General features: G+C 42.9%; 5 protein-coding genes across 5 annotated transcripts in view; 2 read left to right on the top strand and 3 right to left on the bottom strand.

Moving 5' to 3' along the window:
• The window catches only part of cep72 (centrosomal protein 72), a gene marked incomplete at both ends in the record, with an annotated part of 25505 nt that extends 20225 nt beyond the window's left edge, over positions 1-5280 (top strand). Inside the window, one exon of the mRNA XM_080541234.1 lies at positions 5181-5280. Within this exon, the coding sequence (XP_080397360.1) occupies positions 5181-5280 (100 nt within the window). The remainder of the gene's footprint in view (positions 1-5180) is intronic.
• Positions 5281-8372: 3092 nt separating this feature from the next.
• Positions 8373-18256, bottom strand: tppp (tubulin polymerization promoting protein; the record flags this gene model as incomplete). Its single annotated transcript, XM_080541233.1, has 4 exons — positions 8373-8582; positions 9249-9402; positions 16317-16667; positions 18243-18256. 4 exons carry the CDS (start codon positions 18254-18256, stop codon positions 8373-8375), a joined length of 729 nt encoding a protein of 242 aa, XP_080397359.1.
• Positions 18257-27772: 9516 nt separating this feature from the next.
• Positions 27773-32312, bottom strand: zdhhc11 (zDHHC palmitoyltransferase 11; the record flags this gene model as incomplete). The annotated part of the gene is given in 9 exon segments (XM_080541232.1): positions 27773-27954; positions 28784-28862; positions 28956-29019; positions 29628-29998; positions 30000-30034; positions 30246-30370; positions 30529-30630; positions 31404-31582; positions 32091-32312. Coding segments are annotated over 9 exon segments (1359 nt in total).
• Positions 32313-36173: 3861 nt separating this feature from the next.
• brd9 (bromodomain containing 9) lies at positions 36174-50401 on the bottom strand. Its single transcript, XM_080540908.1, has 17 exons — positions 50266-50401; positions 49257-49477; positions 49034-49168; positions 48352-48484; positions 47386-47443; positions 46533-46677; positions 46223-46333; positions 45515-45642; positions 45133-45265; positions 44372-44447; positions 43980-44075; positions 39394-39526; positions 38645-38756; positions 38381-38437; positions 38115-38220; positions 37407-37577; positions 36174-36434 (listed from the first exon to the last, which is right to left on the bottom strand). The coding sequence occupies exons 1-17, from the start codon at positions 50312-50314 to the stop codon at positions 36334-36336; spliced, it is 1965 nt and encodes a 654-aa protein (XP_080397034.1). The 5' UTR covers positions 50315-50401; the 3' UTR covers positions 36174-36333.
• A 485-nt stretch (positions 50402-50886) lies between these two features.
• trip13 (thyroid hormone receptor interactor 13) lies at positions 50887-62403 on the top strand (the record flags this gene model as incomplete). Its single annotated transcript, XM_080540645.1, has 13 exons — positions 50887-50972; positions 51362-51512; positions 51742-51868; positions 56718-56773; positions 56985-57075; positions 57245-57317; positions 57432-57495; positions 57614-57700; positions 60637-60743; positions 60908-61061; positions 61911-62023; positions 62144-62213; positions 62308-62403. 13 exons carry the CDS (start codon positions 50887-50889, stop codon positions 62401-62403), a joined length of 1275 nt encoding a protein of 424 aa, XP_080396771.1.
• Between the last annotated feature and the right edge of the window lie 9686 nt (positions 62404-72089).

Below are 72089 nucleotides of genomic sequence, written 5' to 3'. Positions count from 1 at the left end.
TGTAAGACAGAGCTAGTTGTGTAAGACAGAGCTAGTTGTGTAAGACAGAGCTAGTTGTGTAAGACAGGGCTAGTTGTCTAAGACAGGGCTAGTTGTCTAAGACAGAGCTAGTTGTGTAAGACAGATCTAGTTGTCTAAGACAGAGCTAGTTGTCTAAGACAGAGCTAGTTGTCTAAGACAGAGCTAGTTGTGTAAGACAGAGCTAGTTGTGTAAGACAGAGCTAGTTGTCTAAGACAGAACTAGTTGTGTAAGACAGAGCTAGTTGTCTAAGACAGAGCTAGTTGTGTAAGACAGAGCTAGTTGTGTAAGACAGAGCTAGTTGTCTAAGACAGAGCTAGTTGTGTAAGACAGAGCTAGTTGTCTAAGACAGAGTTAGTTGTCTAAGACAGAGCTAGTTGTGTAAGACAGAGCTAGTTGTCTAAGACAGAGCTAGTTGTGTAAGACAGGGCTAGTTGTCTAAGACAGAGCTAGTTGTCTAAGACAGAGCTAGTTGTGTAAGACAGGGCTAGTTGTGTAAGACAGAGCTAGTTGTGTAAGACAGAGCTAGTTGTGTAAGACAGAGCTAGTTGTGTAAGACAGGGCTAGTTGTCTAAGACAGGGCTAGTTGTCTAAGACAGAGCTAGTTGTGTAAGACAGATCTAGTTGTCTAAGACAGAGCTAGTTGTCTAAGACAGAGCTAGTTGTCTAAGACAGAGCTAGTTGTGTAAGACAGAGCTAGTTGTGTAAGACAGAGCTAGTTGTCTAAGACAGAACTAGTTGTGTAAGACAGAGCTAGTTGTCTAAGACAGAGCTAGTTGTGTAAGACAGAGCTAGTTGTGTAAGACAGAGCTAGTTGTCTAAGACAGAGCTAGTTGTGTAAGACAGAGCTAGTTGTCTAAGACAGAGTTAGTTGTCTAAGACAGAGCTAGTTGTGTAAGACAGAGCTAGTTGTCTAAGACAGAGCTAGTTGTGTAAGACAGGGCTAGTTGTCTAAGACAGAGCTAGTTGTCTAAGACAGAGCTAGTTGTGTAAGACAGAGCTAGTTGTGTAAGACAGAGCTAGTTGTCTAAGACTGTTATGATGTGTTTTCAAGTGTGCATAGATAAATTGTAGACATTAAGCATGAACTCACTAGTCAGCTACATGTTGTGAAACTGCTGGCTAGGCTGTCCCATATCTGGGTCAGGAGAACGGTTGCTCAGTGAGGAAAAGTGGGTCAAGTAGCCAGCAAGGGAGAGTGGGTCAAGAGGTCAATATATTTAGGGAAAGGCAGGAATCATATGACTGAGGTTGCCAGGGAGAACAGCCCGTTAAGGGGTAAAGAAGGAGAAAAGGGGATCTCATGTTAGTGAGTTGACAGCAGAATCATGATTGACAACTAAACAGCTGATGGCTAACTCAGCAGTAATTTGGGCCATAAGACTGTGCGCATGGGAGAGAAGGCTCATTCACGTTGTGATGCATGGACGATGTGAATCTCTGATCAGATGAATAAATATCTTCAAACTGTCCAACCTGAGCTGACCTTGGTGATTTCGATTGATTCATTCATTGGGGACAAAGCATCATCATATCAAAGACAGAGCTAGTTGTGTAAGACAGAGCTAGTTGTGTAAGACAGGGCTAGTTGTCTAAGACAGAGCTAGTTGTGTAAGACAGAGCTAGTTGTGTAAGACAGGGCTAGTTGTCTAAGACAGAGCTAGTTGTGTAAGACAGAGCTAGTTGTCTAAGACAGAGCTAGTTGTCTAAGACAGAGCTAGTTGTGTAAGACAGAGCTAGTTGTGTAAGACAGAGCTAGTTGTGTAAGACAGAGCTAGTTGTGTAAGACAGGGCTAGTTGTCTAAGACAGAGCTAGTTGTGTAAGACAGAGCTAGTTGTGTAAGACAGGGCTAGTTGTCTAAGACAGAGCTAGTTGTGTAAGACAGAGCTAGTTGTCTAAGACAGAGCTAGTTGTCTAAGACAGAGCTAGTTGTGTAAGACAGAGCTAGTTGTGTAAGACAGAGCTAGTTGTGTAAGACAGAGCTAGTTGTCTAAGACAGAGCTAGTTGTCTAAGACAGAGCTAGTTGTGTAAGACAGAGCTAGTTGTGTAAGACAGAGCTAGTTGTCTAAGACAGAGCTAGTTGTGTAAGACAGAGCTAGTTGTCTAAGACAGAGCTAGTTGTGTAAGACAGAGCTAGTTGTGTAAGACAGAGCTAGTTGTCTAAGACAGAGCTAGTTGTGTAAGACAGAGCTAGTTGTCTAAGACAGAGCTAGTTGTCTAAGACAGAGCTAGTTGTGTAAGACAGAGCTAGTTGTGTAAGACAGAGCTAGTTGTCTAAGACAGAGCTAGTTGTGTAAGACAGAGCTAGTTGTGTAAGACAGGGCTAGTTGTCTAAGACAGAGCTAGTTGTGTAAGACAGAGCTAGTTGTGTAAGACAGGGCTAGTTGTCTAAGACAGAGCTAGTTGTGTAAGACAGGGCTAGTTGTCTAAGACAGAGCTAGTTGTGTAAGACAGAGCTAGTTGTGTAAGACAGAGCTAGTTGTCTAAGACTGTTATGATGTGTTTTCAAGTGTGCATAGATAAATTGTAGACATTAAGCATGAACTCACTAGTCAGCTACATGTTGTGAAACTGCTGGCTAGGCTGTCCCATATCTGGGTCAGGAGAACGGTTGCTCAGTGAGGAAAAGTGGGTCAAGTAGCCAGCAAGGGAGAGTGGGTCAAGAGGTCAATATATTTAGGGAAAGGCAGGAATCATATGACTGAGGTTGCCAGGGAGAACAGCCCGTTAAGGGGTAAAGAAGGAGAAAAGGGGATCTCATGTTAGTGAGTTGACAGCAGAATCATGATTGACAACTAAACAGCTGATGGCTAACTCAGCAGTAATTTGGGCCATAAGACTGTGCGCATGGGAGAGAAGGCTCATTCACGTTGTGATGCATGGACGATGTGAATCTCTGATCAGATGAATAAATATCTTCAAACTGTCCAACCTGAGCTGACCTTGGTGATTTCGATTGATTCATTCATTGGGGACAAAGCATCATCATATCAAAGACAGAGCTAGTTGTGTAAGACAGAGCTAGTTGTGTAAGACAGGGCTAGTTGTCTAAGACAGAGCTAGTTGTGTAAGACAGAGCTAGTTGTGTAAGACAGGGCTAGTTGTCTAAGACAGAGCTAGTTGTGTAAGACAGAGCTAGTTGTCTAAGACAGAGCTAGTTGTCTAAGACAGAGCTAGTTGTGTAAGACAGAGCTAGTTGTGTAAGACAGAGCTAGTTGTGTAAGACAGAGCTAGTTGTGTAAGACAGGGCTAGTTGTCTAAGACAGAGCTAGTTGTGTAAGACAGAGCTAGTTGTGTAAGACAGGGCTAGTTGTCTAAGACAGAGCTAGTTGTGTAAGACAGAGCTAGTTGTCTAAGACAGAGCTAGTTGTCTAAGACAGAGCTAGTTGTGTAAGACAGAGCTAGTTGTGTAAGACAGAGCTAGTTGTGTAAGACAGAGCTAGTTGTCTAAGACAGAGCTAGTTGTCTAAGACAGAGCTAGTTGTGTAAGACAGAGCTAGTTGTGTAAGACAGAGCTAGTTGTCTAAGACAGAGCTAGTTGTGTAAGACAGAGCTAGTTGTCTAAGACAGAGCTAGTTGTGTAAGACAGAGCTAGTTGTGTAAGACAGAGCTAGTTGTCTAAGACAGAGCTAGTTGTGTAAGACAGAGCTAGTTGTCTAAGACAGAGCTAGTTGTCTAAGACAGAGCTAGTTGTGTAAGACAGAGCTAGTTGTCTAAGACAGAGCTAGTTGTGTAAGACAGGGCTAGTTGTCTAAGACAGAGCTAGTTGTCTAAGACAGAGCTAGTTGTGTAAGACAGAGCTAGTTGTGTAAGACAGAGCTAGTTGTCTAAGACAGAGCTAGTTGTGTAAGACAGAGCTAGTTGTGTAAGACAGGGCTAGTTGTCTAAGACAGAGCTAGTTGTGTAAGACAGAGCTAGTTGTGTAAGACAGGGCTAGTTGTCTAAGACAGAGCTAGTTGTGTAAGACAGGGCTAGTTGTCTAAGACAGAGCTAGTTGTGTAAGACAGAGCTAGTTGTGTAAGACAGAGCTAGTTGTCTAAGACAGAGCTAGTTGTCTAAGACAGAGCTAGTTGTGTAAGACAGAGCTAGTTGTGTAAGACAGAGCTAGTTGTGTAAGACAGAGCTAGTTGTCTAAGACAGAGCTAGTTGTCTAAGACAGAGCTAGTTGTGTAAGACAGAGCTAGTTGTGTAAGACAGAGCTAGTTGTCTAAGACAGGGCTAGTTGTGTAAGACAGAGCTAGTTGTCTAAGACAGAGCTAGTTGTGTAAGACAGAGCTAGTTGTGTAATACAGAGCTAGTTGTGTAAGACAGGGATAGTTGTGTAAGACAGAGCTAGTTGTCTAAGACAGAGCTAGTTGTCTAAGACAGAGCTAGTTGTCTTTCAGCCTGTTGAAATGGTTAGTCTACACATCTCTCAGTAGCCTGCAAGGTTGTTGTATTGATTGGGTATTATGTGTACCACCATGTACAAAAGAGGAGATTTGGTGAGGCTGCATTGTCATTTTATGTACCCAAATTGTGGAATGCACTGCCAGTTTACATTAGGGATGCAACCTCAGCAAGTCAAGACTAAAACCCCATCTTTTTAATATTGCCTTTAAATTACTAAATAATTTAATTAGGATTATATGATGATTAAAGCACTTTGAGCTGCAACGTTTGCAGGAAAAAGTGCTATACAAATAAAAGTTGTTATTATTATTATTACTTATTATTACTGTTGGTCTTGTCATGCACAAGAGTGTTGTATTGTTTCCGTTCCCACCACCCCATGGTTCAGTTCTCCTCAGTCTGTATCAGGGGGTTTGGAGATGTATATGAGCTCCCTACCATGACATACTGTGTGTATGTGCTGTGGTAGTTTATACCTCCCGGGCAGGGAACTCCCGAAAGGAGGGTGCCATCGAAATAGGCCAAGACTAACCTCTCTACCGTTTAATATTCAATAAAGGGTTAAATTAGGATATGAGTGTTCCTGGCTCAAACGGCCTCTTCTGACGCATCTAAGTCGTAGTTCAGCATCAGCGCTCAGATGAAACGTGGATAATAATCCTACTTCAGTACCTCAGTCGACAGGCTCTTGGCTCTGGTATTACTGTGGATGAATAATAATAGTATGCTTGAGCTTTTTACATTCCTGCTTTATTATGTTGCTGCAGGTCACTGGTGGCCACTAACGGACGTCTGCTGGGTGAACTGGAGGGGACCTGGGGACGTCACCGAGAAGGAACCAGGACAGGAGCGGCGTCTCTACACTAGAACCACACGCTGGCCAAGATCAGCTAGGTCAGAGTCAGACCCAGAGAGCTGGTTTCAGGCGCTGGTGATCACCATTCCAAAATGTTTCTTTTGATTCATTGGGTGCGATGTTGAGGATGGTCAACTAGGAACAAACTTTTTTAGGACGTTTCTCTTTTTACCACAGCTGTTAAACCACTGTCATCATTGTCTCACTCTATCCACAGGTTCATTGTTCATTGAAGTTTTATATTTATTCAGGTCAAAGGCACGTGAAGTTAGGTATTTATTGTATTAAAGCTGTTTCCGCTCTGGGAGTCTTCATTATTAAAGTGTAAGTCATAAGTAAGGTCAGGGCTTCTGAGTAAAACAATGCTCTTTGTAGATAAGCCAAGCTTGCTATGAAACTGGATGGTCAATGACATGTTAATGACATGTTAATGAGGAGAGGGCCTGTCTTCCTGGGTCAGTCTCCCCACCCCCAGCTCTCTAGCCTCCATGGAGGTCATGTCTTTATCTAATGGATGTGTCTCCATCCCAGCTGCACCCTGGCCTTATTACTACACGTCTGCCTCAGGGGTAAAGAGATACACACACACACACACACACACACACACACACACACTCCTTTAGACATAAGCTCAGTGAGTAGTTATATACTGTACTGGCACAGGGATCTTGAGCTATGATCATTCTACCCTTTGTTTCCATAGTAATAGAAAACATCTCGCTAAATGAGATGTAATAATACAACTGGACCCCTGAATAAGAGATCAGATCAGGACAGGAAATTGGAAACAGATCTGTGGTTCTCCAGGAGAAATTTTATTTTCAATAATGCTACAAATCATCACACATTAAAAGGTCTGAAGAACAGGAACATAAACACATAGCATGCACCAGGGCACAATAGTATGTTAAAACAATAGTACGTTAAAACGGTTACTTTTAAAAATAAGACAATATTGTTCCTCCACACAAGGTGCACAGTATTTGGCATAAAGCACACAAGACAATTCATACTGGAGATACTAAAGCAACTAGCAACTAGTGGACTATTGATCTCAATGCATGAGTCTTCTTTAGCAGAAGCTACAGCTACAGGAGAGATGAGTATGAAAGGAACAGCCTGTCACTATGCTTGAAAAATATATGTCCTACAAAAGTATACTTCTTTAGCCATTCCCTTCCCCCTCATACAGTATAGGTACTTCAGTAATATTTAACCCTGCTTTTGTATTCAGTTGAATTTGTGGCATAGAACGTTTCATTATAACAGTGTTACAACTAAAAGGTATACTAGAACTTCTTCAGAGACATACACAATAGAGTCCAAGGGCAACAAGCACTACTGATGTAGTCACTAGTCATCCTGTTTACCCCATAGTGTAGTAGTGCATATCTGTATTCTCATCATTTGTAATGTAAACAACGTAATAGTTTGATATGCAGTGATTTCACACAATTCTAATTTCTGGAGTTAATTTTGTTTGTTGATAAATAGTATTGAAAGGTTAGTAATGTTATCCAACTCTTTGGCCACTGATGTTCCTTTAAAAGCCTTGCCACATTAGGAAACAACTCTATACACATGCATTGGCTTTTCTGAAATCATAGATGTCTGTTTGAAAGGTTTCTTCTGTCTAGTCTACTTAAGAAGTAGAGCAAGCCATTGGAATGGTTCCTATTGTAATTTGATACTGCATAATCAAATCTAGCTACTTCATGCACAGGATACAGTATACAGGATACAGAAAAACATAAATGCAGCCAGTGTTTTAAATCAAGCCATGCGGCCCTAGATGTAGAAATATACACAATCTTACCACCAATATATTAGAACTATATAAATCTGATGACAGCAATATCAGTAAAATATTAAAAATACAATCTTGGAACAACCCAGCATATCTCTTTATATTGCAGTAAGAGGTCTGGCTAATATGACCAACGGAGTGTTCTTTAACAGTTATCACAATGGTGTGTTAGAACTATTAGAGGTCATTTCAGGGTCATGGACCGAATTTTGTATTTAATACAGTAAGTATTTTGAATGTAAAAAGGCTGTCAGAACAAATGTGGCCTAATGATATACACATCTGAACAGTATCCTTGTTACAGTATGTTGCAAAAATACATAAGGTACAGTACCAATATAACTTGACATAACAGTTATAAAAGTTATAAATGCACAAGAAAGGGGAGTTAAGACACATAGGAAACAAATTCAACATCTGACAGTAGAACTAAAACAATTGTATCATTCATATTATCTAAGACAGGAAGAGAAAAATAATTTCAAGATTATCCTAATGCATGGTTTCGATTTTAAGAACAGTTGAAGGCAAACTATGTATTATGTGTAAACTATTATGAAATAAAGACCATCAACAGCACATTAGAACTATACAGCAGACTTCATCGACCTAAGGGAAAGCAGAAAGTTGATATTTAAGATGGAATTATCAGTCTTGGTCTAAAGAAACCTACCAGTACATCTACTTCACCCGCAGACGCTAATAAACATTAAACCTAGAAAAGAGTGTTAAATCAAGAGAAGAGTGTTAGAAAAGAGTGTTAAATCAAGAGAAGAGTGTTAGAAAAGAGTGTTAAATCAAGAACGCATTTCTAACTAAATATGGGAAAAGAAAGACTATATACAAAGCAAAGTGCAATGTTAACAATTTCAAAAAGTCAACGTTTTTTTTCCCTCTTTTTTTGTTTGTATTGGCATCATGTTGTTCATAGTGCTTATATAAGGCCCTACCATAACAATAATGAGGTGTCATAATTAATAACATAGACATGTGTCTTGTTGGTTCATTTTAATGTTTGGCAGTAGCTCGCTATCTGTTAGGAATGTACCAGCTGGTGATGTCTTTGTAAAAAATAGATGTAAACAGTTTTCCAGTTCTCACATGTCACAGAAAGAGAGGAACTCAAAACATCTCACACACACACACACACACACAAATAAAACCCATTAGATGAGTGGGAAAAATATGAAATCCTATCTGTTTGTGCTTTCATGGAGTTTTTTTTTTCTTCTTTTTTTGAAAATTATTATCCTAGTAGTTGGTTGAATGTTTTAGTTGTTCTGGTTCTCGTCCGCCTCACACGGGTTTGGGTTGAGGGGGTTTGGTGACTTTCTTCTCATAGGATCCGGCGTGTTTGTATCCCGAGACGTATCCGGATGTGTCCACCATCTCCACGCGCCCCGCTTTCCCCTTCCCACGGCCACTCTGGTCGAAGCGCTGCTTATGTGACCCTGTGAACTTGGTGGTGTCTGTGAGACGCGACACGGTGGGAGAAGCCACTGCTCTCTATGGGGAAGAAAACACCAACACATTAATGACAGCGGCTGGTGAAAGGGGGGAACAAGTCGGCAACCGATCAAAAACGGAAATTCTTTGTTCAACATTGTTGAAAATCACAACACACACTCGCTAGTCAAGCCAAAATACTGCAATGCAATGGATTGGGTGAGAAATCCCCACTGCTACCTAGTTAACTACAACACTACTTTTCATTGTTAGCAGGCTCACAGTACAAGCTGTGTTAGTTGACTAGCGAGTGTGTCATTGAAATGTGTTTACATTTTTCAAAATAAAAGTCTGAACATTAAATCGGCTGCCGGCTTGTTACCCCTTTCACCAGCGACTGTCACATTTGAGGTTCATCTACCACCAATTACTTGTTTTAGGAAGGACGAAAGGACATATACATAGAATTGGTTTCTATAATTTCCGATACATTTTCAGGCAAAGGAGAGGTGTATTAATTCTCACTCAAATCATGGTCTGTTCTCGGACTGACTCCATTCAGACTGAACGTGAAAATAATGAAACACCAACGTTATTGTTTGTACACTTGTTAGTCCATTTTGGGGCTAGAATGTGTACAGATTCTACAAAGACAGAAATTAGTTTTTTGATTTTTTCCCGCTATAGTCTCTTTAATAGGTCTTGTGATTGTGCTGCTGGACGTACCGTGACTCCTTTAATGATAGGTGACTTCCCCTCGATCATCTTGAAGACCTCCACCTCTGCCTCCTCTTCGGTTTTCTCTTTGAATCTCTTCCTGGCCAGCTCTCCGAGCGCTGCCTTGAACTCGTCAAACGTGATGGTACGAACGGTTTTCTTCCTGAAGTAACCAGATTCAGATTCAGATTCAATTGAATTGTCATTGACAGATTACAAAGACAACGAAATGCAGTTTGGCATCTGACCAGATGTAAAAACCATAAAAGTATGGACACATATGTACGGTGTGATATATACAGACAAGGGCGAAGACATGTACAGTTAAGATATGTGCAGTAAGATGTACAGAACTAAAACCTCTTAGCATGTAAAAACAGATGTCATCGTAGAGTGTGTGAAACTCTGACAGAGAATGTCTCTGTTAGCATTGACCTGTGTCTCCATGTAACATAATAAACATGGTTTGGCATCCACTTGTAGTTTGTTAATGAGTCTCATTTGTTGACCCCATCATAGTTTGAGGGTTTGAAAGGAGAACTGACCACATAGTATACAAAGCAACGTGTGACACTATTAACATGTCATATCTGAGGTGAAATGGTATACAGTATGACTCACTCTCACTGTCTTGAGTCACTGCACTAGTTTAGAGGACACTTAAGATGAGATTTAAAGCCTTGCCTATTCTCTAGTGGCACAAGCTATAACCTCTAGGTAACTTTGTAAACTATTTTTACAGAACAACATTGAGAGTCCTTCAATCTAATCACAATTTCCCACACTACATCTTCCAGTTCCTAAACTGCACAGAATGCCCGATGATGTGTTTGTGTGTATGAGGCACTTCCTGACTATAGTTCACAATTTTCTTCTGGTTCATATTCAGCTCTCTACTGACAATCCTAACAGTCTAACAGCTATTTCACACCTCAAAAGACACGCGGTTGTTTAATCCGACTGTGAACCATTTCAACATCCACATTCGAAAGTGCATAGTAACACAAACACAAACAACCATTGCTGTGGTGACAGATCACCTAAACAACCGTCTATAAAGGCTACAGTCTCCCATGGTAACCCTGCTGTCATAGCAACAAAGCTACAGTAAACAGGGCTGTTTGGGTTTATTATTAATTTGACTCCCTTCGGTGACCGGTTTTGTTTGGGCGATCCTTCAGTGTTGAACACTTGAGAGCTCCATTCCTCTGCGCCTGGTTCCATGCTGTCTAATGTCAGATGGGAAATTGGGACTTCCAGCTGGCTCATTCTGTCTGCATATCTGAAGAGGAACGGCTCTTCTGTCTCTTCTGGAAATCCACCCCCTCTAAATCACACTTTCAGGAGCGTGCGAAGGGATCAGCGACATAAAATAAACACATCAGTGTGCGGGGAGTGGTCGTGACAAATCAGGGGGAAAAAAGACTAGGGGTTGTTAGCTTAGCTGGGTAAAGCTTTAGATTTCAAACATTTGAGGTGGATCCCCTTACTGTCCAGCCACTGCCACTAAATGTGTTAAACTAGAGCTTAGAGAGATGCTGTTCAGTGAGGGAGGAGGAGAGTCACTGGCACGGAATGCCATCAGGATAGAGGTTGCCAGTAATTAATTAGTCTATGGCTGAGTTGAACCTAATCCGTGCTTTATGCTATGGTATGTTTTTGGCTCCTAGCGATACAGCTAACACAAGAGACTCGGCTGTACAGTAGACATTTCCACCCTGAATAAATTAGGATTTATTGAGCCGCATATTGCCATCAGACAGTGCTCATAAAGCTGTTTAATTCTTTATGTTCTAAGCGAGTAGGAGTGCCGGCGAGGATTAGAAGAAAGGCTAGATCTCTGCATCTCTGGCACGGCAGGCAGCCCTCCCCAGCTCACGCCTGGAGTCACAAACAGCTTGGAACACTTCCCCCCCTCCCCCACCGCCACCGCCGAGCCTTCGCCTCCTTATCCTTCGCCTGGCTCTAACATATACACACACCGCACACTTTGTTAGGATTTTCTACCGTAGCGCTCTGCTGAACACAACACTCTGGACTCACACACATCCCAAATAGGAGACGAGATGGCTTACACGGTGACTGACGCTGTGCGAACAGCAGCACAGAGCAGAGCAACAGGGAACCGTTGGAAGAGATGGAAAATTCATCAAAGTGAAGGCCTGAATCAGACCCATTTCTCCCTTCCTCTCCCCTGTAGCAGAGTGCAGTGAACGGTGCTGCTCTGATGCTGTCTAGGAGAAATGTGGATTCTCAGGGCTCAGGCAGCATGAAACCAAATCACTTCAGAGGGTCCTTCCTGCATGAGCAAAGAGCCCCCAAAATGACCATGTGCAAAGAAATACACAAAAACAAAAATCACAAATGCCCTTGCCCTGTCATTGACATTTGAACCATTCAGCTTTTATCCAAAGCAACTTACAATTCCAGATTCCAGGGACAGTCTCCCTGGATTCATTTATGGCTAAGTGCTTTACACAAGGGCGTACTAGTGGTGGTGTTCCCAGATGGGATTTGAACTCACTATCCACTAGGCCAGGCGAGGGGAACACCACCACCCTTCTGTGACAGCGTCATTTAGATTCATGTTTTAAGGAAAAAAAGGGTCCGTCACCTGCACACAGTCACCTGTACACAGTCACCTGCACACAGTCACCTGCACACAGTGGAGGATATTAATAAGGAGAGACACATTGTCCTTGCCTTTCACGTATGAGCGTATATACAGTAGCTTACCATAACCGTGACGCCCAGCACAGAAACATCCTGTACGACAGCACAGTGGGAGCCTGCTCCCTCCAAAGAGGTTGTTCACTGTGCTGGATTCTTATTGAGGTCAGTGCGTATTATTAAAAGGCCCCTACCCCCCTGCAGTAGGCGGTGACTACACCAGGCCTCAGGAGACTTAGGATGAGCCATCGTGACCCCTTTCACTCCGTCTGTGTTGTGTTACTGCGAGACAACAACCCCCACAGGAGGGTCTTACGGCACTGGCAACGTGGAATAGCTTTTCCTTCTGGTATATTTACATCCAGACATAGTATCCATGGTCTCATGAGACAGAGTGTAGTATATTGTGCGTACAACAACAGAGACACTTCTGTAGCCCCTTATTATTTTGCGGTACTGTTCATTTACGTTTACATTTTTGGGCATTTAGCAGACGCCTTTTATCCAAAGCGACTTACAACAAATACATTTGACTAAGTAAAGACTGGTACACACATAAGGATTTTCTAAATCTTAACAGATGTTTTATCTGAGAGAGACCCCACACATGAAGATAGAAAATCATGGATTGAACCGTTTTGATCGTATTGTGTGTGGTGTGATCTGATATTCCCATTTCAGCACCCCACATACATAAAGATCTGTCCTACGACAGTCTAGACTCTCTAGAGTCTCGTTCCCCAAGCCAGAAATCTTGCGTGATCAAACGTGATCTAACGTAGTATCCTGACTGACCTGTACGAGGCAGCCATGTGCGACAGGGCATATAAAGTGCAGAAGAACGAAAAGAAGATTGTCGGCCCGACCATTTTCCGAGCAGATTGTCGGGAGAAATTGACTCTTAACACACCTCACACCACAAGATAATCTTGTAGGATAATCTTTAGAGCCATCCGATAATCGGGCATTTGCTGTCCTTGGTTGGAAGGGGAAAATCGGCCAGATTATCTTTATGTGTGTACCATATTATCTTTATGTGTGTACCAGATTATCTTTATGTGTGTACCATATTATCTTTATGTGTGTACCAGATTATCTTTGTGTGTGTACCAGATTATCTTTATGTGTGTACCAGATTATCTTTGTGTGTGTACCAGATTATCTTTGTGTGTGTACCAGATTATCTTTATGTGTGTACCAGATTATCTTTATGTGTGTACCAGATTATCTTTATGTGTGTACCAGGCTTTATGTGTGTACCAGATTATCTTTATGTGTGTACCAGATTATCTTTATGTGTGTACCAGATTATCTTTATGTGTGTACCAGATTATCTTTATGTGTGTACCAGATTATCTTTATGTGTGTACCAGGCTTTATGTGTGGGGGCAACTCCCGACTCCCGACAACAACCGAGCAGGGATGCCAGATAGGCTCGGTTTTTTTGGTGGAATTAGCGGTTGTAGACCGTGGCTAGGCTGGAAATGTCAATCCCATCTGGCAACTCTGCTCCCGAGTCCGATTGTGACGTGGATGGAATGTAAGCCAATCAAGAAGCGAGCTGACTTCTTCTTTTCGTTCTTCTGCACTTTATATGCCCTGTCACACATGGCTGCCTCGTATAGGTCAGTCAGGGTACTACGTTAGATCACGTTTGATCACGCGAGATTTCTGGCTTGGGGAACGAGACTCTAGACTGTCGTAACGACAGATCTTTATGTATGTGGTGTGCTGAATTGGGAATACGCACACGACACACAATACGATCAAAACTGTTCAATCAATGATTTTTTTATCTTCATGTGTGGGGTCTCTCTCAGATTCAAAGATCAGTTTTCTATTTTGAAAATCCTTATATGTGTACCAGGCTTTAGTGAATCATCTATCCACCAGTCATAGCAGGAAAAAGTTATCTATGCTCAGGCCTGGGGCCATTGGCAGTCGTCGTAGAAAAAGAAATAATTATTATGACTTTTTATTGTATTTATTATTATTATTATTATTTTATTATGAGACTGGGGAAACAGTACAGGGGGGTAGTAGATGTCTCAAGAGGGATAGTTAAAATGTAGCCTTGTTCCAATGTACCTAGCTGTCCCAAGCTGAGCAAGCTGAGCAAGCTGTGCAAGGTTAACAACCTGCTGCTGAACAAGTCAAAGACCCAGGAAATCATCGTGGACTTCAGGAGGAAAAAATCTGAGATCCAGCCCCTGCTCATCGACGGAGAGAGCGTGGAGAGAGTCTCAACCCTCCGATTCCTGGGGGTGCACATACAGGATGACCTGTCCTGGAAGAACAACACAGCAGCCACCATCAAGAAGGCACAACAGCGGCTCTACTTCCTGAGAGTCCTCAGGAAGGAACACAACAAGCAGGAGATACTGGTGGCCTTCTACCGCGGCGCAGTGGAGAGCATCCTCACCTACGGCATCTGCAACTGGTTCTCCAGCTGCACAACCGCGGAGAGAAATGCGATACAGAGAGTCGTGAGAACAGCCCAGAAGATCACCGGCGCCCCCCTCCCCTCTCTGGAAGAGCTGTACAACACACGCTGTCTCAGGAAGGCCTCCAAGATCTCCAGAGACCCATCCCACCCTGGGTACAAACACTTTGCCCGGCTGCCCTCGAAAAGGCGGTACAGGACCATGGCCGCAAGGACAAACAGACTGAAGCACAGCTTCTACCCCAGGGCCATCCAGGCCCTGAACACAGCAAAGACCTAGGTTCTGGGCCCTGGACAGTCTGGACGGATTGATGGCAGCTGCTGGATTGAAAAAATCAGGTGTAGTGCTGAGGCACAAATGTGTACATTTCAAGCCTGCAAACTGCGACACTTTAAATGAATGTGCAATAACACTATGTGCAATATGACAACCCTAGTCGTCTTATCTGTACAGTATAGTATAGTGGATAGTGTACATAGCCTTTATTTATGTAAACCAGCTCCTTTCCCTTCTTGTTTTTTTTGTTTTTTTTTCTTCTCTTTCCTAGCACCAGGGGAGCCACCCCTCCCAAATTTCGTTGTTTGGTACCTGTACTATAGCAATGACAATAAAGACCATTCATTCATTCATTCATTCATTCATTCATTCATTCATTCATTCAATGTACCTACTGTACCTAGTAGTTACTAGGACATGTGACAACAATGGGTACTGTCTAGTTCCTACTTCAAATAATGTAACACAATTGGTACCAAATGGTACGCAGGGGTGCTTGTTATAACAGGGTTCCCACACCTTCTGAAACATAAAATTCAAGCACCTTTCAAGGACTTTCAAGACTCAATTCCCTAAAATTCAAGGACCCAACACGGCATAGTTTGAGACAGACCTAGATGAGAATTGATATAATAGGAACTATCCACTTACAGACAGCAATTAAAAAGAGAGGATTGAATGTGTGAACACTAGATGGTCTCTTGCCTTCTCTACCACAGCACAGCAAAACAATATATGTGTAAAGTTCAGCAATACCGCGACATTATTTACTAGTTGACGAGCTAAGTAAAAGAAAAAATTAAATATATATATATATTTTAAAATGTAGAGAGAGAGAGAGAGAGAGGGAAATTCAAGCACTTTCAATGACCCATGTCTATTTTCAAAAACTTTTAAGACCTTGATTATTTTTTTTTAATTCACAAACTTTCAAGGATTTCAAGGACCTGTGGGAACCCTGTTATAATGAATCTGAAAGAAACATGAGTCATTTATTGGTTACTACCGGTACTGTGTAATAATTTCTATCAAACACAGATTGCTTTCTGTACCATAAAGTAAAGTGCAACTGAAGATTCATATTAGCTATAAACAGCGATAACAAAAATGATTAACGGTTATTCAATGAACATGTCAGCATGTCATAACAGAATCAAAGTAAACCCAGCATGCAACTAGCTACGATCTGGATCTGCTCTATAACAGGATCCTCCTCTATCAGCACCCTTAGTAGAGAGTGGGAACTAGTGATTCAGTGGAATGCAGTTCATCTTTAATAAAGTAAGTAGCCCTGAGAACCGATGGTTCAGCCCATAGGGGGCAGGAGCCTATCTCCTGTTTCCATAGCGTGAGGCGGCTTGATATACAAGTACACCCCCTGGACATGACACTGGTATGTCACAGGGTCTTACCTGTCCTGGTCTCCCAATCCAGCCCTTAATGCTGAGTGCCAAGCAGGGAGGCATCGGGTACAATTTGTATAGTCTTTGGTACGACTCGGCCGGGGATCGAACTCATGACCTCCCAATCTCAGAGCTGAGGACACTCTAACCACAAGGCCACTGAGCTGGTTTTTAATAAGTGACATGGACATGAATAGACAGAAATATGCTCTCCCCACATTAGCGACATGGTTAACAGCTCTCCCCACATTAGCGACATGGTTAACAGCTCTCCCCAGACTCACTTGACTTTGGTGAAGACGATGTCCACGTCCGTGAGGGTGACGGTCTTGCCGTCGATGACGCTGCAGTCCTTGCACAGCTTGGACCAGTTCTTCCCGTGCAGCTCCTTCCCCGTGGCCCGTGTGTCGCCGTGGATGGCGAAGCGGCGGAACGCCTCCTCCAGGGCCGTCACCTCCACGGGCGTGGCCGCCCCCCCCACCCCCCCTCCCTCGCTCCCGGTCCCGTTGGACTCGGAGGACGGCCTCTTGGGCGTCCTGTCTTTGGACTGTTCCCCGGGAGGCTGCGGGGGACAGGAGGAGGAGGCCGGGACAGGGTGCTTGGCCGTCTGGACTTTAAACTCTGCCGCGTTTTCTCTGAGAGGGGGGAGGGGGGACAGCATTAGGACACTCAGGGGGTCTCCTGGTTAGGCACAGTACAGTATGCCAAACACCATATTGACATAAGAGTTAGGTACGTCCGTTTTCAATAGCACTGATGACACATATCTAACATATTGTTTGTGCAATGACTATTTTGCCAGTTAGAAGCAATGATTTGATGAGGCTGCATTCTCATTTTATGCACCCAGATTGTGGAATGCACTGCCAGTTTACATTAGGTATGCAACCTCAGCAAATATGTACAAGTCAAGACTAAAAACCCATCTTTTTAATATTGCCTTTAAATGACTAAATAATTAAATTACGATTATATAATGATTGGAGCACTTTGAGCTGCAACATTTGCAGGAAAGTACTATAGGCTACAAATAAAAAGTTATTATTATTATTATTATTATTATTATTATTATTATTAATACCTTCTATACTGTGTCACAATGCTACTACCTTCTACACTGTGTCATGATGCTACTACCTTCTACACTGTGTCATGATGCTACTACCTTCTACACTGTGTCATGATGCTACTACCTTCTACACTGTGCCAGTAAGAAGACCCATTCAAAGTCAGCTGCACAGTTTGGTCGAGGGTAGAGAAACAGTTCTGAAAATATGCAGCAATCATCCAGACTGATCACAGGGTGGATCAAAAACAACAGCAGTGAGAGTGACACAGCGCCCACTGTTCTCAGAGCAGGACGGCCAGCCTAGGTGGAGCGGAGTAGCACATAATAAGAGCTTTGGAACACAAGAGGGGAATTTCCATCTGCACTTCTCCACAGCGCCGTGATCCTGCTACAACAACAGCAGCTGGAGGGAATACATTGGGTCCTCTTATTATCCTGTGAGAAAAGCACCGTCTCTGGCCCCCAGGGTCTGGACACAGCTTGTTGTTACTTTAGCTGTGGATTAGCTCTCTCTCTCTCTCCGTAAGTTAAGTCTGCGCTAGAGGCAGGCTTCGCTAGGTTTTCCATGGTGTTGTTTTGCTGTGCAGAGGCTGACTGTGAATGGGCAGATGTCGTAAGTGTTCTGGCACCGAGGTGGGCGTTATTAATAGATCGCAGAGGAATTTGAGATCGGAGCACAGAGGTGCCGGGAAAGAAGACGGACTGTCAGGCTGACACACACACACACACACGCACGGACGCACAGACGCACTCACACACGCACGCTCACGCTCACGCTCACGCTCACGCTCACGCTCACACTCACACTCACACTCACACTCACACTCACACTCACACTCACACTCACACTCACACACACACACACACACACACACACACTCTCACACACACACACACACACACACACACACACCTAATGTGTATTTCTTTGAGCGCCTCACCAATGTGTTTGACTTGCTTGAGGTTGAGGTAACAGTAATGCGTTTTGTTTATAGAAAAACGATGCACGTTGTTTATAGAACAAACAGCCTATCACTACAACAGCCCATCACCACATGGACAAGCATCCGACATCACTACAAGGACAAGCATCCGACATCACTACAAGGACAAGCATCTGACAAGATACATGACGACTTACTTGGGGTCCGCCATGCTCGAGCAGGAGCTTGTTTCCCCCTCTGCGCTGTTTGGAGTTGCTGTTTTTTTCCGTCTCTTCTTGCTGTGGAAATTATGAAATGAACATTGTCAGTGTGATGTTCAGTCTGTCATTATCTCTCTCTTCCTTTCTCCCTCTCTCTCTCTCTCTCTCTCTCTCTCTCTCTCTCTCTCTCTCTCTCTCTCTCTCTCTCTCTCTCTCTCTCTCTCTCTCTCTCTCTCTCTGTCTGTGTGTTAGAGAGAAAATGAAAGTGGAAAAAGTGACAGCCCATTGTTCTTCAAAGTAAGCAAAGTGCAAAGTACCGATGCCCTCATGCTCCTTATAATGTCTGGATATTAATTACTCTCACGGAGAGATAACAACAACTGTTGCGTTATCTGTTTGGCTCAAAACACTGAACTCGTATTGGCATGGCAATACAAACAATATCTGATACTAAAGTGAAACACACTTCAGATTAAAACATTGATACTTACATAGTGTATTCTTTAGTGCCAACAATATTTATATCTCAAGAACAGAACAGAAGTACTTCAGCATGCTGAGAAAGGAATATCAACAGACTTCAGCTTCCTTTCTTAAATTCAAACTGATAAAACCTGACTGCCTTTTTAAGTCTGGTTAGGTAAGGTCCTTCTCCTGTTAAGGGTTTGTTTTCCAACAATGATTCCCTCTCTCCCTCTCCAGATGCGTTCAGTCAGTCTGATGACCAGGATTCCTCTTTAAACACATCATCATCATCGTCGTCATGTATATCTGCACACACAGCAAGACCAGCCGCTGTTCACTTCTTAGCAACTGGCTTATGGCACGTCTGCACGTCGCTTCTACCGAATGAGAGACAATGCAAACATTTGACCAAAAGCACATATGCAAAAATGTCCCGAGGCTCTTTGATGTATCTACGGCAGAATTAGAGAAGATTTCTTTTAAAGTGAGTTTTGCTTGGGTCACAAGTCCTAAGGACGTATACGTTATTCAACAAAGCTTTGTCAAAGATACTTCCACTGACTTCCCACGGTACCACAGCAAAAAAAAGAACAACCACTCATAAGCTCTCACCTTCCTGCCGTTCCCATGGTGAACCACACCACTCAGCGGCAGCCTCAAAGGAGCTGTGTTGCCATGGTAAAGAACACCTCAACACAAGCTTGTGGGTTTACTCCCCAGAGCCCCTCTGCTAGCTAATGTACAGGTCCACAATAACATTCAGACAGGTTTGATTCCATGAGATCAAATCAACTCTCTCTCTCTAACTGGCAACATTTCAACTGTCTCATTTTGACATGCTGTAGTCAACAGTTGTTGCTTAGATTCACTGCACCCCCCCGCCCCCACCCCCCCTCAGTCAGTACTGCATTGATGGCACCAGGCACCCTAGTCACAGTTACAACCAACCAAAAAACTTCAAATCTATAAATAGCGTTGATATTTAAAAGGATCCCGAAAAATCGATAGACTGACCCTGACTAAAGGGTATTATAGTACTAACGCCTGTCAATTCGTACAAATAAAACAAGCGATGCTGAATACTCTATCAATCATGGCATTCAACGCTGCGGACACTGGGAGCCCATTGTGCAGTGTGTCCGTGTGTCAGCCCTGTGTGCTCCTGACCCAGACCCGTCTCTTCACACACACACACACACACACACACACACACAGCGACATCGCTGAGTGCCACTACTGCAGCTGAAGGGCTGGGGTGAGGGGTCAACACCATCGATCATCTAAGAGTCAGCCAACATGGAGGAGATGTTCAGGGTTGTTCAGTTCAGTGTTTCTTGGCTCCCTCTATTGTGTTGTGTTTCCCTGTTCTAACCCACCTGATCGGACGTATCAAGGGCTCGATCGGTTGGTTGATTGGCTGAATCAAGTAGGTTGGAGGGGGGGGGTCAACATCAAGGCGCAGCGTTTTGGGTCCCGCCCCAGGACTGAGATACACTGGTTTAAGTGACCTCAAACTAGCTCATCTACTTGATAAACTTGATGTAGTCAAACTACTGTAGTCAAATTCCTGCTATGCCTAAAAACACTTGAATTCAATCTGGACCCTCAAATCATGGGATAACACCTACTCGTTGTGTTAGCGTGAGCCACCGTGACCTGAGTTTGGCAGCGTCTCTGTACCACATAGAATCATCTCTATGATCAGTGTAACAACGCTGACAGTAGTTAATTACTGTACAACAGCTCACCGACCTTAAGGAGATCAATGTGAAAGGTTAACACAACTTGCTTCAGCTTGTATCCACCAGCCCCACCAGTTTTGTCATTTTCTGAAACGGTTTGCATGTACAGACAACCGTAGCTTCCCTCAGTATGCACATGTTGGGTTTGGCAAATGTTGTCTTTATTTACTGTGACACCCTGCTATAGAGAGCTTTGTGCCCTCCTTTGTATTGTAATGAGAGCTAGTGAAATCGATGCGGAACAAAGGAATCTTTTCACGCTCTCATTTTCTAGTCAGAAGTCTCAAGTGGTCCCGGTTCTCTCTATACAGACTCAAGATGGGTCATCAAAGAAGCAAGTGAGAAAGTGTTAATTCTAAGACTAGATGGTTAATTCTAAGACTAGATGGTGTACAGAACCTATGCAGAGAAAGTATTTTGGTACCGAGTGGGCTGGTTTCCTTGCATTGTGTCCACGGCTCTGTATACAGAACAATTTAATAATGATTCTTTCTTTCCATAAAGTAGGCTATATTTTCTTAGATCAAGTGTAATTGGATTAAATAGAAATACATTTGTATTTATCCTTTATTTGACAGGGCTATATACGTAATATAATGTATCACACCCTGTCATAAATTAGTTGGCGTGGTCAGGATTTTGGCAGATTAATTTCTATTACAGCTAGGCTAACAGTTTTGTCTGTTACATCTAAAAGGTATTAGCCAGACCGAGGTATTTGCCAGACACAGTCACTGGAGCTCTCTATATGGCCTGTTTGTGGCTCTATATTTGTCAACTACAAAGAGAGAGCCATTTGGCTGAGTCCAGATCTCATGAGACAAATCTCTGACTGGATGACAACATGCTTACATATACTCGCCTTCTGGCCCTGCGTTGCACAGATGAGTGCCTTAACTCTGAACTGGCCCATTTTGAACTCTCATCTATTTAAAGCAACAAAACACGCCAAAGCCTGCCTAGAACATTCTATCCATTCTCAAGTGAAGAGAGTGGTCAACGGTAGACAAAAAACAGACAACAGAAATCCTGGCCGAGGTCAGTGACTGGGCCTGCCGGGCTCCCATCTGCTCTCTAGCTAGATCAGTGTCCCAGCCAAGCAGCTGCTCTGGAATGGAACCACTATACCACCATGACCCGCCCAGTCTGCCCAATGAAGCTAGTCTGCCAGCTAACCACAATGCCAGGTCTACCTGGAATACACCACTAACATACTAGTGAATACACCACTAACATACTAGTGAATATACCACTAACATACTAGTGAATACACCACTAACATACTAGTGAATACACCACTAACATACTAGTGAATACCACTAACATACTAGTGAATACCACTAACATACTAGTGAATATACCACTAACATACTAGTGAATATACCACTAACATACTAGTGAATATACCACTAACATACTAGTGAACATACCACTAACATACTAGTGAACATACCACTAACATACTAGTGAACATACCACTAACATACTAGTGAACATACCACTAACATACTAGTGAATATACCACTAACATACTAGTGAACATACCACTAACATACTAGTGAATACACCACTAACATACTAGTGAATACCACTAACATACTAGTGAACATACTACTAACATACTAGTGAATATACCACTAACATACTAGTGAATATACCACTAACATACTAGTGAATACACCACTAACATACTAGTGAATACACCACTAACATACTAGTGAATATACCACTAACATACTAGTGAACATACTGAGTGTGACAGACAACAACTAACCACTGACCTGAGTGTGACAGACAACAGCTATTCCCTGTCTGCCCACGCCCTGACCCCTCAGACCACATTCAGCCTGCCATTGTGCCAGTCTGCCAGCTTTGAGAGGCCCCGGACCACCCTCCCCCCACCGCCACCCCACCCCACCCTCCCTCCCAGTCAGTCACCCACAATGGATTACATCACCACCAGGGATGAAGTCACTGCTGTCTATCTCTCTGTGGCTGGAGAGTTTAAGCACTCCTCTCCACCCCCCCGAGACACTAGACACTGATGCTTTATCAGAGATCATTGTGCTACAGGGACAATATTCTATGCTAGATTTGCTCATGCTTATTGTTGATGGTAACATTATACCATATAAAGGTATACGGCAGTGTCATGTAAAGGAGAGGGTCCTGATGCAACCCCATTCTTCCTCCCAACGGAGAAATGACCCCGATGACAGCACGGCCCCTGTCTAAAGCCTCTCACATGGAGAAAGGTCTGTTCATCCAGCAGCACTGACTAGAGTGTTGTGACAGAATCCTGTCTGAACTCAAGCCCACATTGTTCCTGTTGTATAATCACATGATCTCTATGAGTAATGTAGAATAAAGTGGAATACCTTTGACTTGCTCAAAATGAAATTATGTCAACTGCCACTACATTTTTCCATTTCAATTGAGCTGTGATTGAGTTTACATTTCAAGACATGCAATGTTAATAATGGAAATGTGGCTAAAGAGCTACAGTGTAACATTAACTAACTAATTACAAACCCTGACCTGAATATTTAACTCATGACACACACCATAACCTCAATGTGTAAATTAGTCTAAGTGTTTATGACAGGAGCCAGTGGCTCTCGGACCACTGCACTACAACCTCGAGCGAGGAAATCTGGGGCGAACTCCTGAACTCCTGCATCGTCTCCTCATGCGCACCTAATACAACATATGGGGAGAACACGCTGCACAGACATGCTTTGAACAACATATACCTTTCATTTGGTTGAATTTCATATAGGCTGAATACTGTCTTTTTAGTAATGTAAATATAGCCTACAATCCATTAAAATATATACTTGTTCTTTTATAGCACATGAAAGATAACCTTTAGAGAGGGATGCAGTTATGGCAGCTATGACAGTTTCATGCATGCTACATCCTCTTGAAGAATACTATTCTATACATTCTACTGTTGTATTAAAGGATATAGGCCTACATTATGTAACTACAGCTTAATAGAGGCTGCAGCCACAATATAATATACTCCATTTCGGGACATTACCCTAAAAATCATAGGAAACTAACTTACTAAATAGTCCTGTTTTACATGACAATAGAACTGGAGAAACCCAGAGCATGTTTCCTGCCTCAGTGAGGTGTTACGTAAACAAGCCCGCGGTGTAAACACGGCCACGTGACCATTGTTATTGTCCATCATAAGAACACCATTTCTGAAAGATCATTTCGACGATTAGAATCCTTATTGCAATGAATGATGTAATTGATCATTACAGGACCAGGATATTCGACGATGTTATTAGACATAATACCACAGCCAAACGGTGTAAAAGACAAGTTCTTTCAACTGACGTAAAAACGAAACCATATCTGACAACCAAGCGACTTCCTGCAAATAATGTCATCTTCTGAAATTAAATAGCATAATAAAAGAAAATTGCAATGTGCATCCTGATTCAAAACATTTTTCATCCAACATGCAACAACCATCAAATTGGACTGTACTGAACGGACATTAAAAAAACAAATAAACTTTGAACATCAACCCTTATTTTATAAGCTACAGATATAAAACATAACATGCATTCACCTGGTATCGCCAATCTTCTGCTCGCTTCAGTCTGTCAATTCATCTGCTGTCAATTCCACTAAATCATCACTGCGCGTCTCAGACCGTCAACACGGTTCTCCCGCTGCACGAGCTCGAATCTGCTGCATAGTTGAAGCCCGGAGATGCTAGGAGAAACCTGGCCCGCTGATTGGCTGCAGTCAGTTCTATCACTTCAATAGCAACGGTATTCTACTAGTTTTAAGATGGGTGAATAAACGATCATAATTGTTTTGTTTTATCCTGACATGTGATGTGGCTCTTTTTTATCTACAAAAATGTCAATGTGTTCTCTTACTGCTACATAAATCAATCAATCAATTAATGAAACATTATGCATGGAATACATAATCAATATGAACTTCCACACAAGCATTCAGTTACCAATTCCAAAACGGTATCAATAATATTCAAAAACCATAAGTGAATCATGGGGAAAGACAGTGTTCCCGGAAAAAAAAAAAAAAAAAAAAGAGCTACCACAGGCAGAAAATACAGTAGCACAAATGAGGGTCAAGAGCCTTGGCATGTGTATAAATACAATTTAAAAAACAATGAAATAAAATGTGTTCCAGGAAATGCACTCTGGCAATGATCCGAGGACAGGATGTCTAGAGAGGCTTGGTCAGCAGGTCCTGTGGGATTCTCTCTCTAGAGAAAGATTAAGATCCATTGCATTCCTTCAAAGAGGACATTACTGCTTGGAATGTACTGTACAGTGGGGAGAAATAAGTATTAGCAACAATTTATTAGCAATCATTTTTAAATTCAACATATTTCCGTTGCTATTCAGCTATTAACATGACATTTAGACCAGACATTGGTATTAACTCAATACAACTACACAGTGAAAGAAATTGAAACACCCAAAAAGTTGCAATAAAGGGGAATGACACAGGATAGTATTGAACACTGAAACACACTGAACACTGACATGTATTTCATACTTGGTGGAGAAGCCTTCGTTTCCAAATACAGCTTCAAGACGCTTCCTGTACAACAACAAAAATCTCACAGTGACCAGGTGGGATGTTGGCCCATTATTCAACACAGACCATCTTTAAATCTTGAAAATTGCCCAGTCAGAAATCTCCTGGAGAGCTCCTGTGCGTGGCCGGTTTACTGAACTGAGAAACCAGAACCCTGTTCTCCCAGCTGGAACATCTTGACTTCGCCGACGATCTCGCTCTCCTTTCAACCAACCACTCCAACATACAGGCTCAACCAACCACTCCAACATACAGGCTCAACCAACCACTCCAACATACAGGCTCAACCAACCACTCCAACATACAGGCTCAAACTGACAGGTCAACAACTTTGCCAGACAGGTTGGACTCAGCATCAACACCTCCCAAAAAAGTGATGCATGTAAACTCCATCCCCACAGCACCCATCATTGTGAATGGGGAACCACTTGAGTTTGTGGAAGATTTCACCTCCCTGGGCAGCCTCATCAGTAAGGACAGCGGGGCCTATAGGGACATGAAAGCAAGGCTGGGAAGGGCTCAGGGTGCCTTCTCACAACACCGTTCCATCTGGAGGTCTAAGCAATACAGCCTTAAAACGACGATGCTCTTGTATAACAGCAATGTCAAGTCTGTTCAGCTGTATGGTTTAGAGAGCTGGCCAGTTGTCAAAACAGACATGAGGAGAGTGGAAGTTTGCCTCAGATGAATATGCCAGATCTTTTGGTCTAACAAAATCTTCAACTATCAACTGTACAAGAAAACAGGTAGCCGGAGCATCACCAAGGAAATCACACACAGACGTTTGAGATGGCTAGTACATGCGCTGATAATGGAGCGGGAACGGATCACAAAAGTCACCTTAAGATGGACGCCACCAACCTGGGAGGCCCAAAACCACCTGGTGCAGAACTGAGACACAAGAGCTGGACCAGATGAACCTGTCATGGGGACAGGTGCAGCATGCTGAATGCAATGTTGTCACGGCTGTCAGTAGAATGGCCTTGTCTGTGTGTGTATGTGTATGTTTCTGTAGTAGTGCATTCTGTCTGTCTATGTGTGGGTGTGTGTGTCTCTTTATTTTTCAACTAGGAGAGATTCTTCCTGGTCCAGGGGCTCCACCCCTTTGATAATTGGGGGAAACACCAAGAACCAGCAGGGGTCACCTGGACCAATTCAGCCAATCATCATAGCCCTCTGGATTTAAATGAGACTCGTCATCAGCTGTTATGACTCTCACAACAGGCTCCCACCACTTTTGTTGTATGCCATGCTGGTGGTTTACTTTGTTAGCTGTCATTTTGTTCTGTCATGATTAGTTGATACTTTGATTAGATATTTTGGTTGATACTTTGAGTTTTGTACTTTAATAGTCACATTATACTTTAAAGATTTTACATAGTGACTCTTTTAGTTTAAATTAGCAAAATCATCCTAGGGATGTGTTCATTGTTTCTTTTGTTTATTGTGAGGCATTTGTTTGTTGTTTCAAATTCTATTTTTCATTATTTCCAAAACTATAATTGTATCATAATTTTTTTTTAATTTTACCCATAACATCGGTAATTTGTTACTTCTTTCACTGTAGATACCTAAATTTAACAAATGTAGGGGATGAGGAGGAGTATGTAAGTAAGTACGGAGAACTCATTAGTGGCATAAGCTGGTTTAGTGATTTTTCTTAATGTGTTCAATACTTTTTCCTGTGTCATTCCACTTTATTGCACATAGCCTTTTTTATGGATTGGAGTGTTACAATTTCTTTAGCTGTGTAGTTTTATTGAATTAATACCAATGTCTGGACTAAATTTCATGTGAACAGCTGGAATTAAAATTGAATTTCAAAATGGTTGATATGTGGAATCCCCCACTGTATTTGAAAATGGTTAGTCCATAATAGTTACACCTTAGGAGGAATTACATTTCTGTGTGGAGTGTGTTTTCTCTGGTAGTGTTACACAACCCAGTGGTGGTGGGTTAACAGAGAGATTATATAATCCATTGCCCACAGGGGCCTGACTGAGGACAGCTCTCATAATAGATGGTTCCCAGAGGTACATACTCCAGGACAAAGGCAAAATGGTCACATTTCTGATGACTGAAAAATAATAACCTGTGTATGTCCCATTGACTTGATATTTCATAATAAAAATGCATGAATGAGATGAATGTAGTTTTGTAGTTGAAGGAGCCTCAACAGCTCCACTGTGTGGTTAACTGCAAAATGAACATGTGAACAATCATGGACATGATTTAATTGAGGACGCTTAATTAATATTTTTATTTTCCAATTCAGTTAATAAACCTTTAAATGAACTAACATTTACAAATGCAACATGGTAAAACACTTCTTTGAGACAAGTGATTAAATCAAATATGCAAATAAAACATAAAATGTTAGAATGTTTAACATGATTGTGTAAATAATGATCACTGCATATTGTAAGTAAATAGTCCCATTGTCATATTCCATAGGAACTCAAGTTGCATCCAGTGTGTTCAATTCACTAGTCAACTGCAAAACATTCCATGATGCATTTAGAATCCATGGAATTCAAAGTTTCAAGTCCAAGTCATAATCCTCATTGACAATAGATGGGCTGTTATCATGGGGGTTGGATTAAGCATTCACTTCCCTTCAGTCGTTATTCAGAGTCAGGTAGATGTGTGTGGCACCCTGCTGCACATCAGAGAACAGCTACTGAGGAGTAGAGTCAGGCTCCATGATGGAGCATCAGAGAACAGCTACTGAGGAGTAGAGTCAGGCTCCATGATGGAGCTCCCCAGGGGGTCTTGAACGATGGGCTCCCCCTCCACCTCCCCAGACGTCACGCTGGCCTGCTCCGTACCCTGGGCCACCTCCTCCTCTCCATCCAGCCTCCAGCCAGAGGGGTCCTCCATGGCCATAGAGGGGTCCTCCATGGCGACTTGATATTCAAAAGGAAACAAAAATGGGTTGAAGTGTTGTCTGTTCATCTGTGAATTAAAGCATTTGAGTGTGCAGGCCCTACTTTGATTACAATTAGTGGCACTCTTCATCACCAAAAACATGTAGAGCAGCGGTTCCCAACCTTTTAGGACTCACGGCCCACTTTACAGATATGTCCAGTATTCGCGGCCCACTCAGCAGCGCGCGGGACTTTTTTTTCGCATGCACGCGCATGAAACGCGCACGAGCGCTCAAAACAATGACGTAATTTGACCAAAAACTAGAGGGAGCGTGGCAAAACAATTAAAAATAAATAGCGGTTAAACCATTAAAGCCGAGCGGCGATGTTTTATATAGCAGGTGATCAAATACCAAGATCGTAAATCTTGTATGTGTTCAATATTTACGACCAAACATCCTTATGTGTGTGGGCAACTCCCGACTCCGGTTGCCAGATGGGCTCTGTTTTTTTTGGTGGAATTAGCGGTTTTAGACTGTGGTTAGGGTGGAAAATGTCGATCCCATCTGGCAACCCTGTTCGCGAGTCCGGGATGGAATGTAGCCAATCAAGAAGCGAGCTGACTTCTTTTCGGATGGAAATATCGGCGCACACCACACACAATACGATCAAGGCTGTTCAATCCAAGATTTGTTATCTTTTTAAAATTAAAACGTTTTTGTAACAAAAAAACGTCAATAAAACATTTTCTTTGCCCATGATTTGGCGGCCCACTTGCAGTACTCTCGCGGACCTGGGAACCGCTGATGTAGAGGATAATAAAGACCCACTGACCAAGACATACTGTAGGTGTCTGTCACTAACTCACCTGGATCCATCTGGGTGGGGGTTTCTGTGCCATAGTAAAAACTGTTCTCTTTCTCTGGAGATTTCTTCAAATTCTCCATCTAAAACAAAAACGTATTCAGTGATTAGTTCACATGAGAATTACATTGCAAGTGCAATTGTCAATATTCAACACAAAGACTATTGTAGCTGACCTCAGTGCAGATAGATCCAGTGAGTCGACTTGAAATGCATCCTTTATCATCACTTTTGCAGGCGCTGTGGGGACAAAAGGTGACAAGAATTAGAAGATGGTACTACAATTCAACGGTTACGATGACTATTAAAATACAATCGTGAACATAGTGATCCCCACATTAAAGCATGACGCCAATGCGTATCAAGATGATCCTACCTGACGTTTTGGGGCAACGATGCCTCACAGTTGATAGAAGTCTCTGTCAGAGAATGATCCTAGAAAAACAAAATCTAATCAACACTGTTTGCATGCAACCTTTGGGGTAAAGCACTGTAATAAATATCAGGTCACTTTAAGCCCAGGGTCTGACTTGTCCTTTGTTGCAGTGGCCGGTTGAAGACTGGGGAATCCTTGCTTCCACATCTCGGAGGCTCGTTTCTTTCTGACGCCGTTTTATGATGTAGTCGTACGTGGACAGATTGTTTGACACTGCATAGAACGGGAGGAAAAAACACCCAGGAAAGATCATAGGAATCAATGGACAGATACATAGTAGCACCATGTCAATCCCATATGTTTATCTTTGTATTTAAATGACTGCTATATCACTTTCCTTGACGGGGACAAGAAAGTACTTAAATGATCTAATCTGCTCTGGTGTAGACGAGTAACAGTCTCTGGTGTAGACCAGTAACAGTCTCTGGTGTAGACGAGTAACAGTCTCTGGTGTAGACCAGTAACAGTCTCTGGTGTAGACGAGTAACAGTCTCTGGTGTAGACGAGTAACAGTCTCTGGTGTAGACCAGTAACAGTCTCTGGTGTAGACCAGTAACAGTCTCTGGTGTAGACCAGTAACAGCGCCTGCATGTGAAGGGTTTGTAACTCACAGAGAAACAGGTGGAATCCCAGCAGGTGGCCCAGCAGCAGCAGACAGGTGGTCGCCAGCAGGACCGTGACGAAGGCCAGGCCCAGGAGTCCAGCCGAGCCCGTCTCTACAGGCCCCAGAGGCAGGAAGACCAGCCACGTAGCATTACTCAACACACCTACACAAACACAGAGGCAGGAAGACCAGCCACATAGCATTACTCAGCACACCTACACAAACACAGGTCAGGAAGACCAGCCACGTAGCATTACTCAGCACACCTACACAAACACAGGTCAGGGAAAAGACAACACAAAACACAAGAGGCTCCTCAGCACTGACTAAATCCTTCATACAGGATCACTCTTACAACACCAGACATCAGTCGTTGGTCCAAATCCCCATTCTTCAGCACCTTTAATTAAACTAGTCGACACCTACTGTCAAACTGTGGTGCAGTGCGTAGGCTTGCAGGGTCCAAGAAGCTCTGAATGAAGATGAACAAGATAACCAAGAGAAGCAGGAAAACGGCCAACGCAGCAGATAGCAACGTCGTAAAAAAGTACCTGAGGGCCAGAGAGAAACATATCTGGCGTTAGATTACATGTAGAAGAATGATGGTCATTAAAAGACATGTAAAAGAATGATGGTAAAAAATATTTCCTCAAATTCTTTGTAGACAATAAAGGGTCCCAATGAGCAATCCTTCCAAGCTTCCTCTCACCAGTAGTTCCTTCCACCCACACAGGTGTTCAGCCATTCACAGTGGTGATCGAAGTCCTCAACACACTTGTTGCAAACGCGACAGTGTTTCACTTTTGGGCCCCTAGAGCAAGACGGAGGAATAGCACACCTTTTAGTCATTTCCTGGATGATCAAGTCAATTCAACAGCTCAGTAATATACAGTGGGGGAAATAACTTTCTACAACAGCATGTTTGGATACTGGATTCAGATTGGCTAGCAATAGTGGTAAATACCCCAACAACCCACAGTTTAGACCGCATTTCCAGTATCAATGCGCCTCCCAATCAATCTGATTAAGAACACCTGTGCTGACCTACAATGCAATCGTTGATCTTGTTTATGGGACTATATTCTGTGGCGGAAGGATATATGTATTCTGAAACGATTAATGACTGTAAATACATGAATGTAATGTTAAAACTGTGTATTTATTTTTTATATTATGTGGTAGCTGTTGTAGAAAAGCAATTGACCATTGGAGGGCGGGGGTTGTGGAGACATTGTCTTCGCCTCGTGCCACAACCCTGTACCAGTGGTAAATGTCTCCACAGCCTCCTTCGTCTCATGGTACATTGCTTACATTCAACACATCAACCATTTTTTATGTGATTGGAATGTTACGATTTCTTTATCTGTGTAGTTTTATTGAGTTAATACCAATGTCTGGTCTAAAGCTCATGTGAACAGCTGCAATGGAAATATGTTGAATTTTTAAAAATGCTTGATGTGTTAAATATTTCCCCCACTGTATTTGAAAATGGTTAGTCCATAAATTGTTACGCCTTAGGAGGAATTAGATTTCTGTGTGGAGTGTATGCTGTTCATGCTGTATGCTGTTCAGCGGTATACATACACAGTGATGTCACACAGGTAACAGTGTAGGTTGTGTATGACATGTGGCTGTTTCTTCTGGTCAAAGAAAGGCAGTGGGTTAGAGTAGTTCTTCTTGGCACGGACGCTGGCCTCTGCTGGATCTATAGACACTGCAGCGATATGTGTGACAAGATGCACAATAAAGGCAATACCAGTCACCTGCACAGAGGGAGGGTCAAGGGACAAACATATAAAATATTGCAATCTCATGTAACGCGAGTTAGAATAGCCACAACTTGACATGCTAACAAACTGGACATTTAGGCGAGTCATTGCTGTACACAAAAGCCTCTCTATGTAGTGGGTAGTGTCAAGTCTGAACAAATCAACTCTTTATATTAGCTACCATCAACCTACTAGTCTACTGTCTAAACAAGGAGTGCTGACATCATATAGGCCTACTGTAGCAGTCAACTCCATACAAAAGAACAGTGAAGACGTCTGAAAGAGAGACAAGAGAAGCTGCATCTGCCCCCATGACACACTGCTATTCCCCACTGCGAGCCTTAAACAGTGACAGTTCAAAAACCTTCTGTACAGTTTACAAGTCTTACGATACACAGTAGACATTGAAGTGAAACAAACTGATAGGAACACTAGCAGGACATTAGACCAACACACCCTTAATGCACCCGATAAGAGCAAGGCTCCCCTGGGTAAAGGATACTGAGTAGACAGCGTGGTTCCATGGTGATGGTAGAAGTGGGATGTAGACACCAAAGCCCACGACGGCCATGTAGCTGTATACTAACCAGCCAACCATCTGGAACGTGTGAGGGGGACAGTGCCAGCCGTTTACCCTTGGGAGGGTGGAGGGGGTCACCAGTTCGTTCCTGCTGTTGTGGCGCGCAGGGGCCGTACGCCTCAGCCCCCGCCCAAAGCACTTCATCTACAACACGAAGACAGTACAGACAGACAGACAGAACAGACATACAGGGGGAGAGCGCAGCCACTGAAAGTGAATGGGTGACAAATCCTCAACAACATCCATATCTAATACGACACTCTGACACACATACTTCTTCTGTGGAAGAGAGGCTGCCATCACATTTGCCAGGGAAATGAGTTGAGTAAGAGCATGACAACATGGTCACCATCCTCCACAGTTAGCTGTGTCATATCAGGAGCTCCTGTATTGTCCAATGTGGTGAGGGTTTATGTCACAGCTGTGGTCATAATATCTGTCCTGGAAATGTTGGGTTCAGATTAAACAATTCACTTCCTTGTTCCCTGGTTGAATCAGGTTAGAGCAGTTAGGCCACACAAGGAGGATAGTGCTTAGAGCAGCCAGTCTCAACATTTTGGCCTCACCCAATCAACGTTGCAGAGATCCACAAGAGTGCAAAGAAAAGTTTTACTTTTTTTTATGGCCTGATAAAACGAGTAAAATTCTTTGTTACTCATTCATAAACAATAATAATAATAATAATAATAATAATAACTTTATTTGTATATTTTGCAGCTCAAAGTGCTTTAATCATTATAGAATCATCATTTAATTATTTTGTCATTTAAAGGCAATATTTAAAAGATGGGTTTTTAGTCTTGACTTGAACATATTTGCTGAGGTTGCATCTCTAGTGTAAACTGGCAGTGCATTCCACTATTTGGGTGCATAAAATGAGAATGCAGCCTCACCAAATCTCTTCTTTTGTACATGTGGGAAAACCAGTGTCAGAAGACCTAAGCCAGTGTAGAGTTTCTAAAATAGGAGTGCAATGCAATATTATAAGCACTAGGCCATACAACTACTTTCAGGGAACAAAACAAATGTCTTTTCTGTGTTTTAAAGATAGTCTTTCCACCATTAATGGCTAAATATGGGTAAATAGCAAGAGCCTAAGGACCCAAAGCTGTATATGGATTCTAAATGACTCTCACAAGCAGCTTTCGGTCAGACCCTTGCCATTTAATGTACCCATAGACGTTCATAATGAAATGTGCTATGCAATCAAGGAAAACGTGTGAATACTCATTGGTGTCATAAAGACAAGTGTTTCCATCAGTTTAGCCATGACTTAGAACAACTGATTGTCGTCGTCATCATCCATCATCAGACACACATGAAAGCCTTGTTGACTGGTAAATGACAGGCATGAAAGCCTTGTTGACTGGTAAATGACAGACATGAAAGCCTTGTTGACTGGTAAATGACAGGCATGAAAGCCTTGTAGACTGGTAAATGACAGACATGAAAGCCTTGTTGACTGGTAAATGACAGACATGAAAGCCTTGTTGACTGGTAAATGACAGACATGAAAGCCTTGTTGACTGGTAAATGACAGACATGAAAGCCTTGTTGACTGGTAAATGACAGGCATGAAAGCCTTGTAGACTGGTAAATGACAGACATGAAAGCCTTGTTGACTGGTAAATGACAGACATGAAAGCCTTGTTGACTGGTAAATGACAGACATGAAAGCCTTGTTGACTGGTAAATGACAGACATGAAAGCCTTGTAGACTGGTAAATGACAGACATGAAAGCCTTGTTGACTGGTAAATGACAGACATGAAAGCCTTGTTGACTGGTAAATGACAGACATGAAAGCCTTGTTGACTGGTAAATGACAGGCATGAAAGCCTTGTAGACTGGTAAATGACAGACATGAAAGCCTTGTTGACTGGTAAATGACAGACATGAAAGCCTTGTTGACTGGTAAATGACAGACATGAAAGCCTTGTTGACTGATAAATGACAGACATGAAAGCCTTGTAGACTGGTAAATGACAGACATGAAAGCCTTGTTGACTGGTAAATGACAGACATGAAAGCCTTGTTGACTGGTAAATGACAGACATGAAAGCCTTGTTGACTGGTAAATGACAGACATGAAAGCCTTGTTGACTGGTAAATGACAGACATGAAAGCCTTGTAGACTGGTAAATGACAGACATGAAAGCCTTGTAGACTGGTAAATGACAGACATGAAAGCCTTGTTGACTGATAAATGACAGACATGAAAGCCTTGTTGACTGGTAAATGACAGACATGAAAGCCTTGTTGACTGGTAAATGACAGGCATGACATTCGGTTGCTTAGCAGATGCAGCAATACATCCCAGGTTGTTTGCACTGATGGTTTTGCCTAACAAATAACGTAGCCATAGCTCCCACATAGTGGCAACACAAGTCGAGACATGAAAATGCAAGACTTCATGTTTTACAATATTGCCTATTCGGAACATTGCATTCTATAGCCCATTGTATTTTGGTAACATTGATGCGATATTCCATTTATTTTCTAGAGCATGTCAAACTGTCAGCGACGCAAAACAACAGAACTCAAATCTGAACATGTATTTTTTTACACTGTTAAAAAAAAAACACATCAATATATGATTTCACACATTGCAAAAAACGTAATGTTTGTTCAAGTTTACAGGGAGTAAAGTTTCGATTCATTTGAATGACTTACATCTTCGTGCTTTGAAACCGATGGAAAAAATTGCTCAGACGAAAATGTGGTTTGTTGATTGTCCGTTCTGGTTTCATCTCATTGAGCAGCCTGGCAGGTGACTTCTATAAACCAGATTATTATAGTCAATTATGACAAAGGACCAGAACTCACTTTCTTCTCTCAACCACCCAAAGTAAAACGTCTCGTGACATAATGAAAAAGCGCATTTAATAAACCGGTCAAGCTAAACATCAATTGAGTATCAATTCCCATATACCGTCACCGTGCCTATCCGGACAGAAAAGCACAGGTGTGATAAGTGACTGAAGTTATCTCACTATGGAAACTGCTCTTGTTAAAACGCGCATGCGCAGTGTTTCCCGACCGCAGCCTCTCAGGTGATCAGTGGGCTTGGGCTGTTTAACACAAGCAGAGCTGCAGAAACACATTATAGCCCTTCCCCACATTGCATCCAACTAGAATCACTATTTCAGACTATTATGTTGACCTGTAAAAGCATAATTTTAAAAAAAGCAAATAATATCTACCATAACATCTTTACTCATACTATGTCATGATCCAACTACATACTGTAAGTATTTCAGACTGCCCTATGCTTATTAGCCATTGCTCGGTTAATTAATTTCTTTTGAAAACGATCCACTAAAAATGTTAACACACTCCATTGCTCATGGAAGTTGGAGACTATTATGTTACATACTCTATACAGTCATCATAGCATAAGGGGAAATGAAAACAGATAGGCAATACTGTGCCATGTGAAATGTACTTCTGTTTTCTGAGTTTCACACTCACATAGTCAGACAAATGTATGTATCAAATGCATCACTAACTGTATGGTGAAGGTAATGATGGAGACTCACTCCTATCCAAGACTTTGCTTTCATCCTGTTCAACTTCAGCTACCATAAGCAAGTTGCTACAGGTCCTAGCAGTACAGGGAATAGACCGTATTAACCTTTTTAGATCCTATGTTTGTTCCATTTGCCCTATTGTAACCTTTATATGACTTGATGGGGTATACACCACACACCTACAAACAAACCGTAAAAGGTAGAACCAGCCTTTAGAAGAGAGTGGTTCACAAAGGGGAAGGTTGCCATAGTCTACTGTTTCTGCTATTCTGATCTGTAGACAGATACTATTACCCTCTGAACCCTTCCTCCAGTACACAAGGGGGAGTTCTTGAAGCACCACTGTAAGTTGTATAATTCCTTTTGTAAATGATACCAAACATAGTCAGAAATAAAGAACACCAAAGAAACTGGGTAGCACGATTCAGTATAAAAAGCACAACATGTAATGACTGTTTATTCTCAAAAGTGTTGCGCGCGCACATACAAACAATCTGTACAAATCATGATACATTTAAACAACAGGTCAGACGGTTCTGGTTATCCCCCCTGTGGTGTTGGAGCAGGGGAACTAGACAACAGAGGAATGGTGTTGGTTTTACACTCCAACGTCCTCTCACAGCCTAGACTAGAGGATCAGCTGTTGGCTGTAGAACCTGGCTCTGGAGACTGCAGGAACTCATAGGGGTCATGAACCATCTCAGTCTGGTCACCGACACCCAGATGTGAAGGACTCCCTGTTGGGGTCAACAGAAAAAAACAAAACAAGACATTTGATGAGGAAAATCTCATTGATAAGAACTAACAAAGTTATAGTCAACAGCGAATAAACCTTCTTGCCCTGGGGGTTTGAGAGTCGCAGGAACTCCTAACATACAATGATACTTGTCGCAGAGAGAGTTGTGTCCCTGATTTAAACAAAACCATGTAAACTCTACTGTTACCCAGGTGGTGTCTCTGTCTGAGGTATAAACTGTACTGTTACCCAGGTGGTGTCTCTGTCTCTGTCTGAGGTGTAAACTGTACTGTTACCCAGGTGGTGTCTCTGTCTCTGTCTGAGGTGTAAACTGTACTGTTACCCAGGTGGTGTCTGTCTCTGTCTGAGGTGTAAACTGTACTGTTACCCAGGTGGTGTCTGTCTCTGTCTGAGGTGTAAACTGTACTGTTACCCAGGTGGTGTCTCTGTCTGAGGTATAAACTGTACTGTTACCCAGGTGGTGTCTCTGTCTGAGGTATAAACTGTACTGTTACCCAGGTGGTGTCTCTGTCTCTGTCTGAGGTGTAAACTCTACTGTTACCCAGGAAGTGCTGGTCTCTGTCTGAGGTGTAAACTGTACTGTTACCCAGGTGGTGTCTCTGTCTCTGTCTGAGGTGTAAACTGTACTGTTACCCAGGTGGTGCTGGTCTCTGTCTGAGGTGTAAACTGTACTGTTACCCAGGTGGTGTCTGTCTCTGTCTGAGGTGTAAACTCTACTGTTACCCAGGTGGTGTCTCTGTCTCTGTCTGAGGTGTAAACTCTACTGTTACCCAGGTGGTGTCTCTGTCTCTGTCTGAGGTGTAAACTGTACTGTTACCCAGGTGGTGTCTCTGTCTCTGTCTGAGGTGTAAACTGTACTGTTACCCAGGTGGTGTCTCTGTCTGAGGTGTAAACTCTACTGTTACCCAGGTGGTGTCTCTGTCTCTGTCTGAGGTGTAAACTCTACTGTTACCCAGGTGGTGCTGGTCTCTGTCTGAGGTGTTGGAGAGGGAGGACAGGTTGGACGAGGGTCTGGAGCCGACCCGGTCCGCCTGCGCGTCCTGGAACTCCTGCAGCAGCTTGGCCGCCTCGTCGAACTGCTGCTGGCCCTCCTCCAGCTCCGGCTCCTTCTTCACTGCTTTACCTGAGGTGAGAGAGAGAGGAGAGACATGTACTATGACAGGTACTATGACAGGTACTATGGTACTGGCTTCCTGTTAAGTTCAGGATAGATTTCAAGATACTTCTGCTTGTTTATAAAGCTCTCACTGGCACAGTACCAGAATATCTGAAAGACCCTTTGCTAGCATATCAGCCCAATGGAGCTCTCAGGTCTTCTGTACCACATGTACAAAAGAAGAGATTTGGTGAGGCTGCATTCTCATTTTATGCACCCAAATAGTGGAATGCACTGCCAGTTTACATTAGGGATGCAACCTCAGCAAATATGCTCATGTCAAGACTAAAAACCCATCTTTTTAATATTGACTATAAATTAAATCATTAAATGATTAAAGCACTTTGAGCTGCAACATTTGCAGGAAAAGTGCTATACAAATAAAAGTTATTAAGTTATTATTATTATGATGATGGTAGTGACGGATGATGTTCATACTAATAAAAGTGCCGCTGATGATGATGATGATGATGAAGATAAGGTAGGGAGTTGATGGGTTCTCACCTAGCGTGTTCAACATGGACATCTCCAGAGACATGTCAGAGTAACTCTTCATGGACATGAAGTCCAGCACAGAGCTGTTCTCTCCCAGGCCGCTCCCGTCCCCCACCTGCTCAAACCAACACAGCTTCAGTAAGACCCAGACCAGGTGGAGCCGGTCAGTCGTTAACAACAGAGAACTGGGTTAGGTTATAATAACATGAGTTTGTAACTCACACAAACCACTGTGAACGTGTTTAAATGAGGCGGTAGTAAAAAAAAACACACACCTGCATGTCGCAAATGTTGGTCTTGGTCTCGTCAGGTTTCAGCGACATGTTTCTTTTCTGAAACGCGTCGTAAAAGCGTTAATGCGTCGATATGCATAACGTACACACTATGGCAGACATCGTATACCAGTAGTGGTGAAGTGGAGGAAATAATCTTAAAATACCCCCCCCCCCACCTTCAGAGAGTAGGAGTAGGAAATAGGAGGCAAACTAACTGCTATTGTGAGAGATCAATGACACTGCATGTGAAACTGAGGGACCCACCTGTCGGATCTGGAAGATAGATTTAGAGTGGTCTCCAGCAGTCATCTTATCCAGCAGCCCGTCCACCAGATGCTTGGTGACATTCCCACAACCCTTCACAAACTCCTGTATACTGAGAGAGAGAGAGAGAGAGAGGGAGATAGAGAGAGGGAGGGAGAGGGAGAGGGAGAGGGAGAGGGAGAGGGAGAGGGAGAGGGAGAGGGGGAGGGAGAGGGAGAGGGGGAGGGAGAGGGAGAGGGAGAGGGAGAGGGAGAGGGAGAGGGAGAGGGAGAGGGAGAGGGAGAGGGAGAGGGAGAGGGGGAGGGAGAGGGAGAGAACACATGATAAGAACAAACTCCTGAGATGTGTGAAATCATTTCAGCGCCTGTGACCCAGAACCTCTGGTTGATACGGTTTCGCTTCCTACAGGACACTTATATAATTGGACACTTATATAGGGCCTTTATCCAAAGCATCTGCTTTACAACGGCCTCTCATTCACCCATTCGGACACACATTCACACACCAATGGCGATTTGCGACTTGCACCAATGCAAGCTACCATGCAAGGCGCCGGCCCGCTCACTGGGAGCAATTTGGGGTTCAGTTTCTTGCCCAAGGACACTTCGACATGTGGCCAGCCAGGGCTCGAACCGCCGATCTGCCAACCTTGCGATCATTAGACGGCAGCTCTACCTCCTGCGCCACAGCCGCCCCTTATATATACACACCCAGATGTGCTATAATGATTATGGGTGCTGTCCACTAACCTGAGAGCACATTGCACCCCTGTCTCATCCCCGTAGGCAGAGTACAGCATGTCCATCTCCTCAGGGAGCAGGTCTGGATAGATGGAGTTGTTCTGGAGGGTCTGAGTGTTGTAGGCACTGCTCAGGAAGGTCACTGAGGAGAGGAAGAGGTCAGAGGTCACTGAGGAGAGGAAGAGGTCGACACCGGCATGGAAAAGTACAAAGGGGAAAAACAGCACCTACATGCATACACCGCAAAAAGTTCATGAAATGATGAAATATCTTAAATCAAGGCGATATATGCCTGATTTTTGTCTGACTGCCCTAGTTTTAAGATATATTTTACTTGGCGAGTGACATTTTCCTGTTCTATTGGCAGATAACGTTGCTTATTTTTTAAGTCATATCTTTGTATTGCTTCATCATTTTATTGCTTTTTTTTCTTGTTTTTGAGAGCTGATTTTTTGCAGTGTAGGAGGTTTGATAGTGGTCTCAATAATAGGAAATCACTGCAGGTTTTATCTTCACGTCCGTCCAAAAACATGTTGGTGTCCCGTCTGTTTTTGACTTATCCACAATCCTACACTTTATGTCGTACGGACAGCTGAGCGGATCATCGGCTGCCCCCTGCCTCCCATCACAGACCTCCATAGCTTCAGACAGGGGCGGACTGGGATCAAAAAACAGCCCTGGCATTTGCGACACAACAGCCCTATTTCCAAACGCAACATCAACACGGATTGTTAACATAAAAAGCTTGAGATAACCAGACTGACTAGAATCGAATGTAGACATTTGGAACACAAATGTAACACACACACGCACACGCAACTGACACACTACAATCGCTGATGAATTCAGAGTGCCGACAACAATCCACACAACGTTATTGAGAGCATAGTATAACCTATATAAGGTGTTTGGCACATTCAGGACAAATAGCATACATAGGCCAGACCAAAACATGAGAAACAATGCCAACTGCTAAATTCTGAAGTACCGTAGGCTAATTCTTTAGATCTTATATTGAACTCCATTTCCCAAGCATAGCCCCTACCTAGTGGGGGCCCCTGGGCTTGAGTCATTGTTCGGGCCCCTACCTACACCAAAAATGATACGCTACAACTACACCAACCAGAACCTATGACCAGAAACACACGTATCCCAATGGAGTATGTTATTGGCATAAAGCACATGAAGAAAAAGCAAGTCCGTTCTGTGAGGACAACAGAAAAAACTTAGGAGTAGGCTATACTTGAATAGCAAGTGGTCTCTCAGCAGAGAGAGAGAGAAAGAAAAAGAGAGAGAGAATGCCATGTCAAACCTTAATGGGTTCTTTCTTAGGGAAAGAAAGACTATTCATTTATTCATTTTTTTATATTCATAATATTTTTCCTTTAACATGAATCAATTAATTAAATTAAAGTAAAGTATACTGCCTTGAGCTGCTGGTCATCTTTTCTTTGACATTAGTTGTGTCTGTCATATGAACTGTTTGTTATCATCCTGAACTATCTCTGTTGCTCACCTCACCTCAGTTCTGTCTCTGTTGCTGTCCTCTCCTGTTGTCTGTCTCTCTGTTGCTGTCCTCTCCTGTTGTCTGTCTCTCTGTTGCTGTCCTCTCCTGTTGTCTGTCTCTCTGTTGCTGTCCTCTCCTGTTGTCTGTCTCTCTGTTGCTGCCCTGTTGTCTGTCTCTCTATCTTAGAAAATGCCAGGCACACTGCACAAAATAAAGAATGGTCCTCATCACGATAGCTGACCCATTTCCGTTGTGATCCATCTTTGCGGTTAAACGCTTTCTTGGCTGTTCCTTCAGCCGACTGATGTGGGTGAAACTTGAAAAACTGTCCAAGTCAGGGTTCCCGTTAGAAAAAATTGCCGCCGGACATCGTGTCGGGGAAGATTTCGATTTACCGGACAAACGTGATATATTCCGGTCATCATATTAAAATATAAAAAAAAAAAAAAAAAAAAAAAAAAAACTAATATAGCTGTTTGTCGCGGTGATTACTGTTGTGTAGCGGCCTATATATGCCATTTAATGTCTATTTCTCATCCGATACGATTAGATGCGAGCTATATAATATATAATAATATAACATGATTCGCATGCGCGCTATGCCATTATGTCCAGCGCTGAACGGGCGCCTCACTGGGAACTGAACAGACAGCATCGATCAATGAACAGACTCCACATTACGTTAACTGAAGTTTGTTAAATTGTTTGGGATTAATGTGAGTTTTCTATTTTCTCTTTCCAGTTTTACCCTTTTTTTTTATCAATAAAACAACGTCATTTCTATAACCAGGTCTCGCTGGTTGGGAAGGCATTTCGTTTAGCTGCCTGTCAAATCATACTTAATCGGACTCGGGAGTATGTCAATGAGGAGAACATAACTGTTTATTGAGAAACAATAGGCAGGCTGGGATACGTATATAAAGAAATACCACAATGTCTAGATGTATAACATTTTATTGAACAGTGCAAGCATGTAGGCTTCTGGCGTGACATCGTACCCCTAACGTTCTTAGGGCTTGTTTGAAAAGCTTAGACTGAAAGTTAGTGCCCTGGTCAGATTGTATAACAAGAGGAAGACCGAATGTGGGAAAAAACGTTGTTAAAGCTTTCACCACTGAGCTGGCTGATATGTTACGCAACGGAACAGCTTCGGGAAAACGAGTAGCAGCGCACATAATAGTAAGCAAATACTGACTTCCACTTTTAGTCCTAGGCAAAGGTCCAACACAATCAATTATTACACGTTCAAATGGCTCCCCTATAGCAGGAATGGGATGCAATGGTGCGGGTGGAATGGATTGATTAGGCTTACCCGCCATCTGACAAGTATGGCAACAGCGGCAGTGCTTGGCAACATCCGCCTTCAGTCCGGGCCAAAATAAATGTTTCAATATCAGCTGATAAGTTTTAGTTATACCTAAATGTCCTGACCACTGGCTCTCATGTGCTACAGATAACACCTGTTGTCTATAACCCACAGGCACAACCACTTGTTTTACAGTATTCCACTCACAACCATTTGCATTAGGAGGAGACCATTTACGCATTAATATCCCATCGTTAAGGAAATAAACTACGTTGCCCCCTATTTCAGATTCCTCACTAGCTGCATGTAAAAAACATTTGTTTAATGACTGATCAGCTACTTGAGCGACACGCAATCGCTCGCCGGTTACAGGCAGAGATAGGCTGTCAGCGGATGGTATGGTAGGACTCGGGGAGGATGGTAACTCTACCACTTTCTCCCTGGGAGAAGCTGAAACAATCGGGTTCTCATCCCTTTCAGAAAAGGCTTGCATAATCACACTATCACAGAGAGAAACATCGCTATCCTCCTCTCTGCCTCGACTCGATTGTGCACGAGTTATAGCGCACACCGGAAACAACCGCTGTTTCGCATAGGCAGCCTACACATTAGGAGTCATCATCATGCCGGTGTCAAATCATATCATAATAAAATAAATACATAGCCTATATATTCGTCTTTTTTTAAATAGAAGGAATCAGAATGTGAACTTTAGCGAATTGTATTCAAATTGTGCTTAGAGGGAATTATTTTCACCGGACATTTATGTCCGACGAGTTTTCAATTTGTCGGACTTCAACAACTTTTACCGGACAAAGTCCGGGAATTACCGGTTAACGGAAACCCTGGTCCAAGTGTGTCGAAATTTGGTCGCTTGAAAAAATCACACTGCTCCTCTGTAGCCATCCTACCGGCTCCGCTCATTGCTCCCGCGGCCGCCGTTCCCTCTGATAATGTACCGGTAATTTCCAACGCCTTTTGCTTGTCATGATGAACTGTTTCTGCCACAAGTCCCATGTCCATGTCCGATTCCTCTGCCACTTCCTCTCGCTTGTCTCCATGTTTCTCTCCCTCGTCGTCTCCCTCCACAAGTTCAACGCTAGTGCTGCTATCTATTCCATGTCGAGTTATCTAGCGTTGCGTAGCAACGAGTTGATCATGTGAAAATGTGTGTAACGCCACGGCAGAACCGCGTGGGCGACCCGGGCCGATATAATATGTTTTGGGCCGCGGTCTGCTGAAATAAGTTATTTTCAATGAAAAACACCAGAGACAAAATTACTCATAATAATAAAAAAAATAATAATAATAAAAAAAAAAGATAATACATTCTGAGCGGCCCAGAGTCTCGCGGCCCTCCTGGCATTTGCCAGGCTTGCCCGGTGGCCAGTCCGCCACTGGCTTCAGATCATTGAAGAGAGCACGCCAGATTGTGTCTGACCCCTCACATCCAGCTCACAGCTTGTTTGAATGACTCTCTTCTGGATAGAGGTACAGGGCCACCAGGACAAAAACATCACAACACTTTTCTTCCCCAAAGCCACAGCCCTCCTCAATAACTCCTGATCATTGCACCTTGCACCTTACTTGTTTTTGCACTAAGTTGTACAGTATATTTATTCACTCATATTGGCACTGTATATATTGTTTTGAGTATTGTTGTGTTGTGGTCTTGTTGTTGTATGTAGTGTAGCTTGTTCAGCATGGAGAATACCAAGTCATGTTCCCAGTGCCCCTGCACATGACGAATAAAGTTGAATTGAATTGAATTGAATGACCCACCCTTATGTCTCCTGTCGTCTTTGAAGCCTAAGGTTGTTAGTCCAGGTAGGAGCTTATTGGATAGGGAACTCAAATCCACAGGATGGGTCTCCTCCTCTGTAAAACATTGAAGACACATGTACTCACATGTTAGGTTAGAGAACTTGTTTTTTTAATCCAACATGATTTGGGTTCCCACACCTTCTGAAACATCAAACTCAAGCACCTTTCAAGCACCTCTAACACCTTGATTTCTTTTCTCTTTTCTCAAATTCACAAACTTTCAAGGATTTCAAGGACCCGTGGGAACCCTATAGGTCACATTGCTTTTCCGTTGACTTACTTGTAGCTATTGAATGTGATTAATCATACAACCGTGTCGAATGTAAAAACAAAAAGAAGACCAAATCAACCTTCGGCCTCCGTGTCCAGCTGGTTAACCACGGTGTACAACAACGCCCCGTCTGCCTCCTTCCTCAGGTAGCCCATCTGGAAGCACAAGGATGCATCAAGTCATGTGATTATTCTGCTCAGCTGAGCGGGTGGCGGTAGCCTAGAGGTTAGAGAGGCCGGCTGGGAGGGAGCTGCCTGTGAGCTGGTGACTGGAGGGTTGCTGGCATCATATCTAAAGTGCCTACCACTGTTAAGCCCTTGAGCAAGGCACTTAACCCCTAATTGCTCCATAGAGCTGACTAGGGCTGACCCTGTGCCTAGAGCAAAACATACATTTCATTGTACAATGACAAAAAGGTTGAATCTAATGTAATCTAAAACTCCATAAGAGTTACTTATACACAGACCTGCCAATTCCTCTCAACATCCAAGACATGTCACTCCTAGCAGCCTTTTGGATGGAGAGACAACAGTGGCTGGCCAATATTCATGATTTGTGTCATTTAAAAAAATAAAATAATAATAATAGTTTTTTTGTTGCTTGGCTCACGCCTCAAAGAGCTTTCACAATGTGTCTCTTTTTTTCAGTGAAAAAAAAAAAGAAAGAAAGAAAAGTCATATCAGTCCCCCGAATTAAGGTGGTGATTTTTTTTTTTAAAAAGAAGAAAGCTCAACATTTCATGACAACCCTGAGGATAGTATGTCTAAAACAACCATGAGGACAGTCTGTCTGAAACAAGCCTGTGTGTGCTGCTGTTTGTTGTTGAGCGGCAAGCAGCACCTTGGAGTTGGGCATGTAGCGGCTGATGCGGTCCCGGGCCTCGTCCGCGGCGTGCTCCACCAGGGCCAGGACGTGCTCCTCCGCCGTGCTGTCTGTCAGGCTGCAGGCGTTACCCTCCGGCTCGTACAGGTAGCTACAACCAGACCGGCACGCTTGTTACTATGGAGACGACTGCTGTTACGCATCAGCGGCAGTCCTGGCACACAGGCCCCCTGTTGTGACTGGTCAGATGGTCCTTTAGGAGGGACTTGTTGATCACATGACTGACTCAACAGACCAGACTAGACCAAGGCCTTGATCACATGACTGACTCAACAGACCGGACTAGACCAAGGCGTTCAATAAAAGACACCGGACACTATTTGCGACAGTTTTGCCATACCTGATCTCTTCCTTCATGTCTTTGATGGGCTGTTTCTTGGACTTCTTGGCAGACTCCGGGGGGATGGGGGTGACCTCCGGGGGGGGCTCCTCAGCCGCCACGTTCTCGTCCCCCAAAATGGCCGCCTGCTGAGAGAAATCCATGTCCTGCATGAAAGACACGCTGCGCTTCAGAGCTAACAGCCTCTCCTGCAAAGAGAGCAGACATAACAGAGCCACAGGGCCACGCTTTAACTCCTTCTGCAGAACCTGGCTGGAGAGGTGATATGGTAGCCGATGGGATGGGATGGCGGTGAGTCCATGATGATAATGGTGATGAAGAGGATGATGATTAGGGGATACTTAAAGAAGAAACGAAAATGAAGTGACAGATCTGCCCTTGAAGTGCATTGTTATTTTTCCCATTTTTTACTACGCTCAAGAGACATGACGTCAAATTTACAGCAGCGTTACTTCAAGTGAATTGAAGTGTGATTCATGGATTTGATGTAGAATCACTCAAGGGCAAATCTGTGCACAAAACAAATCATGTAAGGAATTGCCACTTGGTCGGCAGGGCGGTCAGAGAATGGCAAATCAAAGAGAGTCCACGATCAAAGAATCTGTAAAAGGGAATGAGTGAGTTGAATGGATGGATTTATGACCGACATGCAAGTCACACGTTTGAAGATGAGATGGACTCAGTTCTACGCGTTTAGACAATCATTACTTTGCTCATCATCTTGAAGCCGGTGTGCAGCAGCTTCTTAGCGGCCTTGTAGTAGACGGTCTCTGGCCGGTTGTACACCATGGCGTTGTCACACATCAGCTTGAAGTCCGCCTGCGAGAGAGAAAAAAGAAAATAGGTTTTTATCATCAGTGGATTTATACAACCCTGGAAGTACCCTCCGTCGAAAACACCACCCACTCTCCGAAGTCCGAACGTTTGGCAAAAATAAACATTCTATGTCCTTACTAACATTCTGATGACATCATGAGCAGTCGTTATCAGCAAGGGTCATCCTACCTAGTCGCCTCACCTTGAACTCTGTGATGGTTTTATAGTCGTTGATTTCGATCTTGTCCTTGATGCTGCTGAAGTCCATGGGGTGTTTGATGATCATGGAGTAGCCGGGAGCGATGGCGTCCGTCACTGGGAAGGAGAAGAAGCCATGGGCGTCCTTCCTGTAAAGACAAGTATGACCCCCTTTTACATTTGACCCATTTTTAGCAGCCGCTTTCATCCAAAGCGACTTACAATAGACCTATCGCTAAGCCACGCCCCAAAATAGAAATTGTCCAATCATATCACAGAAAAAGTCACTACAGGCAGAAAATTCAGACAAACAACTCACTAATATCTGATGGTGAAAAGCTTCTAGACTAAATATTCTTGTCATCTTTAAAAAACATGTCTATTACTTGCTGTGGTAAATCAGAAATTTGAACTCCCGCCATTGTAAGTCCTGTTTTTTGCATTTGTTTTTGTTCATGTATACATGTGAAAAAAGCATAAACGCACCTACTGTAATGCCAAAGCAAATTCCTACATGTGTCAAGCATAATGGCAATAACGTTATCTGAATCTGAATCTGAATGTCATTCAATTCGAGCGAGCGTTGTTTGTTTGTCTGAGTTTTCAAAGGCGGCGTGGCTTAGCGATAGGTCTATTGGAGATCACAGGGACAGTCTCCCTGGAGTAACTCAGAGCTAAGTGCCTTACTAGGCACACTAGTGGTGGTGAGAACTCATGACCTTCTGATCACCAGCTCCAACTCACTGTCCCCTAGGTCACCACTACCCCTAGCACCACCACACCACTGAGGTGACCGCAGGACTGACACACAGCCGTAGAGGTCACTGTTACGTGCCTGTCAAGGGTTCCCTTCTCACCTCTGAAGCTGCCGCAGGAAGTGTTCTAGGAGCTGCTGCCGAGGGGTGCACTCGCTCTCTGAGGAAACACAAACCACAGTCACATGGTGCATTAATACACAATACACAATATTACTGACTGTGTCTTTGCAATGCCAATGTCTAACGAACCTGGACCCAAGCATTTTACTCTGTGTGTCCGTACATCGATGTAATAAAAGCAATTCTGATTCTGATTCTGATTCTGAAAAACACACTTAGCAGGATGATGTACAGGTTCTCCTTGTTGATCTCTGATCACTGTGGTTTTTTATAGTCACATGTTTAATGACTAATAATAATAATAATGAAAAGCCCAAATCCACCTTCTGCTACGACCTGGCTAAACGACTTGATCTCCTTTTTGTCACTAGAAAAGGTGAAATATACATTAAGAGGCTCGATAGCGAATTTCTATAAAAGATGGCAACCTATCATTTCTTATGTAAATACTCTTTCCTCTCTGGATCCCAATTGATTAATTTGTTTATTGTTTGAGGTGAGCACCCGGTGTATCTGTTCTTTTGTACTTTTCTCCCTGTTTAATTTCATTTCATTTACTATGTGTTTTTTAATTTATTACAATTATTTAATTTACTTAAATTATACATTTAGTTTTTGTGCTTTTTTTGTTTGTTTTTGTCTTGTTTTGTCTCCCACTTGAGAGTTTGGGCTGGGTGGGTGTTTAGGGGTAAAAAAAAGAAAGAAAAGAAAGGTGTTCTAGTTCTCTGTTCAAACACCAAATGGGGGATAAAGAAAATAAAACTCTCATTTAGTTTTTATTAAGTCAATTGTATAATTTGCATTTGTATATTCTTGTCCCTGACTTGTATGCCTTTGTTCGCCAATATTCTTTTAAAATAAAAAATAAAATAATAATAATAATAATAACACACGGTAGTACAGGACAGAGAACAGCTTCTGCACAGCGACGGGAGTTCCTCTTACCCTGCGCTGTCCTGCACGCTCGGATGGGCCTGTCTCCCTGCTGCTCCACCTCCACCTTTATGCTGGGATGGAACTCATCCAGCTCAGACTCCATCTCCAACCTCTCCCTCTTCCTCTTCTTCTCCTCCAGTTGCTGAAACAACATCCACAAACGTGAGTGTGCACCAGTGAAATGATCATCAGGAAACTGCCGGGAGAGACTGTCCCAATGTGTTCTCTTTTATAATAATAATAATAATTCATTGTATTTATAAAGCGCTTTTCCGGGGCTCAAAGACGCTGACAATTATGGGAAAAACAGAAAACACAGAAACAACAAGCAACAGATAACATGAGCACATAGAACACAGAGTTAACGAACAGGCACAGGGAACAATTAACACAGCAATGCCCAGGGGGGGAGGGGGGTGGCAGGGTTAGGGGAGATGGTTAGGGGTAGGGAAGGTTGTATGCATGGGGAAACAGGTAGGTTTTGAGGTGGGATTTCAAAGTGGAGAGTGAGTTGAGGCAGAGTGAGAGAGTTCCAGAGGTGCAGTTCCAGAGAGCTCCAGAGGGGCAGTTCCAGGTGCAGCTCGTGAAAAGGCACGGTCTCAGAAGCCTTTGAGTTTCGAGGGTGGGACAGTGAGGGGAACAGTGGATGAGGATCGGAGGGTATCATGGTCCTAAAAAGAAACATGCGTACCTCGACACCGACGCCAATGTTTTTGGGCAGCATGAAAGGCTCTACCGCCACACCGCTGGGAGCGGCGCTGGCTGTCATTGTGGCCGCCTGCTCGGCTTCGTTCTGCTCCCGCTCCCGCTTCTTCCTCTTCTCCTCCTGAGAGAGAACGTAAAACAGGGAATTCAATCGTACACAATGTCTCCTGTGTGCTTCTTATGAAACCTTCGACCTCCTCGTTACTCACCTTCCGGCGTCTTCTGTCCTCATCGTCTACGTGTTTGTCTTTGTCCTTTTCAGACTTTTTCTTCTTTTTCTTCTTTTTGTCTTTGTGCCGTTCCCGTTCGTGGTCCGACCTGTCGTCGTAGTAACTGGAGTCGTGACCGGAGCCTGAGAGTTCCGTGACCTCACTTCCACCCACTTTCAGCACGAGCTTCAGTGGCTTTTCATGGGGCTTGTCCTCATAGCCTGAAAACAGAAATACAGGGGGTTATGAGTCAAAAGCTATATATGAGGTTATATAGGAAGGTATTAGAGCATGACTGACTAGGATTGGGCAAAAAAGTGATGATACGTTGATAAGTTGAGCATCATCATCATAAAAAGCAGACATGTACATTTTTAAGGCAATGTTGATGATTTTATGACTTACAGTAGCTCGAATGACAATAATTACTCTTCTTAGCTAGAGAGGCTTACAGAATATGGCAGCAGGCAACAGAGGTTGCGGTTAACAGTCGCATCTACTGTTGGTGTTTGATTCAGACATATCTCATCTACTGTTGGTGTTTGATCCAGACATCTACTGTTGGTGTTTGATTCAGACATATCTCATCTACTGTTGGTGTTTGATCCAGACATATCTCATCTACTGTTGGTGTTTGATCCAGACATCTACTGTTGGTGTTTGATCCAGACATCTACTGATGGTGTTTGATCCAGACATATCTCATCTACTGTTGGTGTTTGATCCAGACATCTACTGTTGGTGTTTGATCCATTCCAGACATCTACTGATCCAGACATCTACTGATGGTGTTTGATCCAGACATCTACTGATGGTGTTTGATCCAGACATATCTCATCTACTGATAGTGTTTGATCCAGACATATCTCATCTACTGTTCGTGTTTGATCCAGACATATCTCATCTACTGATTGTTGATCATCATTGATTCCAGTAACACTAGGCTAGCATACCTAGCTAACTGCAAAATGCAACAAAGGCTTTCAAAGAATGTTATTTGCACGCTTACCATCAACTGTTCTCCACTCCGGCTTGTGCTTTTTGTGTTTCTTCCCCATGGCCTCTGAGTTTAATATGCCAAGAGGTTTATTGTGACATTGACTCAGTCTGAATCATTGTTCAAGAAAAACCGTGTCGAACCAATGGACGGACCGGAAGTACTTTTTCCACAACAATGCTTGTTCTTCCGGGTCAACAAAACTGCGCGCTAGATTCGATTCCGACTTGACAGACCCTTCACCTCAGGTAAGATTCGTTATCTCTGTGGTTTTATCTCTATCGTCACACACATTCACCTCAGGTAAGGCATTTGTGCTGTTTGTAGTCAAGAGCGATGTCTTCAACAAGATAAATCGCGTATATGACATGTACCGTTAACATTGGTATTGATTGATGACGTTCCATTATTAGTCCAGATCAGAAAGTTGCTATAGCTACAAGGCTACACGACAGCTGTAACACATCTGGGGGGGTATTTTCGCAAGATTCATCGAAAAATCATGAAAATAAACCTGGATGTTACTTTAGTGACGTTGATGGAATACCCCCCTGGTTACACTGTGCCAAAGCTACAACAAGTCGACAACACTGTGAGGTTTACTTTACACAAGTATATTTCTGTTTGTCAGGTATGGAGGGTGACAGGATGGAGGTCGGGAGTCTGAAGCAACACGCCAACATGGAGGTACATGTGGAGGTCCACGTCAAATCTCACAGGTACTGTGCACCTTGTTTTATCTCTTGAAATGTTATAACACTACACATAATGCACCAGTGACCCCCTACTGGTGGTCACTGAAAACTGTGTTCTAACCAGGGCCCAGTTGTTAAAAACTTTTCACCTGGATCAGAATGATCCTGATTCTTTTTTGCTATCCAGGATCAGATATCATGCTGATTTCATTATTGTGTTAGCTGCGTTTGTGTATGTTATAACATTATTATTACAGTCACTGAAAGCTGTGTTCTAACCAGAGTGGCAGTGTTTTTTCTACAATTTGGAAACAAAATGAATCACGATCGATTGAATTGATAATCCAGTGCTTTCCTCTCTTATGGTGCTGACACTGCTCTCTTTTTTCTTTTTCTTTTTCCACTGACCTCAGTACTGCCAAGAAATCTGATGTACACCTGCATGTTATGGGTTTGTTGAACCGCCATAACATGATTTTCGGGGATTACAAATGGAAAGAGTTTGATGAAGACTTCCTTATCAAACACGTGGAATCAGTGGCCATAGTGGATACAGAGAGAATGGTAAAATAACTAACACAATGAATGACTTTTGCTGTCTAGTTTTAATGGCACTATGGAAGTAATATGTTCAGTGTTAATTTCTTTGCTTTTTTATGAATGAATAATACTGTCTTGCTTTCCGATGATTTTAAACAGTATAGTTAATTAGTCACCCAATTGTCCATCAGAAATGATCTCCCTAGGTTTGTACACAGACAGATATTTGAAGGATGTTGTTATTGTTATCCAGCCTCTTGATCTGAAGAGATGCAGTCTCTCAGTCCACATCTTCATCCTGAACGACGTCGGCCCCAGCACCCTCAACCTGGAGGAGGACGCGGAGCTGTCTGCTGCCAATCACTGGCTCTTACCAACAGGTGGGCTGCAGTAACACTCAGTCATTAGGGAGAAGGATCCTCTCCTGTAACCCCTAAAACACACCGCAAGCATTAACCTCAGCAGCGTGTGTGTGTGGCTCTCACTGCTGTGGCTCTCACTGCTGTGGCTCTCACTGCTGTGGCTCTCACTGCTGTGGCTCTCACTGCTGCAGCTTCCTCACCGGCTGCTGTGTGTCTTCTGTGGCTCTAACTGCGGAGCTGCTACTGCCAGCCCTGTCTCTGTAGATTGAGTTTTGCCTGCAACGCGGCACACAGAAAAAATATGCAACAGTCCTAATCTCTAGATGGCGTGTCGCTGTATGGCTCAGGGATGCAAACAACTCGCTTTTCAACGCTTTCCGCTTTTTTCACGTCAATTAGGGTGACTTGTGTGAATCGTGGAGAACCGAAGAGTTTTTATTTGGGGTGGGTGGGGGTGACAGACGAAACTCCTTAACTATTCCTACAGTCTGAATGGCGCGTCAGGGGTCAGGACTTGCTGTGAACCGGAAACGTCACTCTGTTGCGTGCAGTTTGATTGGACCGTCAATACTAGCTCTGTACGTTATTGTATTCCGTGTCAGAGCAGCTTCTACACCGAGTCTATATTAACTTATAGACATAATACAATTAATTAATTAGGCTACCTAGCTAACCTAGCTACGTTAGCTTAACTGGACCTTAAGTTTTTCAGCAGGTTCAGCGTTATAGCGTTAGCTAGCTGGCTAGATAAGTTAACTTAGGCTGTGTCCACCAATGAGCTGTATATTTAGCTAAACGGAACCAAGCTAAGGTAAATAGATAGCTAGTGTTAGCTAGTGCTAACATTCACCATCTCTGTAGTCAGCTCTACAATACGCAATCAAACAGTGCAAGCAACCCATGCTGTTCTTTGATAGACATATTTAATGTAAAGTTATCTATAAGAACTGTGATTGGTCCGCTTGGTAGCGTCACATTCCGACTCTCTCGTAAATGCGGAAGTCATGACAGAAATGTCATTTACTTTTTCTGTAATTACTTATTAATAAAGATATGATTTTTTTTGATAACCATCGTATTATCTTCGTTTACTGTCATCAATGCATTATAGACATTTTCTTTACAACAAGCATAACAAAAATACTTTTTTTGATCGCTATTATGCCACTATGAGTACACCGACCAACGCAGAAGTATAAACTGGGAGAGCCCTTGCGTAGGCTACGGTGTAGCCGCGCATAAATTCGACGCAGAAGTATAAATTGGGCTTAAGCGTTGTTGAAAATCAATGACACATCGCTAGTCAACTAACACAGCTTGTACTGTGAGCCTGCTAACAATGTAAAGTAGTGTTGTAGTTAACTATGTAGCAGTGGGGATTACTAATTGAATCCAATGCATTGCAATAGTTTGGCTTGACTAGCGAGTGTCATGTGATTTTCAACAATGTTGAAATTTCCGTTTTCAAATTATAAGTCTGAACATTTTGATTGGTGACTTGTTTCCCCTTTCACCAGCCGCTGTCCCACTTTTTAGTGAACCATAAGTTCCCACTGTCTGACTTAAAGAAGAACAAACTCATATAAAAAAGGACATGCTAGATTAATTGTGTATTATGCACAAAATAAATTCATTATGGAGGAAAGGGTGTGCACATCACACTGTCAGACAGAGCTCCACAGACAGAAGGTGACCACTATCATAACAACACAGTGTGAAACAGCTCCTCAGAAAGGAGACCCCACTCCCAGCAACCAAGCAGCTGAGAAGATCAGGTAAAGTGCTGCACCTAAACTGCCAGCATATCCAATGCAGAGGTGGGTTGTGTGAGTGTAGAGAAGAGTAGCAACATTGACGTAATGGTTTTGTGAGAGGAGCTTCTTCAGAGCAAACGATTGATTTAAGTCATAACCACTTTTTATAACACTCGCCCCCGCCGAACCGCCCCTCCCATCCACAACAACTTCGGGTAGTTCTCTCTTTTTTCACCATAGTTGTGTTTGCATCCCTGGCTGCTCTAACCTGTTAACATGGGCTGTATGACTGCTCTAACCTGTTAACATGGGCTGTATGACTGCTCTAACCTGTTAACATGGGCTGTATGACTGCTCTAACCTGTTAACATGGGCTGTATGGCTGCTCTAACTCGTTAACATGGGCTGTATGGCTGCTCTAAACTGTTAACACGGGCTGTATGACTTCTCTAACTCGTTAACATGGGCTGTATGGCTGCTCTAACTCGTTAACATGGGCTGTATGGCTGCTCTAACCTGTTAACATGGCTGTATGGCTGCTCTAACTCGTTAACATGGGCTGTATGGCTGCTCTAACCTGTTAACATGGGCTGTGTGGCTGCTCTAACCTGTTAACATGGGCTGTATGGCTGCTCTAACTCGTTAACATGGGCTGTATGGCTGCTCTAACCTGTTAACATGGGCTGTGTGGCTGCTCTAACCTGTTAACATGGGCTGTATGGCTGCTCTAACCTGTTAACATGGGGTGTATGGCTGCTCTAACCTGTTAACATGGGCTGTATGACTGCTCTAACCTGTTAACATGGGCTGTGTGGCTGCTCTAACCTGTTAACATGGGCTGTATGGCTGCTCTAACCTGTTAACATGGGCTGTATGGCTGCTCTAACCTGTTAACATGGGCTGTATGGCTGCTCTAACCTGTTAACATGGGCTGTATGGCTGCTCTAAACTGTTAACATGGGCTCTATGGCTGCTCTAACCTGTTAACATGGGCTGTATGGCTGCTCTAACCTGTTAACATGGGCTCTATGGCTGCTCTAACCTGTTAACATGGGCTGTATGGCTGCTCTAACCTGTTAACACGGGCTGTATGGCTGCTCTAACCTGTTAACATGGGCTGTATGGCTGCTCTAACCCGTTAACATGGGCTGTATGGCTGCTCTAACCTGTTAACATGGGCTGTATGGCTGCTCTAACCTGTTAACATGGGCTCTATGGCTGCTCTAACCCGTTAACATGGGCTGTATGGCTGCTCTAACCGGTTAACATGGGCTGTATGGCTGATCTAACCTGTTAACATGGGCTGTATGGCTGCTCTAACCTGTTAACATGGGCTGTATGGCTGCTCTAACCTGTTAACATGGGCTGTATGGCTGCTCTAACCTGTTAACATGGGCTGTATGGCTGCTCTAACCTGTTAACATGGGCTGTATGGCTGCTCTAAACTGTTAACATGGGCTCTATGGCTGCTCTAACCCGTTAACATGGGCTGTATGGCTGCTCTAACCCGTTAACATGGGCTGTATGGCTGCTCTAACCTGTTAACATGGGCTGTATGGCTGCTCTAACCCGTTAACATGGGCTGTATGGCTGCTCTAACCCGTTAACATGGGCTGTATGGCTGCTCTAACCCGTTAACATGGGCTGTATGACTGCTCTAACCTGTTAACATGGGCTGTATGACTGCTCTAACCTGTTAACATGGGCTGTATGGCTGCTCTAACCTGTTAACATGGGCTGTATGACTGCTCTAACCTGTTAACATGGGCTGTATGGCTGCTCTAACCTGTTAACATGGGCTGTATGGCTGCTCTAACCCGTTAACATGGGCTGTATGGCTGCTCTAACCCGTAAACATGGGCTGTATGGCTGCTCTAACCCGTTAACATGGGGTGTATGGCTGCTCTAACCTGTTAACATGGGCTGTATGACTGCTCTAACCTGTTAACATGGGCTGTATGGCTGCTCTAACCTGTTAACATGGGCTGTATGGCTGCTCTAACCCGTTAACATGGGCTGTATGGCTGCTCTAACCTGTTAACATGGGCTGTATGGCTGCTCTAACCCGTTAACATGGGCTGTATGGCTGCTCTAACCTGTTAACATGGGCTGTATGGCTGCTCTAACCTGTTAACATGGGCTGTATGGCTGCTCTAACCTGTTAACATGGGCTGTATGGCTGCTCTAACCCGTTAACATGGGCTGTATGGCTGCTCTAACTCGTTAACATGGGCTGTATGGCTGCTCTAACCTGTTAACATGGGCTGTATGGCTGCTCTAACCTGTTAACATGGGGTGTATGGCTGCTCTAACCTGTTAACATGGGCTGTATGGCTGCTCTAACCTGTTAACATGGGCTGTATGGCTGCTCTAACCTGTTAACATGGGCTGTATGGCTGCTCTAACCTGTTAACATGGGCTGTATGGCTGCTCTAACCTGTTAACATGGGCTGTATGGCTGCTCTAACCCGTTAACATGGGCTGTATGGCTGCTCTAACCTGTTAACATGGGCTGTATGGCTGCTCTAACCTGTTAACATGGGCTGTATGGCTGCTCTAACCTGTTAACATGGGCTGTATGGCTGCTCTAACCCGTTAACATGGGCGCCGAAATGAAACTTACACATGCTGCTGCGGTTGGCGCTCGCGGCTTGTTTTAGGGTCTACTCTCTGTTTTAGGGTCTACTCTGTGTTTTAGGGTCTACTCTGTGTTTTAGGGGCTACTCTGTGTTTTAGGGGCTACTCTGTGTTTTAGGGGCTACTCTCTGTGTTTTAGGGTCTACTCTGTGTTTTAGGGGCTACTCTGTGTTTTAGGGGCTACTCTGTGTTTTAGGGGCTACTCTGTGTTTTAGGGGCTACTCTGTGTGTTTTAGGGGCTACTCTCTGTTTTAGGGGCTACTCTCTGTGTTTCCTCTAGAACTGGTTGGGCTACAGCATGCCACATTGGCCCTTTCCTTTGTCTGATTTAGTTTTTGCAGTTTGAATTAAATTTAGTTTGTGATCATTATATTCACCTGGGTTTCTGTAGTGTACACTGGTATGATCATACTTCTTGATATGTCAGTCATGTGCGTGGTCTTGTGCGTGCTAATTAACCTGTGTTTGTTTTTCAGCTGAATTTCATGGCATTTGGGAGAGTCTGGTGTATGATAGTGGGGTCAAATCACAAGTAAGAAATATACTTATATAAATATACTTAATAGTAAGATACGTACTCATACTTATAGGTAGAATTTCATTGTCATACAGTACAATCCCCCATATCCCAGTCCAGATGACAATAAACTTTGCTGCATTAACACATTGGTGTTAATAAATGCCAGTGAAATTATTTATACTCCAGCCTAAACTTGAAATTGTGGTTTTCTCCCTTTCCCTAGCTGTTGGATTATGTCTCAACAACCATTTTTTTCTCAGACAAAAATGTTGACAGCAACCTGATATCTTGGAACCGCGTTGTGCTGCTTCATGGTAATGAAAACAAAACAGGACCGTAGGAATCTGATACGCACGTCAAACCTTGATGAATGGATGTGTCAGACATGATATGTGATAGCTCTAGAAAGCAATATAGTTTGACACCGTTCAGAGATGATGCATCTAATCCATATTTGTGCCCACTATTTGCTGCCACATGAAGGACCCCCGGGCACAGGAAAGACGTCTTTGTGTAAAGCTCTGGCCCAGAAACTGTCAATCAGGCTATCAAACAGGTACGAGAGAGACTATACTCAGAGGAAATGGTTTTGGCGGTGTGAGGTTGTAGAGCCTTACAAGGTAATGGTGTCTCTCTCTTCTGCTTGGTTCTATTGTGTTTTCTCCTGCAGGTACTCTTATGGGCAGTTTGTTGAGATTAACAGCCACAGCTTGTTCTCCAAGTGGTTCTCAGAGGTACGGCTGGCTCTCTGCTTGTCTTCACTTTTGTTTTTTTGTTGTCTTCATTATTTCTATTTGAGGTCCCCGCCCCCCCCCCCCCCCCCCATTTGACTTGAAACACTCTTTGTTACAGAGCGGTAAACTCGTCACAAAGATGTTCCAGAAAATCCAACAGCTAATAGATGACAAGGAAGCGCTTGTGTTTGTTTTGATCGATGAGGTATATACTTTATTTTATACCATCTGAATGAATGAATGAATGAATGAATGAATGAATGGTCTTTATTGTCATTGCTATAGTACAGGTACCAAACAACGAAATTTGGGAGGGGTGGCTCCCCTGGTGCTAGGAAAGAGAAAAAAAACAACAACAAAAAAAAACAAGAAGGGAAAGGAGCTAGTTTACATAAATAAAGGCTATGTACACTATCCACTATACTATACTGTACAGATAAAACGACTAGGGTTGTCATATTGCACATAGTGTTATTGCACATTCATTTAAAGTGTCGCAGTTTGCAGGCTTGAAATGTACACATTTGTGCCTCAGCACTACACCTGATTTTTTCAATCCAGCAGCTGCCATCAATCCGTCCAGACTGTCCAGGGCCCAGAACCTAGGTCTTTGCTGTGTTCAGAGCCTGGATGGCCCTGGGGTAGAAGCTGAGCTTCAGTCTGTTTGTCCTTGCGGCCATGGTCCTGTACCGCCTTTTCGAGGGCAGCCGGGCAAAGTGTTCGTACCCAGGGTGGGTTGGGTCTCTGGAGATCTTGGAGGCCTTCCTGAGGCAGCGTGTGCTGTACAGCTCTTCCAGAGAGGGGAGGGGGGCGCCGGTGATCTTCTGGGCTGTTCTCACGACTCTCTGTAGCGCATTTCTCTCTGCGGTTGTGCAGCTGGAGAACCAGTTGCAGATGCAGTAGGTGAGGATGCTCTCCACTGCGCCGCGGTAGAAGGCCACCATTATATCTGTTCTTTGATGTGTTTGTCTATTGAGCTGGAAGGTTTTGGAAGGTTGCGTTGATGTGTGTGGCCAGGTGGGCTGGGGCGGCTGTGGCTCAGGAGGTAGGGCATCCAGTGATCACAAGTTCGGCAGATTGGCGGTTTGAACCCCGGCTGGCCACGTGTCAAGGTGTCTTTGGGCAAGACACTGAACCCCAAATTGTTCCCAATGAGCGGGCCGGCACCTTGCATGGTAGCTTGCCGCCATTGGTGTGTGAATGTGTGTGTGTATGGGTGAATGAGAAGCCATTGTAAAGCGCTTTGGAATAAGGCGCTATATAAGTCAATGTATATAGGTCAGTGTATATAAGTCAGTCTATATAAGTAATTTATTTAAGTCATTGTATATAAGTCAGCGTATATAAGTCAGTCTTAGTCCGTTTATATAAGTCAGTCTATATAAGTCAGTCTTAGTCCGTGTATATAAGTCAGTGTATATAGGACAGTCTATATGAGTCAGTCTATATAAGTCAGTCTATATAAGTCAGTCTATATAAGTCAGTCTATATAAGTCAGTCGTTATAAGTCATCTATATAAGTCATCTATATAAGTCAGTCTATATAAGTCAGTGTATATAAGTCAGTCTATATAAGTCATCTATATAAGTCGTCTATATTAGTCAGTCTATATACGTCAGTCTATATAAGTCATCTATATTAGTCAGTCTATATAAGTCAGTCTGTATAAGTCAGTCTATATAAGTCATCTATATAAGTCAGTCTATATTAGTCAGTCTATATAAGTCAGTCTGTATAAGTCAGTCTATATAAGTCAGTCTATATTAGTCAGTCTATAAGTCAGTGTATATAAGTCAGTCTATATAAGTCATCTATATAAGTCAGTCTATATAAGTCATCTATATAAGTCAGTCTATATTAGTCAGTCTATATAAGTCAGTCTGTATAAGTCAGTCTATATAAGTCATCTATATAAGTCAGTCTATATTAGTCAGTCTATATAAGTCAGTCTGTATAAGTCAGTCTATATACGTCAGTCTATATTAGTCAGTCTATAAGTCAGTGTATATAAGTCAGTCTATATAAGTCAGTCTATATAAGTCAGTCTATATAAGTCATCTATATAAGTCAGTCTATATAAGTCATCTATATTAGTCAGTCTATAAGTCAGTCTATATAAGTCAGTCTATATAAGTCAGTCTATATAAGTCATCTATATAAGTCAGTCTATATAAGTCATCTATATAAGTCAGTCTATATAAGTCAGTCTATATAAGTCATCTATATAAGTCAGTCTATATAAGTCAGTCTATATAAGTCATCTATATAAGTCATCTATATTAGTCAGTCTGTATAAGTCAGTCTAAAGTCAGTCTATATTAGTCAGTCTATAAGTCATCTATATTAGTCAGTCTGTATAAGTCAGTCTATATAAGTCAGTCTATATAAGTCAGTCTATATTAGTCAGTCTATAAGTCAGTCTATATAAGTCAGTCTATATAAGTCAGTCTATATAAGTCATCTATATAAGTCAGTCTATATAAGTCAGTCTATATAAGTCATCTATATTAGTCATCTATATTAGTCAGTCTATATAAGTCAGTGTGTATAAGTCAGTGTGTATAAGTCAGTGTTTATGTTACGGTACATGTGGGAAAACTAGGGTTAGGGTTAGGTGCTAGGGTGCTACGGTTAGGGTTGGGGTTAGGGGTAGCTTTACGGTTAGGGTTAGGGTTAGACATGCCAGCATGTACCAAGTCGACGTAGCACCTAACCCTAGTTTTCCCACATGTACCGTATTCCCACATGTACCGTAACATATACTGTATATGTCAGTGTAAATAAGTCAGTCTCTATAAGTCAGTCTATATAAGTCAATGTATACAAGTCAGTCTATATAAGTCAGTCTATATAAGTCAGTCTACATAAGTCAGTCTATATAAGTCATTTATATAAGTCAGTCTATATAAGTCATCTATATAAGTCAGTGTATATAAGTCATCTATATACGTCATCTATATACGTCATCTATATAAGTCGTCTATATAAGTCAGTCTATATAAGTCAGTCTATATAAGTCAGTCTATATAAGTAATCTATATAAGTCAGTGTATATAAGTCATCTATATAAGTCAGTCTATATAAGTCATCTAGTCATCTATATAAGTCAGTGTATATAAGTCAGTCTATGTACCATTCAGGTGGAGAGTCTGACAGCAGCGAGGAATGCCTCCCAGGCCGGGACCGAGCCCTCTGATGCCATCCGAGTGGTCAACTCTGTACTCACACAACTGGACCAGATCAAACGGTCAGCCAAGCCTTTAACAGAGACTATGACTGTGTTTCACATCACAAATTAGCCTTGAGGCCATTCGTAAAAATCACTCAATCGACTTTGTATCATATCATCTCACGACAAAGAAAAAAATCCTGTCCTCAAGTTGGATCGTTTTTTGGTTTTGTCCGTTTTAGGCATCCGAACGTGGTGATCCTCACCACGTCCAACGTGACGGAGAAGATCGACCTGGCGTTTATAGACCGAGCTGACATTAAGCAGTATATCGGCCCTCCCTCTGAGGAGGGCATCTTCAACATCTACCTCTCCTGCCTGCAGGAGCTCATGAAGGTGAGTAACCCTAACCCTGTTAAGCCTGGTACACACAGAAAGATTCTCTAAATCTTAACAGAATTTTTTATCTGAGAGAGACCCCACACATGAAGATAAAAAATCATGGATTGAACAGTTTTGATCGTATTGTGTGTGGTGTGCTCCGATATTCCCAATACAGCACACCACATACATAAAGATCTGTCCTACGACAGTCTGGAGTCTCGTCCCCAAGCCAGAAATCTGACTGACCTGTAGAGGCAGCCATGTGCGACAAGGCAAATAAAGTGCTGCAGAACGAAAAGAAGAAGACGCGTCAGTCAGCTTGCTTCTTGATTGACTACATTCCATTCCACGTCACAATCGGACTCGCGAGTTGTCAGTTCCGCCCACACACAAGAGGACTTTTGATCGTAAATATTGAACACATTTAATATTTACGATCGTCGGCCCCGACCATTTTCCGAGCAGATTGTCGGGAGAAATTTACTCCTAATACACCTCACACCACAGGATAATCTTGTAGGGTAATCTTTAGAGCCATCCGATAATCGGGCGTTTGCTGTCCTTGGTCGGAAGGGGAGAAATCGGGCCAAAATCGGCCATATTATCTTTATGTGTGTACCAGATTATCTTTATGTGTGTACCAAATTATCTTTATGTGTGTACCAGATTATCTTTATGTGTGTACCAGATGATCTTTATGTGTGTACCAGATTATCTTTATGTGTGTACCAGATTATCTTTGTGTGTACCAGATTATCTTTATGTGTGTACCAGATTATCTTTATGTGTGTACCGGGCTTTATCTGAATGTGATGCTTTGCTCGCTTGCTTCTGATGACAAGGATTTCTCTGATTCTCCAGTGCCACATCATCTACCCCCGGCAGCAGCTTCTCACCATGTTCGAGCTGGAGACCATGGGGTTCGTGAAGAGCAACGTGACAGAGCTCAGTCTGGTCCTCAGGGGGATCGCCATGTGAGTGCTGGCCTCTGACCCTCTCGTCAGACCCTCGAAACCCCCTCTCATCCTGTGGAATATCAACCCAGTATAATGGAACACTGCTTTGTGTTGTCTTTGTATTGTTGACTTGTCTAGAAAGAGCAAAGGCCTTAGTGGAAGAGCCCTGAGGAAGCTGCCCTTTCTGGCCCACGCACTGGTGGTCAAGGTACATTTTCCTACATTTTCATGGAAGAATTCAGAAAGACACAGGAAGACCGTTTTTCTTTTCTTCTTAACGATGAATCTTTTTCTGTGTGTAGACCCCAGTAGTGAGTCTGGAGAGGTTCCTAGAAGCCATGGACCAAGCGGTGGACAAACAGATGGAGGAGAATGCTAAACTGGTGAACTGTGTGTGATCCACTGTTCCTCTGGCCCAGCCCTGCCCTGCCCAGCAGTTGAATGAAACGGTTGTAGAGCCTTAACCCTGCTGTATCTGCAGGCATTCCATGTAGATTTAGTGGTGGTTTAGTAATATAATATACAATATATTATTTTGCTGACCATTCAAAGCTGGCTACACCAATGTGCTTTGAAAATAGTCCTCACAGGCTGTGAAAAATTAAAACCATTTGTGACACGGTCTGGTCAATTGGGTCGCAAGTTGGCACCCGATTTAATGTTCAGTCTTTTATTTAGAAAAATGTAAATCCATTTCAGCGTTGTTGAAAATCAATCACACACTCGCTAGTCAACTAACACAGCTTGTTTTGTGAGCCTGCTAACAATGTAAAGTGGTGTTCTAGCTAACTAGGTAGCAGTGGGGATTACACACCCAATCCATTGCATGCAGTATTTTTAGCTTGACTTGCGAGTTTGTGTTTTGATTCTCAACAACGTTGAAATGTATTTCTGTGTTTCAAAATAAAAGTATGTACATTTTGATTGGTTGCCGACTTCACCAGAGCGGGTCACATTTAAGCATTTGACAATGTTCGGGCCTTTTAGCCCTCATCCAGGCTATGTACTGGAAGGGCCTCCTTAAACTGGTGTTAATACTCCCTAACATCAAATTAACACCTTGAACTGGTGTTAATACTCCCTAACATCATAATTAACACCACATACATTCTCACAACACTGAGTAGCAATACTATTAGGCTTGAGATGCAGTCATATTTTGATGACTAAGGCTTTAATTTTATAACCTATATACTGTATGTTTACACCACATCCTCAAGTTTACTCCTTATTTTCATAACTATCTAATGCTTTACACCAATATCTCAATGCCAGGGAAGCTGGTTCATGGTAAGTTTCTGTTGCCATGGATCTACCACTTTTAAAAACAAGTTTAGCTCTTATTGGTTTCTGTGTTAGTGTTGAACATTCATGTGTTTGACCGTGTTTGATGTATTATAAGAAATTGAGAGAGAACTTATTTCTAGTGATGTAAATGTATCCAAATGCAATGTTCTGAATTGCCCAAATAGGAGAAGAGAAATGGAAATGTACAATTCTGATTTGATTGACAAATGTATGGTTGACTGTTTCTATGTTTTGTTTTGTTTTTCTCTGAGATTTGCCATGTACTGTATCACCAGACCCAACACATTTACTTTCAAACTTAAGATTTGCATGTATTTTTTAATATCTGTAAATAAAACATTGGATTAAAATGTCTTGGACTACTTCGGATATCTGTGAAATGCACTGGGTTAATTTAAGGTAAAGGTCATATTTTCATATAGTTTTGGTCAATGACCAATAGGTGGAGCAAGGATGCCTGTGTACAGCCAGTAGTTTTCCCTCATTCAGATCCAGACTCTAATGAACCCAGATAGGTATCACGTCCACTGTACCGTATGTATCATTATCATTTATTTATTAATAGTCATCATCTTTTGCTTTTTTTTGCAGTCTTTGTTCTGTTTTCAGCAGCAATACCAAAAAAATGAACGAATATGCCAAAAATACCTTACGAAATACCTCCTTTTACTACACTCATTGAAACATTTTTTTGATGAATGAATACAAATGCAGTCCTGATAAGTTGAGATCTCTGATAGTCATGTAGTGTGAGTCCCATGGCTAGACCAGTCTGTCCATTTTCCATACTGTATGTGCATGTTTTGCATTCTGCGAATTCTGTCCTGGTTTGCATGTCAGCTGCAGGGCGTAGACAATGAGGGCTTTGTTTGTTATTGGCCAACAGCCTTTGACTCCACTTCAAAGGTTTGATCCGCTAAGCTGTTCCAAAAATGTTACAGGAAAGTAAAAGTTGTTGAGTCATTTTTTTCAATACCATTTCATTTCTCAACCACATAATCATATCCATGAAATAGAGGTTTTTTAGATGTTGAAAGCTCTGTGTCAGAACTTTCACGAGTGACCGTACTTTCAAGTTTCGCATGAGGAGGGAGAAAAGTCATTGAGCAGATATTAACTGAAGACTTCTTAAAGGGAGACCTGCTACCGCTGTCCATGTAGAGAACAAGCACTCACCTAGATGTACTATTTTGTTGAACCGCTGGATGAATGGTTGTAGGATCTCCGTACGCACCTCACTGTACGCTAACGTCACACCCAGGCTGTTTCATAGAGGTGTCATTGAAGGAAACTCCCTGTATGCACACATCATACACCAGTACCTCATACACACCCCTGTATGCACATCATACACACATCATACACCAGTACCTCATACACACCCCTGTATGCACACATCATACACACATCATACACCAGTACCTCATACACACCCCTGTATGCACACATCATACACACATCATACACCAGTACCTCATACACATCATACACATCATACACATCATACACCAGTACCTCATACACATCATACACATCATACACACATCATACACATCCCTGTATACACACATCATACACACATCATACGCATCCCTGTATACACACATCATACACACATCACACACACACATCATACACACATCATACACCAGTACCTCATACACATCCTACATTCTGACATGCCTGTCCTCAAATGTGAAAAGTTGACCAGTTGGGAGGGACATTCAATTCACAGACACAGTAAAACAGGACATACTTTCACATGGCAATTAATCATGTACCGAGTCAACGTTACTGTCACTTTTGAGCACTTTTAGACACCAAACAGCAGATTTAGGTCAACTATGTCAACTATGACTCTATTGAACATCCCACATTGGCATACAGTAGGGTATCAATTGATATAAGGCTGTCGTCAACTCAAAGCTCTCATTCATAATTACATGTTCCCTCATGCATTAGTATTAAAATGCACTAGCAACAACCCTTTATGACTCCACGATAGTGATAATTACATTTATAAGCGTTTGTCAACGCACTCCGTCATGGAAGATTAATCATTCAGAGAGGATAAACACCTGCAGGAGAAACCACCAGTGTGTTGGTTCTCCTTTCCTCTCATTTGATTAACGATTAAAAAGTCATAAGAGGTAGAGAGCAGGAGGGGGCGCGGAGCAAAAACGGGCATGATAAATAAACCCATAATTGCGCTGTCTGGATGTCTGGAGGCTCTTTTCTCTTGACTGTAGTGTGTCCAAAAATCAGGCAGCTGTTTAAATGCAATCAAGAGAGAGAGAGGAAAAAAATTCAAAAGCCTTATTGTTGCAGGGTTTTATCACTGTTCTAACCGGTTAGAAACTGCCAGAAAAACTCCAAAGAAAACAAACAGTGTGATGTTTATCCTCCCAACCGTTGTTCAAGGTACATGGCTGAAAGCAACGGAATATCAGCGCAAGTGCCAATAGTAATTCACTAAGGGAGGGATAGATTTGTGGATGTGTTGAATGGAAACTGGACAGTTGACATTTGAGGTCTGTTAGGATTTATTTTTCTAACAAATGTCATTGACAATGCCAGATGATTACACAATTGCTTTACACTTGTGACTCATTGAGCAATTTCTTTCTACCACAGCGTATATATTCAATTGACATGTTTTTCTTGTTTACACTAGCATGGCGTTTGCCTTTAAGATCAAATGGAACCTCTATATCTATATATGTCTTAGATTTCATTCCGACTTTAAAAGTCCAGATAAAATTGTCTGTCTGGCTGACCAAACCTTCAATAATGAACCACATCCTCTGTAAGAATTATTAATAGGGATGTGTAATGTGTGTAAACTGTGTCAAAGCAGCTGTTTCATCCCCTCTCCTTTTCATCTACATGACAGGCTTTGATAATACTCTTGGATTCTCATCTCGGTGAAACATACTGATTTGAGAAGACAACTGACCCTACCTCTGTCGCCATAGTTAGAAATGCCTATCAGGGATTTGGTATAAACAGTTGTTGTTGTTGTTGTTCCAGCTGTAGGAGTACCATGGTTTCATGCTCCATATGTTTGTCATCTATTTAAACAGCTTGTTAGATGTGAACTATGAGTGGAGAGAGAGGAGAGATGGAGAATAGAGGAAAGAGATACCTTCTGAAAAGACAGGCAGCTTGAGAGCCAGGCTGAATAGAGGATTGGTGATAATTAGACGCAGCAACTAGGATCAAAGAGAGCTGCCATCAATGAGCTATGCAAATGTCTTCTCATCCTGTCAACCCGGGAGAGAGCCTCCCTGTGTCAGGCAGTGTGTGTGTGTGTGTGTGTGTGTGTGTGTGTGTGTGTGTGTGTGTGTGTGTGTGTGTGTGTGTGTGAGTGAGTGAGTGAGAGAGATAGAGAGAGGGAGAGGGAGAGAGAGAGAGAGAGAGAGAGAGAGAGAGAGAGAGAGAGAGAGAGAGAGAGAGAGAGAGAGAGAGAGAGAGAGAGAGAGAGAGAGAGAGAGAGAGAGAGAGAGAGAGAGAGAGAGAGAGAGAGAGAGAGACCCACTGCCAGGGCATCTGCCCACTTGAGGGCAGATGAGGAGTCGGACCACTAGACAGTTCACACCCATAGAGTCAAGATGGGTCACCATGGTTACGTCCTCCGGGGGTTAGATCAGCATTGGAGCCTGTTCCTATAATGGGTAGGATTTGGAAGTGTCAGTAAGTCAAAGCAACGTCCATGTCATCAGTGAAGCTAGGATGGAGTCTTTCCATTGTCTTGACTTTGATGTCAGCTTCTTATTTTCAATCCTAGTTTAGTTTCCCCACAATGCATTTCAGTTTCCTTTATCTGGATTGGAAGATGAATATCAGTAGGAATGAGTATGTCATTGTGTGTGTGTGTGTGTGTGTGTGTGTGTGTGTGTGTGTGTGTGTGTGTGTGTGTGTGTGTGTGTGTGTGAGAGAGAGAGAGAGAGAGAGAGAGAATGCGTGTGTCTGTGTGTGTGTGTGTGTGTGTGTGTATGTGTGTGTGTGTGTGTGTGTGTGTGTGTGTGTGTGTGTGTGTGTGTGTGTGTGTGTGTGTGTGTGAAAGTGTGTGTGTGAAAGTGTGTGTGAACGTGTGTGAATGTGTGTGAGAACGTGTGTGTGACAGATAAGTATAACATTCTGTTGTTACAACCTTTGATGAAATGGAGGATGTGCATAAATTGAAGAAAATAATAAGTGGCATGCCATTGCTATAGGCCTACCCACACATGCCAATATCCACATTGGAATAACAATCAAATATTTACAAGACCGCATATTATTTAACTACAGTGCATTATGTCAGCCTTTAGGTTTACACTTTGAGCAATAGGTTGCCTTAGCAAATGGATAATCATAACACCTAACATTTGTCTAGTGACCATGGACTTTCACACCCTTCCAAAATAAACAAAGAGTTAAACTTCAAATACTTTTTTTTTTATGCCTGCATGCTGTATGGAATAGTATGTTCTTCCTGGTTCTTTTAACAATAATATTCATACAGCTTTGCATGTTGTGTGTAATGCATTAAACAAGGAAAATTGAAAAACTAGACAATTTTAGATCTTGACAGTCATTCTCACGGTAAATATACTATACTGGAATTCACACCACAGTATTGGCATTGAGATTCTCTGACCGCACATTGGGATTGGATTTGGAAATATGACGACAGTCACCTGCAGGTGTAACCTCCTGTAGGCTCCCAGGATGAAGTGGGACCAGGGAAAGGATGGATCGTTTTGTCTTTTTTTTCTTTTCTTTTTTTAAGATCAAACCACCAGAGGGCGCCATTTAGACTACGAGGGGAGCGCCTCCTGTACGCGCCGCGCTGCTTGGCGCTCCCATCCATCCTTCTCCAGTGTGTCTGTCAGAGGACCTCTCGTCTGGCCAGGCTCCTGCTCCGCGCGTGTGTTTGGAGAGACTAGCGCTGTTTCTGTATAGCTAAAGAACATCATACCGTGTATATTTCTAGCTCTCAATGCCTTTGGAGAAAGTTGGAGTTTACTCTTTTCCTACAAAACGGATACAATGTAACAATGTTGAACCAATAATTGTGTTACTCATGACGGATTGCTGAATAACTGTAATTAATCAAGGGAAAAGGGACGTAAAATGGGGAAACTTCAATCAAAACATGGTAAGAAATGTCAAGTATTTACAAATGTGTGTTTGAATATTCCAAACTCCTGCTCTCTCGATATAACGTCATTATAAACGGTAACACATTTATTCTGTATTTCCATGTGTTGCTGGGATCCACAGCGTGTAAACGCAGAGAGAATCCTGAAGGTGAGAATAAAGCCCTATTAGCCTGTGTGTAATAGCCCAGTCCACCTGGGTTTAGCGTTGGACAAGAATCAGGATTGACTTACTGTCACATGTTCATAATTTCTTCCCGTTTCCAGGGGACAGTTTCGTTGTAAACGCTTTCCTCCGGAGAGGGATGGAGGAATGTGAAAGGTACAGCGCCTCGGATCACAAACTAAAACACATTCAGGTAAAAAATGAATCACATATATTTCCCACCTTTTTTGATTCTGTCTGCTGCGATGGAATATAATTCGCTGTATAATAATCAAAACATCGATAGTGATACTTTGGCCAAAAAAGACTATGGTCTCTAGATGTCATGAAACCAGGACATGTTAATTGCAAAGGTCCAAGTTCCTCTATTGTTGCCCCAAGAGGTAATATAATTCATCATTCAAATATGAATTGCCTACATTTATTATCATCATATGAAAACTTACTTCATTATTTGGACAATATAGAGGTAGTTTTTAGCATGTTTTTAGTTGTTTTTCTGTTGTGTGGGTCTGTTTATGCGTTGACCTTAGGTTTGTAATCATGATGTACCAAACTAGTTGGTTAAGGTGGAGGTTTGCACGACTTAAGTATGTAAATGAATACTGGGGTGTGGAGTCTGACAGTTCAAAGCTGTCAGGAGAATGGTGTTCCATTCACTCAACCTGCCAGCTGAAATGGTCTCCTCTCTAACACGCTTACAGATAAACAGTTTCTGATCTCCTGTCAGCATGGACAGTCCTGTCAGCATGGTTGGACAGTATTCAAAGGCGTTTGCAAAGACATGTTGATGATGTGTTTCAGACGGTGGTGGGTTTGTTGTTGTTTCTGTCATCTCTGGTGGTTTTTCCCTGCATGCTGGATAGGTGATGCAGCCTTGAGCCCTGTGGGGAAATTTGGCAATGCACCCCACACACACACACACACACACACACACACACACACACACACACACACACACACACACACACACACACACACACACACACACACACACACACACACATACACACACACACACACAGGCTACATGACATCAGAATCCGAGGCGGAGGACGTTTTGGGTGGAAAGGTAGTCTCTGCGCTCAGACTGTGGGATATAAAGGTTTCTGGCAGCATCACTAAGGGCTGTGTCTTTATTCTCAATGCCTCCTATTCTAGTCCGGCTCCCACCGGGCAGGCCCTCTCTGTGGCATAACATTACATCACTTCAATTAGTGTGTCATGTTGAAGGGTGTGAGAGGCGGGAGGAAGGCTTCAGAGGGTCGTTAGGAGAGGTTCACACAGAGGTAGGTGACGCTGGGTGAGGTGGGTGGTTGTAATACTGGAGGAGTTATGGATTGTATCAAGGTTATTACCCACTCACTCATGGCAAATTAAAAGAGAACTTTCCTCTACTTCAGAGGAATTTTAGCTCACACTCCCCCCCCCCCCCCCCCCCCCCCCCCCTCCCCAAGGGGGAACCACCAAAAGCTCAGGCTTGGATGTTATTAGTAGGGCGGGGGGGTGGGGGGGGGGTCCCATTCTCCATTCAATCAAAGTCCCGTCCTTGATTTATTTTGCGTCAGTCGCGGGGATGTTAGAGCCTCATTCACACTCAGACCAGAACTGTAAATATCGGTTTGAAGCTCATCTACCCAAGGCTTGTTTTTCCTGTTTACTTCGAACATGCTCTGGTTAGAGACCAGGTGAACTGCTCTGGTTAGAGACCAGGTGAGCTGCTCTGGTTAGAGACCAGGTGAGCTGCTCTGGTTAGAGACCAGGTGAGCTGCTCTGGTTAGAGACCAGGTGAGCTGCTCTGGTTAGAGACCAGGTGAACTGCTCTGGTTAGAGACCAGGTGAACTGCTCTGGTTAGAGACCAGGTGAGCTGCTCTGGTTAGAGACCAGGTGAGCTGCTCTGGTTAGAGACCAGGTGAACTGCTCTGGTTAGAGACCAGGTGAGCTGCTCTGGTTAGAGACCAGGTGAACTGCTCTGGTTAGAGACCAGGTGAACTGCTCTGGTTAGAGACCAGGTGAACTGCTCTGGTTAGAGACCAGGTGAACTGCTCTGGTTAGAGACCAGGTGAACTGCTCTGGTTAGAGACCAGGTGAGCTGCTCTGGTTAGAGACCAGGTGAGCTGCTCTGGTTAGAGACCAGGTGAACTGCTCTGGTTAGAGACCAGGTGAACTGCTCTGGTTAGAGACCAGGTGAACTGCTCTGGTTAGAGACCAGGTGAACTGCTCTGGTTAGAGACCAGGTGAACTGCTCTGGTTAGAGACCAGGTGAACTGCTCTGGTTAGAGACTAGGTGAACTATTAGGGACTATGTGACCTGGGTATAGTTAAACTGGACGTGACCATAGTTCCCTATTACAAACCTTTTAGAATATGAAATAATATTGTTTTTCTTCTGGCCTAAGACTAAAAATGTGGATAAATTCCTCCCGAAGTTGGTGGTATTTGTGATAGGTTATGGATCCCTACAGCAGCCTCATAGGAAAGAGAATACATTACCTCCTGAACTTTTTGACAACACTCTGCATCCCCTTTTAAATGTATATTTACATGAGCTGTAATAAGAATATTATCTCCCTAGGGTTCCCTTTCAAGCAGTATTATTCTACTTCAAATACGTAAGCTTTCACAAGGTTCTGTAGAATTTATTAGAGGAGTAGAGTGAAAATAATCATAAATAATCATATTCTAACATTGGAGCCACACGTTGTTTGCATTAGTGGAATTATGTTTGATGGCTGTCGTCATTAATTGTCCTTTTCATCTTGGTACAATAATTCATCACCTGCATCAGCAAGTGATGTATGATGCTGTTTCTAGCTATTATTATTTGGAATTTCTGACCATGCTTTCAGTGATGATGGTCAAAACCTTTGTACAAACCAGGCCAAAATAGTTAAAGGGCTTTGAGAATTGAATGACTTCAGAGTGATGTTTCACGTGTCTGAATCTCATTAAAGCCAAGCTTGGATTACTGACCCACATCCATTCCCCCTCTACCAGTTATGTCTACCTACCCATTCAATATGGCCAGTTATTTCTTTTCTGTGTCTAGTCCTCACATCCATAAGATTGACCAGGCTGTTGAGTTATGGGGACAGGTAGAAGGCCTATGATTCCATATTGGGAGAAGCTGCCTGGCCAAATGTGTTGTTTGGCCTCCCCCTCCCCCCTCCCCATTGTCAGAGAGGCTAGGGGGAGTGGGATTCCTGAGCTGTCTGGCTTCAACTTCAAAGACCTGAGCTGGGAGTTATAAAAGGGCTCTGATATCACTGGAGCCACAGAGTCCTCACCCCTCTACCCCTCTGGTCCTCCACCCCTCTATCCTGGGGGATGGGGTGGTGGAGGGATGGCTGCAGGAGAGGGTGTTGAAGTGAATCTTGCCCAACCTTCATGACCCCATGTTTTTTTTTAATGATCTTAGCTATAATTGTTATCCTGTATCATTTGTATTTTGTCAATCAAATAGTA

The sequence above is a fragment of the Nansenia antarctica genome, assembly GCF_963989245.1.
Source record: "Nansenia antarctica genome assembly, chromosome: 10".
NCBI lineage: Eukaryota > Metazoa > Chordata > Actinopteri > Argentiniformes > Microstomatidae > Nansenia > Nansenia antarctica.
This window is presented reverse-complemented; position numbering and strand designations above follow the sequence as displayed.

Excerpts from the sequence above, each read along its gene's own strand:
- brd9 (XM_080540908.1), bottom strand. The coding sequence starts at position 50,314 with ATGGGGAAGAAACACAAAAAGCACAAGCCGGAGTGGAGAACAGTTGAT. Across the intron at positions 45,643-46,222 it reads GCTTCAAGATGATGAGCAAA|CAGGCGGCCATTTTGGGGGA; the intron begins GTAATGATTGTC and ends GATTTCTCTCAG. Across the intron at positions 38,757-39,393 it reads GGGGTGCAATGTGCTCTCAG|TATACAGGAGTTTGTGAAGG; the intron begins GTTAGTGGACAG and ends TCTCTCTCTCAG.